Source organism: Hibiscus syriacus, unplaced genomic scaffold, assembly GCF_006381635.1.
Source record: "Hibiscus syriacus cultivar Baekdansim isolate YM2019G1 unplaced genomic scaffold, ASM638163v2 tig00111758_pilon, whole genome shotgun sequence".
In the NCBI taxonomy this organism is placed as follows: Eukaryota; Viridiplantae; Streptophyta; class Magnoliopsida; order Malvales; family Malvaceae; genus Hibiscus; species Hibiscus syriacus.
In genome coordinates this window covers 1,113,276-1,176,849 of record NW_024063170.1, presented here as the reverse complement: position 1 = coordinate 1,176,849, position 63,574 = coordinate 1,113,276, and the positions used below count along the sequence as shown (strand labels likewise).

The window sequence follows — 63,574 nt, the reverse complement described above, 5'->3', positions numbered from 1 at the left end:
CCTTTTGTTCTTTTTCTAATATATCTACTCGATCCTCTTGAGACTTTTCTGACCATAGCCGAAACTCAACGTTTTTAACCTCTTTCATTACAACCCCTTTTTCCATTAATGCAAATTATTTATGTTTAACGAACACGTTCTTGTGGATCAACACCTCTTTTGAATGATGTAAATGATAAAAAATAAAACGAAAGAGAACAAAAATGAAAGGAAAATGTTAGCGAGGTAAGGATAATAATCAAAAAAATAATGAAAATAAAAAGTCCTACCCCACATGATATCTACCCACCATGCTTTTATTCTTACCCATACATGCTTTCTACCTCGTATGCTAATTTTAGGCAAATCCTAACCGCATATTTTCTAGTTCGCATGCTTTGAACAGAAAGTAAAATAGGAAATAATCCAAGCATCTTAAGTTTTGAAATGATGTTTCGGGGTGGGCTCTAATTCCCTGTAGTCTCCCGGTTTAGGTTCTTAAAGAAGGTACCCGAGTTCTCCTTGCTGGTACCCCCTTGGGCTTGCCAGTCCCTAAGTCATAAGCCCATTACAAGCCTATGTGGACCAAGTTAAACTCGAGAGGATACATTCCCTTATGTCTATACAGAGAATAAATTCACACGAAGACACAAGGTATATGAATCCCAAAGGTTACTTGTTAGGCCTATACGAAGAATAACTTCACACGAAGGCGTCGCTTTCACCTCCACTTAAAAAGGGTTCGGAGCTCGGGTATAAAGATAGAGATGATTTTTTTTTAAAATCTGAAATCATTGAAAAAAATATCAGTACAACTATTTATTTGAAAAATAATCAAAGATAAACAATACGAATTGAATAAATAAATTAAAATTTAAACTTGTTATTTTCGCATAAAATGACAACCTGAAATTAATTCTAGCCTGACTCACTTACCTGTCCCCAGCAGAGTCGCCAAGCTGTCACAACCGTCCTTCGGGTGAGCCCAGAATTAGGCTTCGACTTAAATAAAACACGTTAGAGCCACCATCGATCATTTTTAAAAAATATTTAGGTTGATCGGGCACCATCTTACTTGATATGTGTTTTACCATAAATATGTCGGATTCGAGAGTCGGTTACAATCAAGGAAGGATTAACACCCTTGTACTGCCATTTCGGTACCATTTTAATTTCTCGATTGTCTTAATTGTGAAAATTGAAAATTAAATTAAAATTTAAAGTTTTGATTCAAATTACTTACCTTTGATTGATTAAAGTTGTCCCTAAAAAGTCAAAAGAAATAGTAAATTGTGAAATATATAAATATAAAAAATAAAATAAAAAATAAAATAAAATTGAGAAATATTAAAATAAAAATGAATAAAAAAAAAGACGTTAAATTTTGAAAGAAAAAAATGTTAAGGGAAAAATGTTAATAAATATACAAAAACAGAAAAATAAATAAATACATAAATAGATAAAAATTAAAGGATCAAATTGAATTAAATTGAAATTTATGGATCTAATTAATACTTGAAAATGAGCTACCAAAAAAAGGTTAGGGGGACTAAATTGTGAAATATAATAAATATAATGAAGGATTAAATTGAATTAATTGAAAATTCAGAGACAAAATTGCAATAGGTGAATAAAATGAATTACGCATCAAAAGTACAGGGACTGCAGAAATAATTTAAAAATATCATAATTACAATGTGACCCTCCCTATAAATAGCCGAAAAATTAGAGAAAAAATCATTTTTAGCCCATTCAAAAAAAAGCACTCCTTCATTCACAAAAAATCTCTCAACCCTCTTTTCCACAAGTCCTATCGACCAATAGCCAACCACCTCGCCGGTGACCAAAACCGTCGTCGCTCTGTTGGCGGTGGCCGAAAAAATTTAACAACACCTAAATGCTCTCCCATTTTCGATAAACATGAAATCAAAGCTCATTCGTCCTAAAAATGACCCTATGATTTTAGATCTAAGTTTAAAGCCTCGAAATATACATTTTTCGACGTGACTCTTCGTTTTTCGATGCGACCTCCGACGAAAGCTCTTTACTTTTATGAAATTTCTTTGAAAATAGTCGAATATTTTTTTTTTGCTTGGTTTTGTCTACTTGGTGCTTTGTTTTTGTTCGATTTTTCCCTTGCTATGGATGTTTTTTTTGCTTTGTGCACGATGCACTTTGTAGTTTTTTTTCCCGATGTAGTTGCTTTTTTTTTGTCTTCTTGTGTGCTTACTCCCCATCGTATATATATCCCATTCGACAGGGTTGTTTTCGACTATAGTGGGATGGTGCAGTCCTTATCCCCTATTTTCTGGGTTGTTTGTTGTTTGTGATTCATGCTGGAAAATAGGGGATGTTCTGTTTGGCGCCAAAATGGTCGATTTAGCACCGGCGCATAGTCTCACACGCTCGTTGATGACCCCCTTGCGGCGCCCTTGTCACATTGTGTGGAAACCCTAATTTGATTGGGTTGGGTCAGGCCCGGTTTGACTTCCTTGCTAGATTGGACTCTAATTTGGACCTAAAAACGAAAATAAACAATAAAATAAATAAATAATATAAATAACTAACTATATAAAAAATTATATATTTTCAAAACCGATCTTAAAAACTATATATTATATATTTTCAAAATTATTTTCGAAACTATAATATATATATATATATATATATATATATATATATATATATATATGTTTTCACAAATTATTTTTCAAAACTATATAATATATTTTCAAAAATTGTTTTCAAAACTATATAATATATATTTTCAAAAATCGTTTTCAAAACTATATAATATATATATTTTCAAAAATCGTTTTCAAAACTATATAATATATTTTTTCAAAAATTGTTTTCAAAACTATATATATATATTTTCATAAACCGATTTTTTAAAGAGTTTATATTATATGTTTTCAAAAACTGTTTTCAAAAACTATATATTATATTTTTTTAAAAAATATTTTCAAAAACTATACTATATTAATATATATACTAAATAAGGCCAGGATAAAAATGAGTGTCTACCTTTGTTTATCTTTTAATATTTTTAGCAGTAGTGATGACACTAACCCTAAACTAATTAACAATCAACGAATTTCCCTTCTCTTTTATTTTCTTTTCCCTTTGTCTTTATTTTTTCAGATTTTGCATTAACTGTTATTGCAGTCCTGTTTTTAATTTGATTAGTTAATCTTCAACTTTTTATATAAAAATTGTAAATGATTTTGGCTGCTCCATCGCACATTTTTCTTATCCATTCTTGTAACTATTAAATCTTCGTTAAAAGAATCTAATTTTTTTTGGATAATATATTTCGACATTTGAATTGCGTTTGGAATCTGTTTTACTTTTGTAGATTAGAGATTTATATGTATATCTGAATTTATTTAATTTTTTTTTCTATATTCCAAAATGTTAAACAATCAGATTCAATAAAGAGAGACAAATTCAAGCATGTATTGATAAGGTCACTGGAGTGATATCAAAATTTTATTAAAGAAACTATCCTGGTCAGATAAACAACAAAAAGGCATGAAAATCAGACACCAATCTTTCTAAGCAAAACTTTGTGAAATGGTTCAACAACATGATGAAAATCAGATATAAACACCGGCTGACAGCAGCAAAAACAACGACCCAAATCCCTGCCAGGATGTCGAGAATCAAGCAATGAACAAAAAGCTACGTAAATGATGAACGAGAAATCCGGACAAAGCAATTACTAAAAGTTATACCAGGAAAAATGCTGCCACTCCTCCAGTGATAAGCTCCTTGACAACACATCGATTTTGCTTCGTACAAGTTGCTTCAAAGCTGCATGTGTTTGGGAAATTTTCTCTATAAAATTTTCCAAATCCATAGAGCAAAATTGCAGATTTCTCATAAACACAAATGAAGTTAAAACAAGTTCGGAAATTGATATGAAGGGAGGCTTCAAAGTTGTAGCTATGAGATGAGGGATTCAATGTATGTGAAGAAATTCAATGTAATTTCTAAAGCAAAACAAAACGCAAGTAGATTTAAAGGTATCATAAGTACAGTTCAACGACAAGAAAACTCTTGGTTAAAGATGCACCCATCGCACGAAATCAGAAAAGTGCTAAAATAGCAAAATCAACTAAACATGAACAATATAACTCGTGCAGAAACTTGATCACTCTCTTCTTAAAATCTGTTTCATGTCTTAGGCCATGAAATTAAGTAGAGATGAGAATTCGGTCGAGTAGAGCAGAAAAAATTCAGGTTGGTAGAGTTACAAGTATGATTTCAATTTAAGTTTATGAAATCGGAGTCGAGTCAAATCGAATATACAAATATTGTTGATAATATAAAGGGGTTAAAAGGAATTGATAGAAAAAAGGATTTGAGAAGAGTTGCACTGAACGAATCAAGTGGAACAAATCACAAAGATGAGCGGTTAAATTAAAAAAAAAACAGAAATTTTGTTGTTGAGAGAGGAATTGAAATTCGCACTTGTATTCAGCACTGAACCAAATTAGCTAACAAAAGAAATTCTTTCCAAATCTATAGAAAGTACATTTTAGATCGAAAATCAAGTTCGCATTATGCTAATTTTTCCCAATTGTATAACCAATCAATAACTATGAATTTCACAATTGCCTACAAAAACGAATCCAATAAGAACAGTTTAAAAAATAGAAAATTTAGTGGAAGAGATATTTACATGAAGAAGGAAGCGGTAACAACAAGACCAATGGAGAGCAGTACGACGGCTAGGGTTGGGTACCCTTCAATTGGCACTGGACTACTTAATGCTTTTGCAGCAGAAGCCTGAAACAAAATCATTCAATCAAATTCATAGAAACGTATAACCCTACAAAAGTACAAATGCTCTGAACTCAATTGAGATTGATTTACCATCGATCTTTGCCTCTTCGCTTCGGATTATGAAACTTTGATCCAAGAGAGTGGAAGATAATTAGCGAGTATCAATGACAAATTATTTAGTTTTATACGAGACTAAGAAAATCCCACTGTATTCGCTAGATAATGCAGGGTAAATTACGTTTAAATTATCAATAAACTTTTAATTTTTTAAACTATACATAAAAATTAATTTTTATTTCATTTTAATATTCAACAGTTAAAAACTTTAGTTTTGTTTCATTTTAGTACTTCCGTTCAAATTTTAACATTAAGTTTTGAAAAAGTTAAAAATTTAGATGCTAAAACGACCTAAAACTAATAGCTTAGGTATTAAACGCGTTAAGTTTTTAACGGCAAGACATTGAAATGAAATGAAAACTAAACTCTCGGTGTGATCTTGAAAAAATTAAAAGTTTAGATACTAAAACAGATTAAAACTGATAATTTAGAAATTAAACGGATAAGTTTACCCTATAATGTAACGTGGGATTGGGTACAGCATGGCGTATGATAATATTTGTGTTCTCCAGCCTGGGGCGTTTTTGGGATTTTCTGAGGCTTAGGCCCAGATAAGGTTTAGTCTGGGCGTTAAGAGCTTATTGTTGTCGGGCTTTCTCAACCTTTAAGACACCAAAGCGTAAGATTGTAGAACCAAAGTTTTAGACCTTCTAAATTTATATAAAGTATTTTATACATTCTCATAACATGATAAAATATACGACAACAATGAATTTACTCTGATCTAGTTGTTACCCTCTATCTTTCTCATGATTGATGTAATGTGGAGCTTACAATTTCTTCATGCAATAATGTGTGCCTAAAATTTCAAATCTGATTGTTCTAAATTTTTGTTTTATTTCCTCACTTTTTGACCGACCATAAGATTAGTTTTAGAGTAATTATATTAGAGGCCATTTTTGTTTACTTCTTTTTTTATTTTCATCCTTTATTTTTAAAAAAAAATATGTTTTAATTATTTACAGAATTAGATCGTAATAAAATAATCACTTAAATATTTTAGAATCTAAACAATTAAACATTAAAAGAATATCGTTTGTTAACACTGTCGTTAATCATCGTCTAATAATTTTTCTGACCACATTTTACTACTTAATGCTAATATAAACATATTTTACATTCATATTTCAAATATTTTTTTAATAATTTTAGATATGCTACAATAACACGATTGTGTAAAAGCAATGAGCATACAAACGACTCACATTTTCAACATTAAATCTGTCTTCATTGTGGAATTTGATTATATTTCTTCCTGTCCCATCCATGGCGACTTGCAATCACATTGAAGAATCTTTTGAAATTGATTTCATTTGATTTTTTGCGCACACACGTCATATGCTTCAGCTATATGTCAAGAATTAAGGGTTCCTCCTCATCCATATTATCCCACAAAGGGAATATGATGCTTTACTTCTAGCACTGCTATTATTTATTTGTCATGTAACATGTGTAAAATATTATATCATTTATTTCTTGGGAAAGGAACAGTATCGGGAATTAGTTTTTAGGACAGTCCTTGTAATGAGAATATTTGTTGGGTCATATCCTAACACATATATACTCCTTCGAATCAGATTAGATTTGTTTGTTTTGTATGAGGCCAAAAATGACAGCATTGTCAGAGCTTGCGTCTTCTATCACACACAAACATTTGCATATAAAATATATACATGCTATCAGAAAAGCAGATATTCCCTGTTGGATTCAAGGTTCATGAGTGAAACAGTAGAAATCATTCTCATATATATATATATATATATATATATATATATAGAGAGAGAGAGAGAGAGAGAGAGAGAGAGAGTATAAGAGTAAGTGGCTAGAGATAGTTCACATTGAGTAATTTAAAAAGAAAAAAATAAAGGAGAAAATTTGGAAGAAGAACAGAAAAAAGTCCCCAGCTTTGTTCACATACATTTTAAAAGAGTATCTTTTATTGAAAATTTGGACAGATAATCGAGAAAAGCCTCAACAATGATCGGCTTGTGATGAACAATGACTTGGCAATGGTCACAAAAGAACGAAATGCAAGTACAATGACAGGAAAAAACTCAGGAAAGAAGCTAAAAATCTGAATAAATATGGAACTCATCAGATTCTGCAGGAAAATCAAGCACCCATGTATTGATGGAGTACGGCAGCATGATTGATTGAGGTAATAAAGGGACGATAAACAGAGTATCCAAATCTTTTGGTGCCAACTTGGAGTGGGACAATCTTTAGGTACCAACTTGGAGTGGGACCCAAATTCTGAAAAACAACTTGGTTGCTATTGTTACTGAACTAGATCATCGTTCAAAGATCCGATATTGCAGATACGTATGCGAAACCAAGATTGATTCTTTGCAGAGCACTACCAAATTTTACCACAGAATGCCAGATCACAGGTAACAATTTAATATGCATATATATATTCGGTAATTTAAATTAGGGTAAACTACTATCACTTAACTATTTAGTCATTATACTTTTATTATTGATCTTTTAATTTTGTCAATCAAATAACTTAACTATTTAAATGTTTCAATCAAGACTAACAGTTAATTGTCGATGGAAATGATGATGTGAAAGTTAAAAGAAATTGACATAATTATAGTTATGTGACTTAATTGAAATAATTAAATAGTTAAGTGGTCAAATGAGTATGGTTTTTAATGGCCACATCATCATTTCAATCAACAGTTAACGATTAGTGACTTGATTGAAATAATTAAATAATTAAGTAGTGTAATTGATAAAATTGAAAGATTAATGGTAAATGTAAAAGTATTAAATAGTTAAGTGGTCAAATGAGTAGTTTACCCTTTAAATTAATTTTAAATTCCAAAGTAAAAACAAATTCACCTATCCAAATTATGGAACTGTGTCTGTAAGACACCATCCTAGACAGAGCCAAAACACCAAGCAAGTTGCAGTTGTCAGTGGGACCGTTTGGTCATACGATTTTTTTTTCTTTTTCCTTTTACCTTCTGGGTCCAGCCACGAGCATGACAGCAAAGCTTCCCGACTTAATCCCCGTTGTTTCAACTCCTCCTGTTGCTTGATGCTTGATGATACCTATAATCGACGCGTGCACGTATTTGATTAGTCTGTATTAATTATAAGTTATTATTTATTTAAAAAATTCTCAATCATTTATCAATTAACACTCAATCATTTCTCTGATTGACGTGTTTAAACTCAAAATTTATAAAGATAACAACTATCCCTTAATCTTTAAAATCGAATGATCCATGTATATATATATATAATGTACTAAAATAAAATAAAAAATTAAAGTTAGATATAATTTTAAAAAATTAAAAGCTTAAGTATTAAAATATATTAAAATTAATAATTTAAATACTAAACGTGTAATTTATCTTTTTTTTATATATTTAAGACAGTTGCACGTTGCATATGAATGTTAAACATTACATGGTATTAATAGAAGCCATATGTATGAATATTGTTGGAGGGTCTTGTGTCTGACAGGTCTTGCTACCTATCAGATCTTTAGGTCAAAGATTTTCTTTTGAATATTTGTGTTTTTGGTCTAAATACTTTAATTCCAACCGTATTATATCATTATGGTATCAATACGATTATGGATGCTTGCATTATTATTTTTAATATTCTTATGTGATTAATTGAATTAAATATTAAATGCTTTCATGTTTAAATTCTTAAAAGTTATGTTTTTTTTTTGTTTGAAAGTGTATGAAATCTCTAACTTTTAAAAATCAGTTAAATCCTTATATGAAATCAATTAAAATGAAACTAATGAATCCCTTAAATAAAAATATTGAATTAATTAAATATTTTGATCATTAAATTTAATAATTTTCCCGAGATATTATTAGCACGTTGCCCGTTACAAGTCTATTATATAGAATTTATAGATTTTCAAAGAAAAAACTAAAGAAAGTTATTAAAATTTTAAAATAATTCTCATAAATTATTAAAAAATAACAAGCTTCTGAAAATACCACTTGACAACAACTTGATATAACATATACACTAATTGATTAAAAATCTATTTAATTTAGTGACCAATGTTGATTAAAATAATGAATTGATAAAAATTTAAAAGTATAAGATCTTAATACAATATAATTTCGTCTGAGGCTTAGTTGAATTTATTCAAAAGTATAAAGAATTCATTCACCCTTAATCTATTTTTCAAGATATCATGAAATTCTTGAATATCATAATTTTAATCTTTCAAAAATACCAGACAAGATTTAGAGGAAGTTTTTACGTAAGTATCTGTACATATTTGACCTAGCTTTTATTTGATAATTCAAATTCAACAAACCTTTTATTAGGATAGTAAACAATATATAGTAATTATTATTATATATTAAGTACAAAAAATCTAACCATTTTAATGAAACTATTATTTATTGGAAGATAGAGTCAATTTCGTGTGTTTGATTTTCCCTTATATATTCTTCCTTGTGCATGGCATGATATTTGTTCTCTAGTTATATTTTATTGTTGTCATGCAAGTGGGTCGCCTTTTCATATTCCCTTACAATTCATGGTGAGTTTGTTTTTCTTAAAAAGAAATTTATACCTTATCAATGTTTAATAAATCAATGTACTAAAATTAATAATACTGACATAATAATTTATTGTGTTAACATAACAAAATACCTATAAATGATGATGTTGTAAAGAGATTTTTGTCTTTTGGTTGACATTGGTGACATAAAAATTAATAGTGTTGACATAATGATTTCCTGTGTTGACGTAATAATCTAGCTATAAATGATGATCTTATAGAAAGATTTAATTGATTTGAAATTTAAAATTATTATTGTAATAATTATAATTTATGCAACTAATATAATGTATTCCAATTTTAGTTAATTTGAGAATTGAAATTTAAAAACTAGTTTAATAAATATGTTTAAAACAACAAACATTCCTAATACGAACTCATTTTCCTATTCACCAGCCCTTATCGTTCACATGCAAGATCATATGTATGTACGCATGTACATTCATACATATTATATATCTACATTGTCGTAACCATTTTTTTAAACAATTAAGTTGAAAAAAATAATTATGACTTTATTTTGAAAAATTGGCGATTTTGAATTAATTTGGATGGGAGTTGGATAAGAGCTCCATCGACCTTTAGGTAAAGTAGGTTGAATACCTAAAAACATATTTTAAAACAATTTTAAGAAAAATCATTTTTTAGACAAAAATTGGTCTGAGTTATCAAATATTCAATTTAATGGGTCCGAGCGTCGATTATGCGTGAGGAAGGATAAGCACCCCACAACGCCCAAAAATTGGTACTTAATCGCTTACACGTTGTCGTGATGGCGGAAATCATGATTTCACATCGATAATTAAAATATGATCCATTTATTAAAGTTAATTAATTTGCTTTGAATTATTTATTAGAGAAAATTATTTAACTTGAAAATAAATCTCAAGATTAAAAATCCTCCATCGGAAAAGCTATCTCGCCTATTTTTTATCTGTAAAAGAATATTTCCTCTTTATTGATTTTAAAAACGGCAATCGAATATAAAAGGAAAGTCGACATTTGCGTAAAATAAACTAACACATAAAAACGCATTGGATCATTTGAATAAAAAGGATTTAATTAGTAAAATAAACTAGATTTATTTCAAGTTCTCATTTCGTTCGAACGTCATATCGAATCGTACTACTTCGATCAAGCAATGCTTTCTACGCCTATTCTACAAATCATTGTTGAAACTAATCGAATAATATTCATAGATAAAGAGATAAAATGGATACAAATGCGATTGGAAATATATGAAATAAAATATTTACAATAAATGGAGCTAAGAATATTTGTTTAATATATTTCATACATAAAGGGCTAGAGTGAAAAACCAGTGGACATTACAAACCAAAATAAAATTAACAAAAATAATTACATTCGGTGATTTAAGGGACCAAATTGACACTAACAGAAACTTGAAGGATCCAACAACATTAATTATGAACAAACCAGTGCCATAATAGAACATTTTAAACAAGCATAGGTACCAGAAATGAAAATAACCCCTAAATAACATTAAGGACTAAAATAAACTCAACCAGAAACATGAAAAGGAAAATTAATAATTAAACCATATGCAAAGCAATGACTAAATTAAAAGATTTGCAAATATCATGACCAAAATCAAACATTAACAATAATAACATAATATAAAAGGAGATGACTTAAACATAAATTTTGAAATATAAATGCTCAAAGAAAAAAAATTAAAACTTTATTCATGGGCCCAAATGGTGAAATTACAAAACACGGGGACCAAACCTACGATTTTCCCCTAATACGAGAACACGGGAATGGGGGACGAAGAAACTACGTCGTTTTGCCTTTGGTATTTAAGCCCAAACCCACGCTTAATCGCCCTCATTCTCCCCATTTCTTCCCTAGCTTCAGAAAACAGAGAGAGAGAATCTCTTAGGACTCTCTCAACTTCCCCTCGTCAGGAGAGAGGAGTCGTCGTTCGCTGATGACATTTCACGGCGGCTCACGACAGTTCACGGTGGCCGGAGAGAACAAAACTTCCCCAAAACCCTCGTCTCAACCTCCTCGACCTGAATCCCAAACCCTTTCAGCCTAAAAGTAACCCTAACACCCTAGATATAAGGTTTACCTTTCAAAACGAAAAGGAATCGGCAACCTTCGAGCTTCCCTATGTTCTTCCGATCAAAGGTAAGGGGATTCTCTCTTTTTCTTTCTTATTTATTTATTTTTCCTCTGTTTCCTCTCTGTTTTTTTCTCAAAATCTTCCTTTTCTTTTTTTTGTTATTTTTTTGAAATCTTTTTCCTTTTTTCTCTCGTTTTTTCCTTTTCTTAAAATTGGGTTCTTTTTTTTTACTTCTACTCCCTTTTTAATGATTTTTTTTCTCTTTGGTTTCTATCTTATTCAAATCCCCTTTATCTGTTGCTTCTCTCTGCTTTTTATCCTTTGCATGTGTGATTGATGATATCTGTTGCAGAGGAGATAGGATATCATTGTCCTATCTCCATTGATTGACACATTAGGATTTGCTTTAATATTTGATTGATTTGGTTCATATTCGGTCACTGTTTGATGGATGGCTGAAACGGCGGCTCGGGAATACATTGGTGGCGACTCACACAGCTGGGAAGTTGAAAGGTTGGGCGCGTGTATCACACACGCCGGTGATGGACGGTCCAGATTCCCTTGTCGGGGGTGACTAGATGATATTTAGGGTTAAACCCTAATATGGATAGCTGAGGACTGTTAGATCTCCATCAACGACTGGAAAGGTGGCAGCACCAGGCAGCAAAAATGGAACACTATTCGGGTTTGGACTCTTGGGTTTCGGTTGGGCTTCGGGTCGGATCCTGGGTCGGGTCTGGATCTAAATTTGGGCTTGCTTGTAATCTGGTTTAGGTTTTTGTCCTTGTGGGCTCTGGGTTTATAATATATTGGGCCTGCAAAATGTAATTAAATTGTTAATAAAGTAATAATAATAATAATAATAATAATAATAATAATAATAATAATAAATCCGGACAAAAAATGGTGTCTACATGCATATGTATATGTATGTCTGTCTGTTTATATAAACAACTCAAACCAGAAAAGGAGCTAAGAACTAGCTTACTCTCCTTCTTTCTTCAACCCTTTTGCTTACACTTATTCTTCGTTAAATTTCACAATCTTTGGTTCGCTAAAACGGAAAACAAAAATAGTAACGAGTTTCCAAATTCCAGCATATTTCACAGCTATATTCGTTATAACCCGTTTGATGTCCATCATCAAGATATCATCAAAGCCGTTTGATGTCCATCACAAGGACATCAAAGCCCTCGACATCGCGGACAAACTCTCCGTCGATCCTTCCGCTGTTGAAGCAGCCTCTCGAGATTTCGGGCACATTGCGAAAGCAATTCCCCTAGCGGTTCTTCAGCCTTCAACGCCAAAAGAAATTGCTGCGCTCATAAAACTCAGCTACTATAATTCAGTTCCTTTCGGCATAGCAGCTAAAGGGCACGGTCATTCCCTCAGGGGTCAGGCAATGGCGAATAACGGAGTCGTGATCGACATGAAATCGATGAACAAATGTCGGAACGGAACCGGAATCCGAGTCTCGACCGACGGGCTTTACGCTGATGTCGGCGGCGAACAGCTTTGGATCGAAGTGCTGAATAAAACATTGGAACATGGACTTGCCCCCGTTTCTTGGACCGATTATTTGTACTTAACCGTCGGTGGAACTCTCTCCAATGCTGGGATTAGTGGACAAACCTTTCGTTATGGTCCTCAGATCAGTAATGTTCTTGAAATGGATGTTATAACAGGTATATATTATTCTTCGAAACCCAAATCTTATTTAATTTTTTATTTTTTATTTTTATCAACAACATTGCATGGTTCTCTCTGTTGAAGAAAACCCTGAACAGACAAATTAGCTAGCTGGTGTCTAGTGGTTGATTACTTATGCGTTTAATTTTCAAATGGCGGTCCATTTATTCCATGCCAACCTGTTAACAGTTTTCTAGCTAGGGTCCACACAGTTAGGAAGCCATTGGACAAAAGTTCAAACGGCGATGATCATAATTATCCATCCAGATATTCAATGTTTTCCAGTCTGTTTATAATATTAATAGTAACATATTGTACACAAATATTTCATGAAAAGCTGTATGTTGCATGCATGCAGTTAGACTTACGAGCTCGTTTATATATATAGTATATCTTAAATTCAGGAAAAGCTGATTTTATGACTTGCTCGCCAAAGATGAATTCAGAGCTCTTTTATGCTGTTCTCGGTGGTTTAGGCCAGTTTGGAATCATAACAAGAGCGCGAATTCCACTCCAACCGGCATCCTTACGGGTATATGTTGTTTACGATACGATTATCATCTTAACCCGACCCCTGATCACTCCTAATTCATTATTTAATCTCTTCATTCTTGTTCTCACATCACAGGTTAAGTGGGTACGAGTGCTATACAGTGATTTCTCCTCATTTACCAGAGATCAAGTCCTTTTAATCTCGAGAAATGGACGAAAAGATCAAAACACATTAGATTATTTAGAAGGTTCACTGCTTATGGATCAAGGCTCTCCGAATAACTGGCGATCTTCGTTTTTCCCACACTCGGATCACCCCAAAATAATTTCATTGATAACCAAGCACCGAATCATGTATTGTCTCGAGGTTGTCAAGCATTACGATGATCAAACGAAAAACACAGTCGACAAGGTAAAAAAAACCAAATTAATGATAAAATTTGAGGGCATGTTACATGATGTTGATCTGCCAGTATGTGTTCCCCCCCCTATTGCAGGTGATGAAACAGATTTTGCAAGGCCTGAGTTACATGCCTGGATTCATGTTTCAGAAAGATGTTCGCTATGGAGAATTCTTGAATCGAGTTCGAGCTGGGGAACTGAAGCTTGAGTCACAAGGATTATGGGAAGTTCCACATCCATGGTTGAATCTTTTTATACCCAAATCCCAGATATCAGATTTCAACAACGGCGTTTTCAGAGGCATTGTCCTTGAACGAAACATTACTACAGGACCTGTCCTTGTTTATCCCATGAACAGACACAAGCAAGTGCTGTTTTCTTTTTCTGTTTATATGTTTTATGTATGTTCTACCTCAAATTTGAACCGACATTTTGCCTTCGGTTATCGTTAATCATATATATATATATATATATAATGTAACATTTTGAATACTGTTGATTAATGGCAGATGGGATGATAGGATGTCAGCTGTTACACCAGGTGAAGAAATTTTCTACGCGGTGGGTTTTTTGCATTCAAGTGGATTCAATGATTGGGAAGCTTTTGAAGATCAAAATATGGAAATAATGAAGTTTTGTAATAGAGCTGGTATTGTGGTTAAGCAATATCTTCCTCATTACAGTACCAAGGATGAATGGGTTCATCATTTCGGCTCAAAATGGAAGATCTTTCAACTAAGGAAACATCAGTTTGATCCAAGAATGTTATTGTCACCGGGACAAAGAATTTTTAATAATAATTAATATATTTGTATTTTTAAGGATTTTAATTTGGAGAAAACTAATTAATACTAGAATTATTAATCAATTTTGCCCCTCTCTAACTTTTTCCCTCCCTCTCTAGTTCATGCTTTGTTTCGCTGTCTAAAGTTTGCTTCTTTTTTTTCCCTTCCTTTTATCTCCAAACACTTTTTCTAGGAAAGTTGATATATTTGCAGAAAGCAATAGCTTTTCTTGGATCCACAACCAGCTTCAACAGGTTCTTCCGTTTGCGTTTTCTTTGTTTATAATCTCGACTTGTTTGCTGGATTATTGTGCAATTTTACAGTTTTTCTGATCTCTCCCCATCTCCCCTGTGCTCGACCGAGAACCATCGACCCCTTTAACACCCATATTCCAGTCACTGCTAAACAAGTGGTTGATCTACTTGTGTTCTTCAGCTTCCAGCTAAAAGATCTCTCTTTTTGGGGGTTTATTCTTTACTTTTATTTTATTTTTGTTTGAGTATATTCTTTCCTCGCTTTCTCTTACTAAATCTGTCCGTTGTATGTGAATCTTTTAGATCGGCTTGCCTTCGTAGTTTAAATTTGTTTTGTAGAGATTTAAGACTTTTTATTTTGGTCTATTTTGAATGGATCAGTGATATTTATGTGTTAATTAGGTGATCCAGTTGTTTTTGATTCGTTCATTACTCTTGAGAACTGTCTCTAGATTTTTAAGATATTACCCAGACTTGAAAAGTAAACTCTTAGACCTCTCTCTCTCTCTCGCTTGCTCTCTCTTTTAAGCTCAAATCACCCACGAATCAGGTACTTTTAATATTGTTTCCCCCGTATATTTTATTCCAGTCGATCTTTGTTTGAACCTTATAATTGTTAATAAACTTACTTATTATTATTATTAACCTAATTACACAATTTATCTTATAATTGTTAATAAACTTACTAGCAATAAATTAAAATCGTACTTAGTAACCAACTAGACTTTTTAGTACCCCTCAATTCTCTAGCGTTTTTCTGGTGCATCTTCTGTCTTCTTTGGTTTTATTTTTCATAGTTTCTCATAGCTTCGACTATAGATGATTACTTGAGGTCATGCCCGTCTTTTAGAGCCCATGGGGCGTATAGGGGGAGGGCTCGATATAGTGGTGACAAGGAGACTAGACTTAGAGTTTGCTCGTTGAATGTAGGCACATTAAATGCTAGGCTGCTAGAGCTGACCGACGTACTTAATAATAGGAAAATAGATTTTGCATGTTTTCAGGAGACTAGGTGGAAAGGGGCTCGCGCCAGAGAGTGTAATGGGTACAAGTTGTGGTATTCAGGCGTAGATAAAGCTAGAAATGGGGTGGGTATCTTGGTATCCTCTAGGCTCAAGGAAAATGTAGTTGAAGTTTGTAGATACCGGGATAGGATCATGGTGATTAAGGTTATTATAGAAGAGGAAGTAGTGAATGTCCTTTCAGTGTACGCTCCACACGTTGGCCTAGGGGGAGGGGGAGAAACGTTGCTTCTGGGATCAGTTAGATGATGTACTTAAGAGCATTCTGGAGGACCAAAGAGTTTTCATAGGGGGAGACTTCAATGGCCATATAGGTAGTGCAACCGACGGGTTTGACGGTGTTCATGGGGGTTTCAGTTATGGTAACAGGAACGATGAGGGACGTACGTTGCTTGAATTTGCTACTGCACACGATTTGGTGGTCACTAACTCCTTATTTAATAAGAGAGATGCGAACTTGATTACGTTTCATAGCGGGGGACATTGTACCCAAATCGACTACATCCTGGTTCGAAATCGGGATCGATGGGCTTGCATTGACTGTAAGGTGTCCCCTGAAGAGGCATGCGCATCGCAACATAAATTATTGGTTTTGGTGTTTCGAATACCGCACGGGCAGAGCACTCATAGGAGGGCTAAACTGGGTAAACCTAGGATCATTTGGAAGAAGTTACATGGAGCGACAACTGATGACTTTAGGAGTAAGGTTTTGTCTAATACAGGTTTTGGAACTACAAACTCAAATAATACAGATTTGTTATGGAAAAAATATGGCAAATTCCATCAGAGAGATGGGCAAAAACACCCTGGGGTTGTCGACAGGGAAGGCCAAGGAACATAAAGAATCGTGGTGGTGGAACGACGAAGTCCAAACTAAGGTGAAGACAAAGCAAACTTGCTTCAAGGAGTTTCTACAATGCAATGACGACGAAGAAAGGTCGAGAGCTAAACAAAGATACAAGGAGGCAAAGCGGGAAGCCAAGAAAACGGTGGCTAAAGCAAAGGATAAGGCATACGAGGAAATGTACAAGAGATTAGACACCAAGGATGGACAAAACGAATATTTAGGCTTGCAAAATCTAGGGAGAATAAGAAAAAGGATCTAGGTAGCATTAGGTTTGTTAAGGACAACAATGGTGTTCTTTTAGCGAAAGATCATGATATTAAGATGGTTTGGGGTAGTTACTTCTTTGGCTTATTTAATGACGGTGCCTCTCCCTGTAAAGATAGTACCGTTGATGGGTCAGCCGACCATCATACTACGGCCAATGACTGCCCTACAAGTAGGATTGGGTTTGAGGAAGTCAAAATGGCTCTTAGAAAGATGGGAAGGGACAAAGTTGTCGGTCCTGATCAAATTCCTATCACTGTATTGTTGGCCCTAGGAGAAGAGGGAGTTAAGTGGTTGACCAACATCTTTAATATTATTTTAGAGACTGCCAAGATGCCAGAGGAGTAGAGAGAGTCCACGTTGATACCAATCTATAAGAATAAAGGAGATCCCCAACGTTGTGGTAACTACAGAGGTATTAAACTACTCAGTCATACCATGAAGCTATGGGAAAGGGTGATAGAGGTTAGGTTGAGATAAATTACTAGGGTTTCGGAAAACCAATTTGGCTTTATGCCAGGCAGGTCTACCACGGAGGCGATTCATCTACTTCGACGACATATGGAGAAATATAGGGAAAAGTCTAGAGATCTTCACATGGCATTCATTGACCTTGAGAAGGCTTATGATAGCGTTCCCCGAGATACGATCTGGAAGACTTTGGAAACGAGACGGATCCCAACTGCTTATATCCGGGCGATTCGTGATATGTATTGTAGATCTACTACACACGTCAGGACTACAGTTAGCGACACCGAGGCATTCCCAGTGGAAATCAGACTCTACCAGGGGTCAGCTCTTAGCCCTTACATCTTCGCCTTGATTATGGACGACATCTATGTGCGACACCTGACGGTGTACCATGGTGTATGCTTTTCACTGACGACATTGTCCTAGTTGCTGAAACAAAATATGAGTTGAATAGTAGACTGGCTACCTGGAAGACTGCTTTGGAAGAAAAAGGTCTAAGGATCAATATTGAAAAGACAGAGTATTTATGTTCAAACTTCAGTGGGGACCAAAACGATGAAGATGTAGAAGTATGCATAGAAGGACACATTCTCTCCTCAAAGGATTGTTTCAAGTACCTAGGGTCTATGATACATAAAGATGGGGGTGTAGACGATGACGTTACACACCGTATAAAGGCGGGATGGCTAAAGTGGAGGGCCGCTACTGGAGTTTTGTGTGACAAGAAGGTGCCTCTAAAACTTAAGGGAAAATTTTATAGAATGGTAATAAGACTAACACTGCTGTATGGATCAGAATGTTGGGCAACCAAGAAGGATCATGTAAGGAGGATAGAGGCCGCAGAAATGAGAATGCTTCGATGGACATGCGGTAGGACTCTGTGGGATATGACAACAAACTCTGCTATTAGGATGTCCTTGGGGGTGGTGCCTGTTTCCGAAAAATTGAGGGAGGGAAGACTACGGTGGTTTGGGCATGTCTTTAGGCGACTACCGTCGGATGCGGTCAGGAGGGTAGAGTCGATTACAGTCGACGGTGCCAGAAGGCGAAGACGACCAAGGCGGAAGTGGGAAGACTGCTTGAGATCTGATTTGATGGATTTAGCCCTTACCGAGGACATGACCTCTGATAGGAAAATATGGAGACTTAAAACTAGGGTAGTCGAGTAGTGTGGGTAACTTCTACTTTTTATACGTTTCTGTTATTGGTATTTATGAAGGCTTAGAACTGGGCTTGCTTTCGTTGACTTCTGTGTAACATTCTCTTCACTTTTAAATTTAGTCGGGTCTTACGTTTCTGTCTATATGCAGAGATTTTTTTCGTATGGATTTATTTGCAGGGATTACTGCCCAAGTACAAACGCGCATATGATATTAATGATATTAATGTCTGCATATGAATACTGTCCAACTATGTATTTATGTATTTATTTATACATGCATTGCATTTTATCTATATTTTTAATTTTCTGACTGCCGGAGGTCTTCCACGGAAGCTACTCTCAACTTGGCGTTGGGGGCAGCCTACTACCCTACCTCCCCCTTACCCCATTGCATATGGGAATTGGGTTTTGTTGTTGTTGTAATTAATACTAGAATTTGTAGCTCTTTCAAGGCCTTTTTAGAGAGAAAAATGAGAGTTTAAGTATATAATTTTATTTTATTTTTAAATATCTTTCCATATTCAATAATCACATAAGGTCTAAACTAAATTCAGAATCCAATAACAACATGAAAGAGACTTTGTTTTCTTTTCCTTTCACAAACCTCAAACTCCTTCATATGCATTTTGTAATACAATAATTTCTATTGTTAAAAAGGTAAAATATATTAGAGGTCAATGAATTATGTTAAAGTTATTTTTTAGTCAATAAACTATTAAATATTATAAAATGATCAATAAATTTCTCAAACGGTTATAAAATGATCATTAATAATTATCGAATTATTATAAAATTTATTAATATGTTATAATATATAGAGATCATTTCGTAATAATTAAATCAATTTAATGATTTTTTATAGTATTTAAAAGTTTGTTGGCTAAATAAATCAATTGGACATGATGATACAGTGACATATTGTATCCTATACCCTGAAAAAACAGCATAAAAAACATGCAAGTCCCATGCACCCATGTAAATTAATAAGAGAATCCTATTATTAGAGGCCTATTTATTCTTAAAATAACCAACCACCCTTTATTAATAATTAGTTGGGTTGGATTTATGTTGATCTAATGTCCCTTTTAGTATGAATAATATTCCTTAACTTTTGCATATCAAATTCTTATTAGAAAGTAAACCACTTACAATCTCTAATCATATTGATGTTATTGGACGTTTACATTTATATATTAACTAATCGGATCTTAATTGAAGATTGTCATCTACCTAAATTTGGAATGAATAGGAGGGTCGGCATTATATAATATAAGTGTAACTACACTTCAAACACAATACAATTTGAATAATTGTAATTAAATTTAATCACTCTAGCATATAATAAACCTTATAATTATTTAAATATATGTCGATATAGTTTATATATTAATATTTAAATTAATATAGTATTGACTAGAAACTCAAATTAGGTATAACATAATCTAGTGTATCTGTATAATATTTGGCTTGTGCAGATCTTATCCAATCCTCACAAGAATGGAAGAATTTTATGCTTAAAGAAGGATGGTATCAAATAATCAAATGCTTAAAGAATTAAGTTACATATTTTCCATATATTTATTATTATTATTATTATTGAAGAATAATTTAGTATACCTTAAAGAAATAATATGTTGATTATTTATTTTTTCAATTTGTTCATACGCAAAAACGATCCAAAACTTAATTAAATTAGTTCATATGTTGATTATTTAAGTTTCAATGTGTTCATATGTTTAAAAAATATATATATATTCAATGTGTTCACATGCAAAAACCACCCAAAGCTTAATTAAATTAGTCCATATGTTGATTATTGAATTTTCAATGTGTTCATACTTGATCAAAGATAAATTTTCTTAATTAAATTACGAAAAACAAAATTCTTACCTCAAATATATATATATACATACATATATATATATATATAGAGAGAGAGAGCATATATTTTGACTCGTTAACATGTCGAATGTTGTGTAGATACATGACACCTATAAGAGATTTCGATGAAGGTTATGTATTTTTTCAATCCATTGCATCCAAGAAACTTTGAAACCCAAAATACCATACCATACCATACCATACATGTATAAATACAAGTATGGCTTATAATGGGTCGACTATTGAGCTGTGAATCGTAAAACCATCAAATCCTTCCATCATCATGACCACCGGAAAGTCCAATCAACTAACGGCCGGTCCAATGAGCAAGGGGACGTTTCATTTAGTTTCCATTCATATGGGTACTACTTAAGCTTCTATGGCTGTAACGGCTTCTTCATCAAGAGTATCCTTTGAAATTATTTCTTCTGATGTATCCCCATCAGAAATATCAGCATGTCTTTCCTTTTTGCTCTCGGCTTCAAGTAGCTTTTCTCTAAGTTTCGCCGCAAGTTCTTCTCGCTCACTTTCGTTTTCAGCCAAAAACTTTTTGAAAGCTTCTTTGCCATGGAATTTCCGGTCATTATAAGTGTAGAATGCGACGGCCTTCGTAACAAATTTTTGTTTCGTCGCCAGATCTATGATCTCCCCTTCCCGAGATATTCCCTTCCCAAACTCGAGCTCGAATTCAGCATTCTTAAATGGAGGGGCAAGCTTGTTCTTCACAATCTTCACAGCAACTTGACTTCCGACAATCTAAATATCACAGAAATATCAACAAACACAATGATACATGGAAAATATGGTAAAATTCATTCAACAGTAAAGAAGAGAATTATGTAGATTCGGATATTTTTTTTAATTTCCCATCCTCGACACAAGTCTCTTGTGAACGTAATTGATTAAAGAATTAAGTCCTTCAAAATTATCAGAGTTTACGTGAATTATATGATCAGAGACTTTCTTAAATCACTACATCGGAATCCAACTATCGAACTTAAGAGGAAAGGAAGGATATAACTTGATACCTCTTCTCCTTTCTTGACAAACCCAGTTCTCCGAATATTTAGTCGCACGGAAGCATAGAACTTCAAGGCATTACCACCACAGGTAACTTCAGTTGGCCCACCAAATCCAAAGGTTGAAAGTTTTGACCGTACCTGATTACTATAAATAGTTAATGTACTATAATAAACAAAAAAATTCATGCCTCGTTCCAAATTCTGAACCAAGAATCTTGAGAGAACTCCAAACCTCCATCAGGAGGAACAGTTCAGCAAGGAAACAATGAATCAATTCAATAGCCTACTAAAAGCCTTAAAACTGGGGCAAAAAGTTTACCGAAGTTAAAAGAGTTTAAATGTTGATGAGCATTGTGCATATTAACAAATTAAAGCTCTATAAAACTCATGAGTGTTATAATCAGGATATAGAACTTATACCTGGTTTATAAAAATCAATATGGTTTGCGATAATGATAGAGAATGGCTCAATTTACGAAGAGCCTGGCTCATCAGTCTGGCTTGCATTGCCATATGAGCATCACCCATCTCGCCATCAAGCTCGCCTTTAGGCACCAGGGCAGCTACCTAGTGTGGGAATAAAGCCATTTTCAGGACTCCCTTCCAAATAAGTAAAATAAGTCACATTATCACATAGAGAAAACCACAGAACTTCAACCCTTCACCAATGAATGTCCAATTTATTCGGTACACAAACAATCATTTCAAAAATATCCTTCTTCAAATCAGTATCATAAAATACACTATCTACCTAAACAGTCAAAAGAAAAAAGCAGACAAAGGGAATAAAGCAGATTTCACAAACACAACACAGGCACATTCTTCCAACTACAAGCAGTGTTTTCTAGGAAACACTCCATGGAAAAGAAATGAATCCAAAGACACCTTACACTGTCAACAACAACAACATCAACCGAACCACTCCGTATAAGGGTGTCTACAAGACTGAGAGCCTGTTCTCCACAATCTGGTTGCGAAAGAAGCAAATTCTCGGTTTTTACCCCAATTGTCTCAGCTAGAGCTGGATCAAGAGCATGCTCAGCATCAACGAAAACACAATAACCTGCATTTTACAATATTATAAAAAATATAAGCTTCCAGCAAGAAGATAACAGAAAAAACAGACAATAGAAGATAAGCACAACAAAATCTTCTCCACCCTCCAAATGTGATCACCCTATAAATAGATTTAAGAATGTCATATGCAGCATATACTTCTCATTGGATTAACATGAAAGTTTAGCCTATCAGTTTCCTATCATTGGTTCTAAACATGAAACATAAGAAATTTGTTTTATAGTAGCATGACAGGATGAAGTTACAAATGCAAAGATACTCTCTTCTGCCACGACAAAATAATGAACGTCATAATGAAATGATAAGCTCATCATAACAAATCATAAACGAGACAATACTATGTTAAACGACATTAAGTGACCTCCTTGTTTCTGTGCTTCAGCAATTACATGTAGTGCAAGTGTTGTTTTCCCTGAAGCCTCTGGTCCATATATCTCCACGACACGGCCCTGTAATAGCCCAATAAAGAGGTTTCTAAGGAACTACTAAACATCGTGAGTAGCTATTTCCTAGTAGCAGGAAGGTAAAGAAGAAGCAAGAATTGCAGAGTACCTTCGGAAGGCCACCGATTCCAAGTGCAACGTCCAAAGCAAAAGAGCCAGTGGAAACTACTGGAACATTCCTAGTAGACTCAGAACGACCAAGCCACATGATAGATCCTTTTCCAAAAGAACTAGTAATCTGATCCAGTGCTTGTTTTAGGGCTAAATCTTTCTTGGACATATTCTCCTCACCGGAATCACTTCCATCTGACTTGGACTTCTTCCTAGCTTCAAACAGCCATGCGTCAAGATACATCCACAGACAATAAAGTAACTACCTTATTTACTTTCAAACTAAAATTAAGCCAACTCAAACAAAATAACTAAAGAGAACACATCATATAGATGGCACATGTTTCCTTTACTAAAAAGACCCTAACTTGAAGCACTATTTGAGTTCTTTCAATCTAATATATCACAGCTTCCAAACATTAATAAAGTTTGATAAAAAAATGCCATGAAAAAAGCACTCTTCTACAATCACATGCAGATAATTACCATATTCCAACAACATTATTTTGGGTATCAGCATTATAATAAAAATCTTGAAATGGAACCAATACCTTTAGAAGAAAAGTTAAAGAGTTGTGAAGATGAACCTAATACCTCTGCTCTACATACCTGCAAAAAGATTTAAATTCAAAGTCCCATTCTTTATCTTACAGCCACAGTGAAAGATGATCATATGCTTTCAACATGACAAAAATAAAGCAAGAATAAACAAAAGGGTACGCATCCCAACCTGTGGAACTAATAGAGAACGTCTCAGATGAGAAATATTTCCAAGAAATCTCGCCATATCAAGCGAGGGAACGGCTTTGTTTGAAACTACAAAATCAGTAAAAAGAGGGGGGAAGGATGAAATGAAAAACAAATTAGTTGAGCTTAAATGTTATTTTATGTATTAAAAAGTGGGTTTTTTATATTCAGATGGTTCCTAAAGAGAATAAGGGAAATAGAGCAGAGATATAGAGAGACCCTCTGCTCTGTGAACTGTCCAAGTTTTAGGGTTTCTTGGTGGAGTTTGTTTCCCTCTCTTTTTGACATTTCTTCAGTGTGGTTAAAATGCCCGACTACCGGGAGACTTGCTGGTTCGTTTGGGCCGTCAAATTCAACTGAAAAGGCATAACTTTAAAGTCTGGTTTGCCTTTTGGGCTGCCATGCGGATAAAGTGCCCATGTTTTGTCTTAGTTTTTTCTATTACAACTTTTGAGGATAATTTAGTGTTAAAAATTTAAGTTTAAGAATAAAGGGCACAAACTAATATATCAATGTTAAATGAATTATTGTTATTCTTAATAATTTTAAGTTTAATCACTTGAGATTATAGGATATTCGAGTGTTTATTATCAAATGGTTGAGTCTTTATAATATATATTACAATTTATAATTATTTTGAATTAAGCAAAAATAAAATAAAATAAAATAAAGGATAAAAAACATATATAGTTTTTCGACTAAAAAGTTCTACTTTGTTGAGTTCCCTAAACACTAAAAGTTACAAAATGATCTCCTGATTGTAAATAATACTTTGTTAAGTCATCGACTATTAAAAGTTTTAAAATGGTCATCCGACTATTCATATCTTTCATCTAATCTTTTTTTGTTAAAAAATTGAGGATCGTCTGAGTTGAATATTAACTTCATTATGATACAATAAAAAATGATTCCAAAATCATTTGACTAGCATTTTGTGGACCGACTCTTTATTTATATTTTATCTTTAAATCAATACTTGAAACATTATGCTGTCGAGTTAGTACTTGAAAGTAACAATGGTGGCGACAAACATCATTAAAATATGATTTTATCATATTTAATTACCAGATTGACTTTTAACTCAGACAACTATCAATTTTATAACAAAAGAAGAAGAATTTAAAACATATAAATAGTAACATTTTATAATTAGATTATTATTTTATAAATTCTAATAAAGTAAAGAACTTAACAAAATAGTACTGTATAAAATCGAATTATTTGTATACTTCATGATAAAATAAATTAGAATAAAATATTTTTTTTTAAATATTTAAACAATAGATCAATCAATGATACTGTAAAGAAAAAAAGGTAAAAGGTAAAAAAAAACTCCAAAATTAGCGAGGAGAGTGTGATGTGAATCAGACATTTCTATTGTCGCGTCGATGACTAAAATCCATTCCACGGAGCCCAGCGAAATTCAATGTCAGATATCAAACCACCCTTTCGGAGATGGAAAATGATTCTAATTATCTGTTTCCATCGACTCACGAAAACAGAATTATGATTTCTTAGCTATCTTCCCCCGTTTTGTTTATTTCGTTTACCTAACCCTAGTTTTTCTGTTAATTATAATAGTAATTTGTTTTTGCCTTAAAACAAAGACGGAAAGTTAGATCTTTTATATTCTTCTTCTTCTTCTTTTGTTGAATTTTTGAAATTCTTTTACGTGATTAAAATTTTCTGTGTTTGAATTGTAGGAGAGGTTGACTGGGTGTTTACTGTATAGTGTCTCCATATATTTTCCTCCTTTTTTTGGGGGAAGTTTTCTGAATTAAGGTTTCAAGTTTTAGTTAGGGCTTGGAATTGATGGAGCCTCGTGTCGGTAATAAGTTTCGACTTGGTCGTAAGATCGGTAGCGGCTCTTTTGGAGAGATCTATTTGGGTTTGTTGCATAATCCCCTACCCCTGTTTTTGGGTATGATTTTGAATATAGGTTGATATATAGGAGTATTTTATATTTGCAGGTACGAATATTCTGACAAATGAAGAGGTTGCCATTAAGCTTGTAAGTAGCCTTTGCAAATTCACTTCTTTTTTTTTTTGTTCAGTTTATTGCATATTAGCATTCTATAAAACAGCAATGTAGTTGATATTCTGGCTAGGTTTTAATCCGAGTGAATGCTCATTAGATTTCTTGCTTTAACTTGATCGTTTATAACTTAGAAATGCACTATGGTCATAGGTTATATTGAAGCAATAAACTGTAGAAGTATGTAGTTGAGGTTAAAATGTACCATGATGGATAAAATTATAATATTCTGGTAAAGTATTATATAGCAAAGCAAATGTTTGGAGCCCTTGACATGTTGGATTACATTTTTGGTTTTTCACTTCACTTGGTGTTATTTTTGTTATAGTTTTTGATTTACATTAAATTAACGATGATCATAGTTTGTGGGCTACTCCTTTAACAAAAAAGAGAGAAAACAGAGAAGAAAACTGTTAGTTACAGTTTAACTTTGTAGGATTTTCGTATATTACCCCAAGGAGGATTGAATTCGTTCGTAAATGTAAATTTCTTATTTTCTAATTGTTGGCTGGCATCATAGCAGACAAGAAGAAGATGCTTTGGGTGGTTATCTCCTGAGATAAATATGGTTAAAGGGGGTTACTTACGTTACAACTTTGATTACCTATTTACCATTGTATATATGCTATTCTCATTACTCTCCCAACACATCGTTAGAATTCTTTTAATCAATCAGTGATACTTAATAAGCTTTTTAGAGTTATCTTTCAATCAGGCTGACATAAATACATAATTAATAATTTTATTTTATGCTTGAATCATTGTTTTGATTTTATTAGTTAAATGTTTTGGCATTCTATAAAACAAAGCTTGCTTATTTTAAATTTAATAATAGTTTTCTCTTTTGTTGTAGTTCTTTTATTCCATATTAAATTCTTTATGTTACATAAGGAAGTGGATGACTTTTTTCTTTAATGATCAGGAGAACGTGAAGACAAAGCATCCTCAAATGTTATATGAATCGAAGTTATACAGAATCCTGCAGGGAGGAAGTAATGATACTTACAGTTTCTTTTTTCTTCTTAGACAATATAGCTCTTGTTTCAACCTTTGGCCGTTCTTTGTATTTCATATCACTTATCCTTTTTCTTGGCAGCCGGGATTCTAAATATAAGATGGTTTGGAGTAGAGGGAGATTATAATGTTATGGTTATGGATTTGCTTGGACCTAGTCTTGAAGATCTATTTAATTTTTGCAGTAGGAAACTCTCATTGAAGTCAATTCTCATGCTTGCTGATCAAATGATAGCCTTTTAGAATTCCATACATTGCTAGCTTCAGTTCCTCTTCCTTTGTTGTCTTGTTGCTTGATTCTATTTTTCTTTCTCTCAGATCAATCGTGTTGAATTTGTTCACTCAAAATCATTTCTACATCGAGATATTAAGCCAGACAATTTTATCATGGGCCTAGGAAGGCGTGCAAATCAGGTTCTGCATTCTGCTCAAAATATTATTATGTTATGTATGTTCTTTTTCTTTCTTCATTTTATATGTTGCAGGAGAATGTAATGTATCATTTCTTTCGCCCTCACATAGGTCTATATGATTGGCTTTGGTCTGGCTAAGAAATATAGAAACAGTTCACATCATCACATTCCTTACAGGTGAGAGAAATTAGCATGATGTAATATATTGTGTTATACAGTTTAAAAACCTTTGTTTCACTTCGCATTGATTGGTACTAACACCAATAGTGTAATCCTAGCTGTCAGGGGGTTAGTTGTATTACTTCTTGTTGCAATGATGATGCATCGAACTTCTTTGCCTTGCATTGACATTTCTATTTTTTAATATTCCTTTTACTGATTTATTTGTTGACAGTTTCCGGTTCATTACTGAAGCCAATTTTTTATATTTTACTCAATCGTGACCTATGAAGCATGGAGACGGCATTCCTTCCCACGTTTCAGTACCCGATACGTCCCTGACACGGGGACTGCTAGGGTACGTACCGAGGATTTGCCACATGGCGGGGTACGGCTAAACACATTCAGGGACGTTTTGGGGACGGCATGTGACTATCACATGTGTCCCCTGTCAGCAATACTCAACGGTTCCGATGAAGTAAGCATTTCGGTGGCAACAATATAGCAGGTGCTGCTGATTTCGTTGGAATCTGAAAACTCGTTTCTATGATCCATAGAAACAAAAGGGGATGTATTATTTGAAGTGGAAAGCGATCAGTATATATAAGTGAAGGAAGAAATGATTCGCCATGGAATTACTGAGTTGAAACGAAAGTTAAAGGATGGAGATAAAGAGGAGGCATTGATGAGCTTCCATCAGTTGGGGGAAGCTGAAAATGGGCAACGACATAAAAATCAAGTATTAGACTTGGGTAAACTACCCAATTAGTACTTAAATTATTATTTTGTATTATTTTGGTATCTAAACTTTTTTTTTTAAAAATCATTCCTAACGTTATATACTTAACGATAATATGGACTTGTCATTATAAAATAATGCTACATCATCATTGAGAAAAAAATAAAAAATATCACGTCAATAGATCTATAACTTTTTTACGGTGGGATACCAAATTGAAACTTAAACTAAATGTTATGCATGATTTAAAAAAATTAAAGTTTAGGTATTAAAAAAGAATAAAAATTGGAGTACTTATTCTAATTTGGAATATGTTAACAATGTTTGATTTGTGTTGTTTAATATTATTTTAGACTTAATTTATTGTTTGAGTATTGAGATTTTATAATTTAATATTATGATTTATTTATGAATTTTATTTTTTTAATTTTCTATGAAATATTAACTTTATTTATGATTTTTTATATCTATTTATAATTTTTAAAATTTTTTATATGCCGTACACTTGCAATCATCGTATCCTTTAATTTTAGAAATTATCGTTTCTGTCAGTGCAACATAGATCGTGACCATTTAAGGGAAAATAAGAATCTGACTGGAACTGCAAGATATGCAAGCATGAACACACACTTGGGCATCGGTATGTGGTCAAATTTAGTTGTCCTTTTCTTGATCTATGAATCTTTTCAGCTTCTCAGTTTTGATTCTCTGTCCTATACCATGTAGAGCAAAGCCGTAGGGATGATTTGGAATCTCTTGGATATGTGCTTATGTGCTTCCTAAGAGGAAGGTGAATTCTTGCTACCTATGTTACTTTCTTTTCTTTTTTTATATCTCTACATTAGTTTTCAGTGTTGGTGCCTCTTCTCTTTTAACAGTCTTCCTTGGCAAGGTCTGAAAGCGGGAACAAAGAAACAGAAGTACGAAAAAATTAGTGAGAAGAAGGTTTCTACTTCAATTGAGGTAAGGATGTGTTTGAATATTGCAATTGCAGTAGGTTTTCGTAAAGGGAATGACGTATTAGAAAGAGGTACATGTGGCTTGGAGCTTCTGATTCCATGTTTAAAAATTTATGACTGAATACTGATGTGTTGTTTCAGGCCTTGTGTCGAGGTTATCTGACAGAATTTGCATCACACTTCCATTACTGTCGGTCATTAAGATTTGATGATAAGCCAGACTACACTTATTACCTCAAAAGAATCTTTCGTGACCTCTTTATTCGTGAAGGTCTACATTCACATTTTTAACAATGCTTACTGTCAACTTGTATTATTTCCATAGTTCAAAGTTGAGTCACATCTTCTCATTATTCTTTTTGATCTTTCTCTAAACAGGCTTCCAGTTTGATTATGTCTTTGATTGGACCATTTTGAAGCATCAGCAATCACTGCTGACCACTCCTCCGGCACGAGCCATTGTATGTTCTTACTAGGGTGCTCTGCTCCTATTTTTCATTAATAGTATGAATGTATCTTTTATAATGCTTGTTTCTGGTAGGGCCCCAGTGCTGGACCAAGTTCTCCCTTGCCCCCTGCCATTGCCAATTGTGACAGGCAAATAGGTAACTGGTGTTCCTTTCATACAATTTAGTCTTTTTTATCAGCATTACTATTGAAATTTTGAATTTGTTTTTTAAACTCAAGTGTTTGTTTCTAACACCCACACAGACATTTAAGCACACCCCTTTCCTTTTCTTAAAAGAGTTTTTTTTTTTAGATATTTAATAACGAAATGAATGCTTGCAACTGGGGAGAACATGTGGGCAACTGGTTTGTCATCTATGAATTCCTTTAGGCGGAAAACATCAGGACCCTTGAATTCTGGAAGTCACTCAAAGCAGAAAAATCCGGTTGGAAATGATTCTGCAGTTACTAAAGACACTATGGTATTTTTATTTTATGATTATGCACATGTATTGAGTACAGTCTAGAATTCCGGTTATCGCCTTACTTCCTTTTCATTGAGGATGTATGCGCACATACACAAACGTACTCCTATGAAGTAGTCCTGTTTACGTTTGATAGTTCCAATGTATATCGCATTTGATTCTTATCTTTTACTGCTGATTTGAATTTTACTTGCCTCAAGTTTATGGGGCAGCAAGGTGGATCCTCTTCAAGGCACGTTGCAGCTTCTGACAGTTGCGAAGCTTTTGCTGGTAGCGAAGCTGACCCCCAACGTTCTCGTGCAGCTCATGCTAGCCACGTAGACCCCAAGCGGTCATCGTATGGGAGAAATACCTCTCATGCCAAGAACTATGAAGCTGCCCTCAAGGGTGTGGAGGGCTTGCAATCCGAAAGTGATGAGAGAATTCATTATTAAACTCGGAAAATGGAGCGTGTATCGCTGGTAGGCGTTTGAGTTTTCAAGGAATTCTGTGACTTGGATCTCCTGAATTTGGATCTGGCGGCCCAAAGCCTGTGATGAAGGGTAGAATGAGTGGAACATTTTTCTTTTAACAGTTTTAACTCACTGTTTTTTTTTTTCATTTTCATTTTTTTATGATTATGCTTTTCTCAGTCATCTGGGACTTTTGAAACTTTATGGCATTGTAAATTGCTTACTGTATTCATGTCATGTCGCCTTGTTCATACCTTCTTTTTAATAAATAGTGGGAATAGCTTCCATTTTGCCTGATCTTTGGCTGTCAATACGTTCTCTTCCACTATAGAAGCTTTTTTACAGTCACATAAAGGGGATTGCTTTCTTCGGAGCCTGTCTTGAGTTTTGCGTAAAGAAAGACTTCACTAAGGTCCAACAATTTTGATGAACATTTTCATATAAAAATATTATTTTTCAGTTCCAACGTTGTGAAAAGCTTAAATGATGTTTATTTATTTGTTCTTTTGAGGGGTTAAATTCGTGTGCTTCGTTTCTTAGACGCAGAACCGCACCACGAGCCGAACATTCATTTTGGAAAAACCAGAGCATTAAAAGAAATTTGTTTGGATAACAAGAAAACACACTGGACTCTTACGATTCCATTCCACCAAGACCAAAGTGGGGTTTCACTGTTTTGTCATCTTCAATGCCGCTCTATTAAAGAATGCTTTCATACTAGGGTGCGTGATGAAGTTGTTAAGATGGCCGAGATCAATTTCTTGTGCGTTCATAAGAAGTTGAGATCGAAGAGACTTGCGCCGGTGATGATTAAAGAGGTTAGTAATTCTATACCAGGAGAGTTGATTTGGAGAATATATGGGAGGCAGCTTATACTGCTGGAGTTGTTCTTCCGACCTACTTGCCAGTACACTGGTATTGGCATAGGCCATTGAACCCCAAGAAGCTTATTGAAGCTGCCTTTTCTAGGCTCGGATGAAAACTATTCGGTCTTGAAAGCTGCCTACTCTCAGTTTTTCATTGTTTACAACGTAACACATATTGCAGTTGTTACATTAATTCGAGGATTTTGTTCGAATTTTTGGGTGATTTCATAAAAGCTTGTTGATTGTATGATGATTTTGTCATCTTTCATCCGTGTCCTTGCTTCTTATGTGCCTTGCAAGCATGATTAGATTTTGAATCATTATACAATCAACCCATTTTCTTAAAATTAATATAAAATTTAAAACATAATTTATGAACACTTTATTTAAATAATTTTTACCATAATATTTACATAAATAACGTCAAAATTTAATATAAATTTAGTTTAGTTTCACAAAAGTCTAGATACTCAACAGTAAACTATATTTAAAAAGAAAAGTAACAAGAAAAGAAAAGCCGGGAGAAACAAGAAGCATACCATATTTAAGGTTTCTCCGAGTTGCTTATGAAATGGCTTAAATATAAAATAAGTCTATAAACTATAGTATTTTTCACGAATAGGTACCTAAATTATTATTTTTTCAATCATTCCGGCGTCTAACGTTACAAACGTTATCACTTTATGTGCTCAGACCGTCAACAACATCAATTTCCTCCGTCAAGTGACATATGTCACAATCTGATAATTTTGAAATTTATTTTTTAAAAATATTATTATTTTTATAAAGACCTAATTTCTCTTAAATTACAAAAAAAATCTCAAAATCCTTAAAATCCCTAAATCCTAACCTTAACTCACTGCCACAACCCTTTTCGACCATGACCATAGCCATTGACGTACTCCCTGCCATCCTCCTAGTCATATGTTGTCATCGTTTAGCCGTCGAAATCACGCCAGATTGTGATTTTCATCATAGGGTTTGTGGGATATAAAACACTGATTTATCGTCGATCGATTAGTCACAATTTCATAGGGGTTTTGGTCTCTAGGGGAGGTAAGGTCGAGTGGAGCTTCATCACTGATAGTTTTTTAAGGGTTTAACGATTGAAATCAAAGTTTTCAAAATTTTGGGGTTATTTTAAAATTTTTATGTTTTTTAAATATAATATTATTTTTTTAATTTTAAATAAAAGTTTTAAAATTACCATATTATGACACATATCACTTAACGGAGGAATTAATATCGTTGAAGGCCAAAAACTTAAATTAATAATATTTGTAACGTTAGATACTGAAACGATTCAAGAAATAATTTAGGTACATATTCATGAAAAGTGTTATAGTTTAGACACTTAATTTATAATTAAGCCATATGAAATCGTCAAGAAAAAACGAAGAAAATCCACGTGAAAAAGAAAAGTAAAGTCACTATCAATGTGCCACGCTCCCGCGTTCACATCCACGCGCTTCCTTGTGGAGCCGTTGATACGTATACAAAAAAAGCCGTTGCCACCCATTTTCAACTCACCTTTGCTTTCACATTTCGTCAATCAAGCCATTCAATCAAATATCTCATCATAGTCTTTGTTTATATGGAAACCCCTTCTTTCACGTTCCTCTCTCACAACGAAGCCTTGGATTTCTCTTTGTTTTCGGATGTGGAAATTGGGTTCAATGGGAACAGTAAGAAAATGAGTAGAAAAGACACTGATGAATCTTTAGTCAATGGAGACGACTTGAAGAACGATGGGTTTAAAGATTTACTTTCCTCGCTTTTTTTGCTCGACGAGGGAGAAGCAAGAGCAACATCAATGGCTGACTGAGTTTGAACCTTTCTTCCAAGCCGATTGCAAAGAAAAAGCCGAAGAAATCGCTGGTAAATATCATTCTTCTGAAATGGAAGAGTCGAGTAATTCGAGAAAAAAGAAACGCTCTTCGTCAATCCGGTTCAGTTACCGCTATCTCTTCGACGGTTTCAGTCGGTTCAGACAATGAGGGTGTGCCGGAATCGAGCGGCGGTTCAGGACATCAACGGCGGTTATGGGTGAAATCCCGATCTAAAGACTGGTGGGAGAGGTGCAATCAGCAGGATTTTCCCGACGAGGAGTTCAAACGCGTGTTTCGGATGAGTAAATCCACGTTCGATTTGATTTGCGAGGATTTGGAACCGGCGGTGATGAAGAAGAACACGATGCTCCGTGAAGCGATCCCGGTCCGTCAACGCGTCACAGTTTGTATCTGGAGGTTGGCCACCGGTGAGCCGCTTAGGATGGTATCGAAACGATTCAGGTTAGGGATTTCAACTTGCCATAAGCTGGTTCTAGAGGTTTGCACCGCCAATAAAACAGTACTGATGCCTAAATACCTCCAATGGCCCGACGAAAACAAAATGAAGCAAATCAAAGACGAATTCAAGTCCATCACCGGGATCCCAAACGTCGGCGGTTCAATGTACACGACCCACATCCCAATCATGGCACCAAAAACCAGCGTCGCCTTATATTTCAACAAGAAACACACGGAGAGGAACCAAAAAACATCGTATTCGATCATCCTTCAAGGCGTCGTCGATCAAAACGGCGTTTTCACCGACGCTAGCATCGGCTGGCCAGGATCCATGACCGACGATCAAGTCCTGGAGCAATCGGTGTTTCATCAAAGAGCCACCATGGGTCAGTTGGAGGACGTTTGGGTGGTGGGAGGTAAAGGGTATCCATTAATGGACTGGGTTTTAGTTCCCTACACTCACCAGAACCTCACTTGGGCTCAACACGCATTCAATGAGAAGATTTGGGAGATTGAAAAAGTGGGAAAGGAAGCGTTTGCAAGACTGAAAGGATCGACGTTAAGCTTCAAGAATTGCCGGTTGTTCTTGGAGCTTGCTGCGTTCTACATAATATATGCGAGCTGAGGAATGAGGAAATGGAGCCTGGGCTTAAATTCGAGGTTTTTGACGATGAGGTGATCCCTGAGAACAACTTGAGATCCATGGCCTCTTCTCAAGCTAGGGATCGCATCGCTCATAATTTGCTGCACCATGGCCTTGGTGGTGCCACTGGCTTTCTCTAGTATTATTACCTGTAGTCATTCTTTTTGACTATTGCAATAAAAGATCATTTATTAAATTTAGTTTTTTTTTATCAAACTATTATAAATTAATATCTATTCTAAATACTTAACACCTCTTTTCCGTATCTAACCCTGAACAAGAGTCAGAAATATCATAAAACATTAGGAGAAATTTATATTTAAAAAGTGGTAAAATTTTGTTTCCTTCAAAAGTTAACAATTCTTAACTTTTACTGTAAAATAATTTTTCACATAATAATATTACAATCTCAATTTAAAATCTGGTTTCAGACATCAACTAGACAATTCTATTATTGTTCATATCATGAATAAACTATATAAAACCATATGATTTAAAATCTAATTACTTAATATTTAATATTACCCATACTTATAATTTGCAGACATTTCTCACGCGTATATATGCCAGGTAGAAAATTTAGAACACCATAGGATGTCATCAATGTTACCTGAAAATATTCTTTGGTGATTGATGTGAAACTCAACTCCTTACTCCTCTCACATTCTTTTCCCTACGCGTGAAAATCATCACACGCTAAATATACACTTAATGAGAAAATCATAGAAATATTCAGAGCAATACAACACATAAATGAAATGAGTAATAATATTAATGCATTATGATCACTTTACCTGCATTCCAACCATGTTACCATATATCAACCTGATATAAGCCGGATATAAAATTCCTTACCAATATACTTGTCATTTATTCCATAAGCTCATAAGCTTATTCGTCTATTTATCATTTAGTAACAAATAAACCATAGCCCAAAATATAAACATATAAAGACCCTGATATTTGAGTCAAATATATGCACCGTAGTGCTAAACTACACTAAGCTTACGCTCTAGTGCTGATCCAGATATGACACATAAGGTCATTCCCACCACCTACACTAGGTTTACACTCTAGTACTGATCCATATATGACACATAAGGTCATTCCCACCACCTACACTAGGTTTACACTCTAGTGCTGATCCAGATATGACACATAAGGTTATGCCCACCACCTGCACTAAGTGTCCTTGCACGCTATAGTGCTGAAGCCTGAAGCTGTTGGACTCTATGGCATGCCATCAATACCACTGACCCTCAATGACATACTTGGGCATATAGTCTATATTTATTTAATCCATCCATAACAAATTATATTAATATATTTTCACATTGGGCATTTCATACCTGAAATAACATCATATATATATATATATGCATAATAAACATCATATATAATAACCAATGATCAATGCATTTTATACTCAACTCTTGACATATTTAGAATATGTCAAATATATGATAAATGACATAAATATCATGCCAACGTAGATAAGGTAGACTTATCACAAGTCCTACCCGATGATGTATAAAACATCTATGTATAATATTATGCATGCCTTGCACTCACTTTGAAATTATAAACAAATAAATATAAGCCTCACTAAGCTTCAACTTAATCCTTGGCTTTCAATTTGGTTCGTTCCCAATTTTTATCACAATTTCATATTCTGGCAGTTACACTACCTTTAAATATATATTATTCTGTATTAATATACAAACTTAAAAATTATTCCGTTTATACCATTGGAAACTAGACCACAAATACAAATTCAACCATATAACGCACTCCTTCTATTTCCATTTGTACAATTTATAGTGAATTTTCAAAGTTGACTTACAAAAGCTGTTTTGAGTAGAATCTGCTGCCCTATTTCCTGACCTATAATTGATTAAAATTCGTATATTTTTTTATACACCTTGAAATCAATTTTCATTTGTTCTAAATAAAACTAGACTGGCAAACTAATCCAACAGTATAAAATTCATCCCCTAATCATATCTTTAGAATTTATGGTGATTTATAAACTTAATGTTCAGAACACAAATCTAGCCAGATTTCACCAATTTGCATTTTCAGCATATTCACTAATTATATTAGCTCACCAAATGCACATGTATACATAAACCATAAATCACATAGCAATTGGGAGTCACTCCTTACCATAATAACTCCGTTAATGGCTAATCGCAAGTCAATGTTCGTTCGATAACAAAAGTACAAATCAAATTTGCACTCACCTGGTGTCCTTAGATTGTAAACCTTCCTTAGAGATTCACAATTTCATCCCAAAGCTTCTCCTTAGCTTTAATAATTTTTTATCTTGATTTCAAGCACACAATCATTCCTACTTTATTTCAAACCCTTACATAATTTTCCATAATTTCACCATAATTTTTCTCGCTTCTTAAAGCTTAGGCCAAATATTAGAGTGTAGGGTTTCATGATTTCACTTGATTTAATTTAATTCGAGTCTATTCAACATTTCAAAAACCTCTACAATTAAACCCCTAACTTAATTTCATCAAATGAAATCTTTCCCCAAAATTTAGGGTTAGGTCGAAACTTATATACACATGTATAAGTGATTTTAATCATCAAACAAGCTTAAAATGAATCGACAAACTCAATAACCTCAAAATCCATCATTAATTCTTAAAACCCTAACATGAATATAAACCCTAGAACTTGGGATATTTGAACTCAAGAAAAATTAGCATGCAATAATGGTACCAAATGATAGCATTTTTCGAATGAAACAATTTTCTACTTCACAGCTCGATCCAAAATCAAAAGGAAATTGCTTAAAAATGAAAATCAAAATTTTCTTACCTAGTTCATGGGAAGCACTGTAACACCCGTAGCCTATATATGTCTCGATATACGAGCCATAGATGTGACATCTACTTGACATATATTTACTGAGTATAAAGACTTAAAATCTTGTTTCTTTTTTAAACTTTCTATGTTTCAATTTAAAAACTTTAATCTTATTCATATGAAATCGTAAAATAAATTTAATCACTGAAAACAATTCCAATTTCAATCAATAAGTAGACAGCTTAGAACTATTCATAATTATATATATCAATGCCTAAATACTGCTTAATTTAAAAATCATTTAAAACCAGTCAAAATATTCATTTATAAATACGATTATAACCGAAATTAACCAAACATTAAAAAAAATTCTAAATTTCTATTTCAGACCCTTTTTAATATAAATATGATAAAGTAACCCAATTAATATAATGTACATGCCACTAATAAGTCAAAGTTAGGATGTCTTACTAATATTGTCGGTAGGTTTGATTTCCATAAGATGCTGATAATCTCATCACTGTACATCATCTACTATATTCGAACTTACGCATGAAAATCATCACGCACTAAGTAAAACTTAGTGAGCCAAAAGTATATCTAAAACATAAATTCCAAAAATATATGCAATAAACTGTAATTTAAATAAAAACATTAAAACTTTAAACCGGTCTAGTCAAGCCTTTTCCCTTTTGAAAACCTGAAAATCACCATCTTATGATTTTGTCAAAAATCATGTAAGTCATTATCAAATATCATAAATAACTTTTATTCTTTTCATTCGAACATATTTCAGAACATTTTTTTCAATTATATATTCCTTTCTTTCATATACTGTCATAACTGATAACTCTGTAAAAGACTATGATTTGTGTTTTTTTTCTTAAGTTATTGAGTGTCTAAAAGCCATTGGTTTAGCATTTTAGCTGCATTTAGGACATATTTGCAAGTGGTGGATAAGTTTTTCCAAGGCAAAGTTTATTTGACTAATCTGATGTTTCTTAAGAGAAACGTTGTTTGTTGGTTGTGATAATGCAGGCAATGAATAAGAAAGCATTCATTTGCCGAGACAAATTAATTTTCTAAGGTCAGCAGAATATAAGAAGACGACTTTGAGGAACAAATTTTCTTACCAATGCGAGTTTTATCTTGCAAGTCTGACGCAACACAAGACGAAACTACTGACATCACTTAACCAGCTGTCCAATCTACCTCACGTGCAATCATGCCCTCATCAAGGAATTTGAGACCACTGCAAGATGCTATACTATTTACAAAATGGGTATGACATCAAGGGTATTTAGGGAATTTCCAAATGCACTAAACTTAGAAATTCTCACTATAAATATCCCATTATATCTTTTCATAAAAGGAAAGAGGAGAATATACCATGAAAGGAGGCTTGGAGTAAGCGACTGCAGTAATTCACTTTTTCTACCGTCCCTACTCAACCGTTCTTGGTGCCCTCCATAGCTGAGCTTCACTGGAGCGGTAGCTAGGCCCTCGAGAGAGGTTGGCCGCTGGAGCAGTCATGGTGGTGGTCTAAATGTCACGATAAAGTTTTATTTTGGGAGTTTTTTCTTTTGTTCTTCATTTCCATATCATTTAAGGGGTTGTACTTAAAAATTAAGTTTTGGATGATATTTACCAAACCATAAACTACTTTATTTGGTGTTGGATGATGTTTGGATGATACGTTATTCGATTGTTAATGAATGATGAAGTTTGTTTATGTTAAATGTAGTTTTGTTCACTGTTTTAATCTTTTGCCTTGACACTGTAAGAGCTTTTAAGAGATTGCCTGGTGCCTCGACAAAACATTCCTAGTCTCTATAAGTACTTTTGTGAGATTGCCATTTGTCTAGGAGTTGATACCTAATATTGAGATAGTTAGGTTAGTCTACGTGAACAAGGGAACTAATCTGGGATGGTGAGTTTAATCTATCTTAGAGATAAAGAGAGGGTTTCATTCGACTAAAAAAGGTAAATGCTTGAGTAAGATAGGCTAAAAGCTACAGTTTACGCTGAGGGGTATTATCGTAGCAATAGTTTGAGAAACCAAGGGTTGTAGTTCATGCTGAGTAGTATTGTCGTAGCAAAAGTTATAGGAATGCTCTAGTAAATCCTGTCGGGTAGCATAGACATATCATATTAAATCATCCTAGACATAAATTAAATTCTCGCCATAGCAAATCCAACCCAAGTGCTTCGTTAGAAGTCTGATTGTGTGAGGTTTTTTTAGAATATATTAAACTCAACATTTTTGTTTCCCTTGACAACTTTTATTTGTTTACCTTTGCATATTTTTTTTTGCCTCGACCAAAATTTTCTGTTCACTTCACTTTATATTTTTTCTCGCCTCGACAATACTTTTCCATCTGTTCATAGCATTTGATACCACTTGCTTTTGTTTTTAGACAAGAATCTTAGGACTAATTAGTGACACTTAGTTCTAGTTGTAGTAAACATAAAAAATTCCCATCAATCCATGTGGAGGCGGTAGCTCACTTACTACTATATTACTTGCATCGATTGTGTATACTTGCATGGATTTGCGTACCATAACATAAACATTTACATGCGATCAAGTTTTTGGCGCCATTGCCGAGGATTTGCAATTAGAGGAATTTTGATAATGTTTTCCATATCAACTTTTATTTTCTTGTCATTTTTTTTAGTTTGTTAGTTTTATGTGTTTGCCTTTTATTTTATTTTGTAGGTTTGTGTCATTGCATGACCAGTAGATCTACTGACAAACCATTAGTACCATTCGAACCTGAGATCGAGCGATTGTTCAGAAAAATGTAATGCGCTCAGCGTGCCAAAGGTAATATGAATCGACTACAGTTTCAGGCTGATAATCCTATGGAGGATCAGGAAGATCCCAATGTCGCAGTGAATAATAATATTCCCTGAAATACTACAAGACCACGAGCGATACGAGATCACTTAAATCCTATTCTCGACGATCTCAACCCTGGAATCATGACATTAGAAATACATGTAGCCCATTTTGAACTCAGACCGATGATGTTCAACATACTAAATTCCATCGGTCAATTTGGTGGCTCGCCTAATGAGGATGCTAGACAACATGTGTGTTTTCCTTGAAGTGTGTGATTTGTTTAGGCAACAAGGAGTGCATGAGAACGTGAAGTTAAAATTATTTCCTTACTGTTTGCGCGATTGTGTGAGAGCTTGGCTTAGTGGAGTCTCTTCTGGCTTAATGGAATCTTGGGATGACTTATGCAAAAGTTTTCTACTTTGATATAACCCATCCAAATGAACACCCAGCTCCGCAATGGCATTGCAAGTTTTTGCCAAGGCGATGATGAATATATGTACGAGTACTGATACAAATATAAAAGTTTACTTCACAAGTACACTAACCATAGATTGCACGACTGGACTCAAGTCGTCATTTTTTATAATGGAGTCAATGCACCCACTCACATGATGTTGGATGCCTCGGTGAATGACAGTCTGCTTGAAAAATCACCCGAGTAAGCCTTTGATATCCTCGATCGGATAGCCAACAACGACTATCAATTCCTGTCTACAAGGCTTGGTACAGACAAGAAAATGTCCGGGGCATACGAATTTGACGATAAGGATTCAGTTTTTGCCCAATTTTCTGCTATAACAAATATGTTGAAATATTTTAAGCATTCCAACGAGGTGAAAGAAGTCAAGGCATCTAGCTCAGCATGCATTCTTTGCCGTGGCAACCATCAGGAGAGTGAATGTCGAGAAAACCATGAGTCCATTAATTTCATGGATAATTTTAATAGAAGAAACAACAACCCCTACTCTAATACATACAATTCTGGATGGTGACAAAATCCAAATTTTTCTTAGGGTAATCAAAGGAACAATAACAACCATGCATGCAATTTTAATAGGCCACAACAAAATGCCTCTAAACATTCAAGTTTTCAGGATCAATAGATGATTGACAAAATAATAATAAGTGTTCTGCATTTTCCTCAAATTCTAACTCCCTCGAAGCTTCACTGCAAGAATTTAAGGCCTTGATAAAAGATTTCAAGCTTCAAAAAAGACCTTGATACATGAACACTAATTGGCAATCAATAATCAAGGTGCTTTGTTACAAAGCCAAGCAACTCTATTACAAAGACATAGTTCATCATTGAGAGAGTTGGAGAATCAAGTGGGTCAAATTGCCACAACACTACATTCTCGCTCGTAAAGTAGTCTCTCTAGTTATACTGAGGTCACTAAACCTCATGGAAAGGAGCAATGCAGTGCACTCATGCTGAGGAGTAGTACCCATATTAATCTGGAAGATAAGTTTGAGAGGGAAACAACCAGAAATTTCTCGCCAAGGCACTAGACAGAAGAATCTGAAGGTCAAGCTGAACTTGCTGAATAAGAAAATTTGCCTGGAGAGAAGGAAAAGGATAAGGGTTCAACAAGTCATCAAACTGATGGTGTGAAATTTATTTCCAAGGCAAAAGTTTCACCCCCACTTGCAACAGATGAAGTTAGACCTCCACCACCTTTCTCTCAGTGGTTGAAGAAGCATAATGACGAGATCCAGTTTAGAAAGTTTGTTGATGTCATCGACCAGCTGTATATCAATGTTCCACTGCTCGAAGCCATTGATCAGATGCCTTCCTATGCTAAATTCTTGAAGAAAATTGTCACAAAAAAGAGAAAGGTAGAAAGAATAGAAATTGTTGCCACAACGACATTGCAATGAGTAAACTTCCACCGAAGCAAAAAGATCATGGTAACTTTGTTATACCTTGCTCCATCGGTGATAACTATGTTGGGGGTGCCCTCTGTGATTTGGGGTCAAGTGTAAATTTGATGCCCAAGTCCATATTTTTGAAACTTGGAATGTTATTGCTCAACGAACCACCCTGATTTTACAATTAGTTGACCGATCAAATGTTCGCCCTGAGGGAAGAATTGAAGATGTCATCATGAAGGTGGACAAATTTGTTTTTCTAGCAGATTTCATCATTTTGGAGTGTGAGGCCGATGGAAATGAACTTATTATTCTTGGGCATCCCTTATTAGCTACTAGACACATCCTAATAGATTGTGAGAAGGGAGAGTTCAAGATGAGGGGGGCTGATCAAAGCATCATTATCAATGTCTTCAACACTCTTAAATATGTTGATGATTCTGAAGAATGCCATTGCATTGGAGACATGGAGTCAAATAAAGAAGATAAGACATATATTTTTTCCATGGTAAGTTTTTACATCAAGACGAGTATGATACTTTGTGCAAAGATAATATTTCTTAGAAGGAGTGTAAACATTTTCACCACGTCGATATTTACAGTCAGAAAGACATAATAATTTTGGCCCATACATATTTTGTCAAAATGAGGCATACAAAAATATTTGCCTAGACAAAATTTATTCGATTGAGACAAATGAAATATTTGCTGAAGATAAAGAAAATATGGAGTCCGAGGATTATTCATTGGAGGAGGAACAATGTTGCTTACTTCAAGCTAGACTAGGTATGAGATTCGAACCCCTTTACTTTAATGAATTTGTTCTTCCAAAACCTTCGCTGCAGCATGCACCTACCTTAGAACTTAAAACTTTTCCATCACATTTAAAATATGTTTATCTAGGTAGTGATGATACTTTACCAATTATAATTTCTGATAGTCTAACCCCTGAGCAAGAGGGTAGTTTGTTGAATGTTTTGTCACATCATAAAAAAGTTCTCAGGTGGACTATGACAAACTTAAAGGGAATCAACCCTACCATATGCATGCACAAGATCCAACTAAACGATTGTCATAGCAATTATGTGGAACCCCAAAGAAGACTTAATCTAATAATGAAAAAAGTGGTAATGAAGGAAATAATCAAATGGCTCGATGCTAGGGTGATATATCCCATATCCAATAGCTCTTGGGTCAATTCGGTTTAATAAGTGTTGAAGAAGGGTGGCGTGAATGTGGTAAAGAACGAAAATGATGAGCTTTTGACTACACAAATCGTCACAGGCTTGTGGATTTGTATGGATTATAGAAAGCTCAATAAGCGACAAAGAAATGCTACTTCCTCTTCCTTTCATCTTCAAATGCTTGATCGGTAAGCTGATAAGGCATTTTACTGTTTCCTTGATGGATATTATGGGTATAATCAGATCATCATAGCACTTGAAGATCAGGGGAAGACCACCTTCACCTGCTCATATGACACCTATGCCTTTAGGAGGATGTCGTTTAGACTATGTAATGCCCCGACAATTTTGTAGAGGTGCATGGTAGCCATTTTCTCATACATGGTGGAGGACTTCTTGGAAATATTTATGGATGATTTTCCATCTGAGGTGGTTAATTTGATCGATTTCTCAATAATTTATCTAACATGCTGAAGCGATGTGAGGAGTCTAACCTTGTGCTAAATTGGGAGAAATGTCACTTTATGGTGACAGAAGGAATTATGTTGGGACACAAAATTTCTTGCCAAAGCATCGAGGTTGATAAAGCCAAGGTGGAAGTAATTGAGAATTTGCCTCTATCCACCATTGTGAAGGGCATAAGAAGTTTCCTAGGGCATGCAGGATTCTACAGGCGTTCCATCAAGGATTTTTCGAAGATTTCAAAACCTTTGTGTCTTTTGCTTCAACAAAATCAACCATTTATGTTTAATGACAACTGCCTCAACGCATTCACTGATCTGAAGGAAAAACTTGCTTCGACACCAATTGTTGTTCGACCTGGCTGAGACACCCCTTTCGAGCTGATGTGCGATGCAAGTGACTATGATGTAGGGGAAATGCTTGGGCAAAGAAAAGGTAAAATTTTTCATGTTATTTTTTATGCCAGCCGTACCCTAAATGATGCATAACTTAACTATACCACCACTGAAAAAGAATTGCTTGACATTGTATTCGCTTAATAATTTTAGGGCATACCTTATAGGCACTAAGGTCATTGTACACACTGATCATTCAACCATTAAATACCTAGATAATGAAAGGATGCCAAGCCTAGGATTATTAGATGGATACTCTTGCTGCAAGAATTTGATTTAGAGGTTAAAGATAGAAAGGGTACCGAGAACCAAGTAGCAGATCACTTGTCTAGGCTAGAGAACAAAAACATTTGCCATGTCATGAAAAAAAATTCAGGAGGAATTCCCAGACAAGAAAATTTTATTTGCCGCGGCAGTGCCATGGTATGCTGACATAGTTAACTTTCTTGTTAGTGGTATTATGCCTCCAGATTTATCTAGCTAGGGCTGAAAAAAGTTCAGACATGATGTACGCCACTATTTTTGGGATGAACTATTCTTATTCAAATAATGTGGCAACCAAATAATTCAGAGGTGCATCCCCAAAGAAGAACACAAGGAGATCCTTTTTCATTTCCATACATCCCCGTGTAAAGGGAACTTTAATAGGATGGGGACTGCTACAAAGATACTCCAATCTGGCTTATACTGGACCACCTTATTCAAGGATGCGCACGACTTGTATAAGTCATGTGACCATTGCCAATGCACCGGGGATATATCGAAGAGAAATGAGATGCCATGAAAAAATATTTTGGAGGTTGAACTCTTAGATGTATGGGGGATCGATTTTATTGGTGATTTGTACATACTTTTAGCTATGGACTATGTGTCCTAATGGGTTAAAGTCATGGCAACACCACACAATGACTCCAAGACTATATTGAAATTCTTGTACAAAAATATATTTACTCGTTTTGGAGCACCACAAGAAATTATCAATGATGAAGGCACTCACTCTGACAAGAAATTAATTGACAAGGTGTTACAAAGATACATGGTGCACCATAAAATTGCCACGACATACCATCCCTAGACAAATGGGCATACTGAGGTCTCCATCCGAGGGATCAAGCAGATACTTAAGAAGGTGGTCAGCCCAAATGGAAAGATTGCTCGTCAAAGCTCTATGAGGCATTATAGGCGTATCGCATGACATTTAAAACACCATTCATGATGTCTCCATTCAAGTTAGTCTATGGAAAGGCATGCCACTTGCCTATGGAACTATAACACAAGGCATTCAAGGCCATAAAGAAACTTAATATGGATGCGTAACTTGCTGGAGAAAGGAGATTGTTGGAGCTAAACGAGATTGATGAATTTAAATATCAGAAACATGAAAACGCCCTTCTTTACAAAGAAAAGACGAAGAAGTGGCACGATAGAAAAAAATTTCCTTGGTAATTTTTTCCGGGCCAACAAGTACTGCTCTATAATTCAAGGCTCAAGTTGTTCCCAGGCAAGCTGAAGTCCGGCTGGTTGAGACCTTTCATAGTGCATCAAGTAAATGCCACATCGCAATTGAAATCACAAACTTAGATGATGGGACAACTTTTAAGGTGAATGGTCAAAGACTGAAGGAGTACAATGGAGCACCAATCCTGATTGAAAAATCTGCGTCGCTACTCCATGACGCCCAAGAGTTTGCTCATCTTCCCTAAACAAATTTTATTGCCTAGGCAACATAATTTGCATTATGTACATAAATAATTTGTCTTTATCTTATTCTGCACGAGTGTTTTATTTTTATTTTATTCTCTTATATTGTCTCTTTTAGTGGTCTTTGTACACATGGCAGTATAGGGGCTAAAAATCATACATAGAAGGAAGCAAACCCTAATAAACTATTTAGACGATTTTTGAGAGGGAATTTTTCCTTCATTATTTTATTCCTTTTTATCCCATAAAAAATCTTTTGCATTAATTACTCTATCTTCCTTTTTCACTTTTTAATTTTTCACCCCAAAGGAAACCGCCCACTACCCACATTTTTCTCCAAAACACCTAGTTTTATCTTCTCTTTCACCATTTCTCTTTCAGTCACTTTCTTCTTCATTTTTTTCTTTTTCCTTTGATTTTTATCTTCCCCAAAACCCTCCATAGTTGTCGTCCAAAATCCTTGCTCTCTCTATTAAACTTTTCATCAAGATAATATGGCTCGATTCAAGTTAAACCATGGTGCTTCCACCTCGTCCGCCGTCGCAACAAACTTCTAGCGCTTCCAAAGTGTTGAGGCCAAGAAAAAGTTTAAGGAATTGTAGCAATGTCAGATCTACCTAGAAGAAGTCTTTGTATTCCTTGAGGCCGACGAGGAACCTTTCATGCCTGAGGTGATGGACATTGTCCGATAACACATCTAGGAGAAGTTTGCCAGGCACTCAAAGGCGTAGCTCCAACACTGGTCAGGGAGTTCTATGCGTGTCTGGGAGACCCTCCCCAGCACTCTGTTTATGTTCGAGGGAAGTTCATCCAGTTTACTCCCTCCGTCATAAACCACTATTTTAAACTTAGCAAAGTTGAGAACCACCATAAGAAATTCCTTACCGAGGTCGACTCTAAAACTTATGATGGTGTATTGGAAGACTTATGCTTTGGCTGGGAAAAATTTGAAGGGAACTCCCCCAACCAAAAACGTGTCGATCGTCACACCCTCAAGCCGGTCACGAAGCTATGAAACCCCTTCTTGAAGGTCAAGCTCATGCCTTAATCTCACAATACAACTATATTGTTACGATGATTAATACTTCTCTATTCCATCATCTATGAGCAATCGATTGATGTGGGTAAAATTATCTTTGAACAACTTTATGAGTGCGCCAAACGGGAGAAAGGTAGCTTACTTTTTCCAAATCTAATTACGACTCTCTGTAGGAAGAAGAAGGTCCCCGAGGAGCCCTTGGAAGAGTTCATCAAATCCAAGGGGGGAATCACCAAGAAGAAGGCTCCCGAGCTAATGAGTTTGATGATAATGCTCCGGTGAGGGATTAGAACGTGGTGTAAAATCTGTTATCACAACAAGAATGATGGCTCTGGTCACTAATACTCGAGAGATAAGGGAGCACCTAGAATGCTTGGAAGGTCACATGCAGAACTTCTTTAATTATGTCAAGGCAAGATATGCACAATTGAACACCTTTTTTCAATGAACTGTTACCCGTTACTAATGAAAACCTACCGTCTTTTCCTGAGGAAATATTACGGAAGTCAGTATCCACAGGCGGTAGTACATTTTTCACCTCTACATAAAATATTCAACTCGATTTCCTAATCGATGTCACCCCTCTCGCCACACATGTCTCTCCAATCCATGAAGAAGAACAAGGCCAGACAGATGAGTACCTCAGCGCGACCTCTTCCTCCTTAGAGCACACTCAGGAAATTCCGTCAGAATTTTTTTGAAGACGAAGACTTTGCCCCGACCACAATTTTTACTGAATCAGTTGATGAACATCCAACCACTAAACAAGCCCTGAACAACAACCAAATTTGAACAACAAATCGGTTATTGAAACCAAAGCTAGCCAGCCCTTAACACGCACCTGCTGAGACCTCCCCAACCTAGGAGATTCCACCACCAGACAGTCCTCCCAGGACCCGACATCTCCTCAAGCACTCAACTGATCCTATTACTGTGCCATCTCCATCATCGCTCCCATCAGAAGAAATAGGATTTGCCATCCCTTTTCTTCTCAAAAGACGCTGAACCGGAGCGTCCAACAGAACTACCCCACCACAATAAGATACCACTTTACATTTTCATTTGCATTGCATTTTAGAGTAATTACTTTACCTTTTTCATGCATTGAGGACAATGGATCCCTCAAGTTTGGGGGAGGTATTATACTTCACACATAATTAATTGCATTGATAATGATTGATAGAAATAATTTTTGTCATGGCATGAGTTATGTTAGGATAGTTGTTAGGAATAAGTTGAGGATGCCCGATGATGAAATCAAATTTTTATTTCCTAGACCAAAATTATTTTACGTGAATGTTTAAGGATAGAACCGACCTTAGGACTTGATTCTTTGTGATTCTGTTAACACGATTGTATGTTTTCTTTGCTTAAGGTACTTAGAAAATTTTTAGAAAGAACTTTCTACGCGTCGTGGCATTAAATGATTTAAAAGATTAAGTTGAATTCCTTAGTGTTTTGAATTGTGTTGAATTGCAAATAAAAGCTTTGGCATAACTGTAGAGGGACACTCCTCTATGCAACGACATTACCTAAAAAGTCCCTTAAATAAATGGTTGCCTTAACACATGAGTGAATAAAAGCAGTCATGGAATGACTCTATATGACTAGCTTGAAGGTGGAAGGTATGCTCCCTTTCACCTAGAGTGTGGGACGGTAGGTTTGATAAGTTGACTCCTCTTGAAGTAATGTTTAAAAAAAGAAAAAAATTGAAAAAATATATTTAAAGTTATATGTTGAATAAACATGAGTGAAACTGTGCTTAATGAATAATTTGATGCCTTGGCAAAACAGAAGAACTTACTTAGGAATTTTCTAATTTCGTTAAGCATATACTAGATACAATCACACACACACACTTTCAAAGAGTCATGACATAGGGAATGATACTTGACTTCTTATTCAGTCTAGCATATTGATGCCAAACTTATTGCTGAGGGATGAAATTTTAAACACTTGATTGTCCTAATTTGTAATTTATCGTGATACTTTATTTTTCTACTGTTTACTATCCATTGCTTTAGGACAAATAATAGCTTAAGTTTGGGGGTGTGATAACTTCGTAAAAAGATTATGTTTTGCATCTTTTTACATAAATTATTGAGTGTATAAAAGCCATTAATTTAGCATTTTAGCCGTATTTAGGATATATTTGCATGTGGTGGATAAGTTTTGCCAAAGCAAAGTTTATTTGACTAATTTGATGCTGTTGAGGAGAAATGTTGTTTGTTGGTTGTGATGATGTAGGAAATGACTAATGAAGAATTCATTTCCCGAGACAAATTAATTTTTAGGGCCAGCGGAACATAAGAACACGACAGTGAGGAACAAAGTTTCTTGCCAAGGTGAGTTTTTTCTTGCAAGTTTGACACAGCACAAGACAAAACTGCTGACGTCACTTAGCCAACTATCCAATCTACCTCATGTGCAATCATGCCCTCATCAAGGAATTTGAGACCACTGCAAGCTGCTATATTATTTATAAAATGGGTATGACATCAAGGATATTTAGGGAATTTTCAAAGGCACTAAACCCTAAAAATTCCCACTATAAATATCCCATTATATCTCTTCATAAAAGGGGAGAGGAGAATATACCCTGAAAAGAGGCTTGGAGTAAGCGACTATAGCAATTCACTTTTTCTATCATCCCTACTCGACCGTCCTTGGTGCCCTCCATAGCCAGGCTTCCCCGAAGAGGCGGCTAGGCCCTCGAGAGAGACTAGCCACTGGAGTAGTCATAGTGGTGGTCTAAATGTCACGACAGAGCTCTGTTTTGGGAGTTTTTCTTCCTTTTGTTCTTCATTTCCATATCATTTAAGGTCTTGTACTTAAAGATTAAGTTTTGGGATGATATTTACCACACCATAAATTGTTTTATTTGATGTTAGATGATGTTTGGATAATACTTTATTCGATTGTTAATAAATGATGAAGTTTGTTTATGCAAAGTGTAGTTTTGTTCACTTTTTTAATATTTTTCCTTGACACTGTAAGAGCTTTTGAGAGATTACATGGTGCCACGACAAAATATTCCTAGTATCTGCAAGTGCTTTTGAGAGATTGTCATTTTTCTAGGAGTTGATACCTAATATCGAGAGAGTTATGTTAGATCTCTTGAACAAGGGAACTAATCTGAGATGGTGAGGTTCTAATCTGCCTTAGAGATAATGAGAGGGTTTTATTTGACTAAAAAGGGTAAATGCTTGAGTAAGATAGGCTACAAGCTACAGTTTACGCTAAGGGGTATTACCGCAGCAACAGTTTGACAAACCAAAGGTTGTAGTTCACGCTGAGTAGTATTTCTGTAGCAAAAGTTCTAGGAACTCTCTAGTAAATCCTATTGGGCAACATAAGCATAACATATTAAATCATCCTTGATGTAGAATAAATTTTTGCCGTAGCAAATCCAACCCAAGTGCTCTGTTAGAAGTCCGATTGTGTGAGGTTTTTCAGAATATATTAAACTAAACATTTTTGTTTGCCTTGACAACTTTTACTCGATTATATTTTTCCATCTATTCATATCATTTAATACTACTTGCTTTTCTTTTTAGGCAAGAATCTTAGGACTAATTAGTGACACTTAGTTCTATCTGTAGCAAACATAAAAAATTCCCATAAATCCCTGTGGAGATGAACTCACTTACTACTATATTACTTGCATTGATTGTGTATACTTAACAGATTTACGTGCCACAACACACACATTTAAACGCGATTAATAACTTTCACATTTACTATTATAGCCTAGTGTATATGTAAGAGAATACAAGGTACATGAGTATAAGGTGCGTACAAGGTGCATCATGGTATCGAGTCATAATTGGATATGAGATAAGATTCACTTTAGTGTAATCATAACCTGTGCACCAACGGTGATGATCATAGGGTACGCGAATGCACCATAGTTGAATTGAAACTAAGATATGATGCACTTCAGTACAATAATAACCTGAAAAGTACTCAACTTAATGGCAAGCCAAATGCACCTATGACTCTCAATGCAACATATAATGGGATTATATTTATGATCATAATATCATTTATTAATCTACTTCTGATAACTATAAAACATCTAATAACTGAAAAATGTCTGATAATTGTAAAATGTCTGATAACACTAAACATTTAGAATTCATCATCATAAATATCGTACTTGGGTAGTTCATACCCAAAATCATTCATAAAACTTGATGAAAAATATTATGAAAATATTCCATCATAAGAACTTATAAACCGTACGGGAAAAATAAAATGAGGTTGACTTATTACAAGTCATCCTCGATCATAAAAATTAATTAAATAAATAATTTGCACTCACTTTAACACTTTACTTATTAATGAAAATATAAGCCTCACTAAGCTTTAGGTTTAATCCTTTACTTTAAATTGTTTCCACCACACAATTTATCAAAATTTCATATTCTGGCAATTTGCACTACCTTCAAAGAAATAATATTATGTATTAATATACATAATGAAAAATTATTCCATTTACATCAATGAAAATAGACTCGAACCTTTATAAGCTAATCACAAAGATTATTATGAATCGACTAAAACCTTTGTTGAGTCATTGGATCTCTGAAACTCAAACAAGTTTTGTTCCTGACAGATCGATAACGGATAATATTATTATTGCGCAGGAGGTAGTCCACTCCATAAGATTGAAGAAAGGTAAGATTGGTTATATGGCTATCAAAATTGATCTTGAGAAAGCATATAATCGTCTTGAATGGCCTTTCATTGATGATACGTTAAAAGAACTTCGCATCCCGGACAAGCTAAGGATGCTTATCATGCGCTGTGTATCTTCAGTCTCGACCCAGGTACTTTGGAACGGTGCTATGTATGTATCTTTTAATCCATCACGTGGGCTTCGTCAAGGTGATCCTTTATCACCTTACTTGTTTGTAATGTGCATGGAACGGTTGGGGCATGCAATAACTGGAGCGGTAAACAATGATAGGTGGAAACCTATTCGCTTGTGCCGTAACGGACATGCTCTCTCCCATCTTTACTTCGCTGATGACTTGGTACTCCTTGCTGAGGCTTCTATCGAGCAATGTGATGTTATACAAGGTATTTTGGAGTTATTTTGCAAATCCTCAGGTCAAAAAATAAATATGCAGAAAACTAATATTTATTACTCAAAGAATGTGGATTTGGATTTGAAGAATTCCATTAGTGCTTCTTTTGGCTTTCAAGAAGTTCAAAATTTGGGTAAATATCTGGGAATCCCTTTGTTACATTCTCGGATTACGAAAGCTTCATATAGTTATATTGTTTCAAGAGTTCGTGATAAGCTCACGGGGTGGAAGGAAAAATCGTTGTCCTTGGCTGGGAGAATTACTTTGGCAAAAACAATACTTTCGGTAATTCCTTCTTATTCAATGCAATCAATGATGCTTCCTAAAGGGATATGTGAAGAGATTGAATGATTAATTCGGGGATTTATTTGGGGTTGTACCGAGAATAGAAGTGGTGTACCTCTTGTGCATTGGGAAAACATTTGTAAACCAACTGTTAACAGTGGCCTGGGTCTACAGAAATTAAGTGTTCAGAATGAAGCTTTTCTCATGAAACTAGCTTACAAACTAGTGGTTAATTCCGATCAGTTGTGGGCTAGAGTACTACGTTCTAAATATAAATGGGTGGAATTAATCCCCGAATCCATTAATCGCACGAGGAGCTCGCATGTTTGGAAGGGTATTTCTCAAGTATGGAATGAGGTACGACAAAGCTTTGTTTGGAATATTGGTAATGGTTGTAATGTAGATTTTTGGAGGAAGGACTGGCTTTGTGATTTGGGACCATTGGCGAGCTTTGTTGTTAATATAACAGAGTGAGATAACCTTCCAAGGCAGCCGGTGTCTTCTATGGTGGATTATAATGGTCAATGGCATTGGGAATTCATCATTGATAAACTGCCGAACACCATCGTTCAACGCCTGGCAGCAACAATGCCCCCACAACAAAGCTGTCGAATGGATGCTCTGGGTTGGAAATGGAGCGTTGATCAGAATTTCTCTGTTAAATCAGCTTATGAGTTGAGGCGGGGAATTTCAAATGACGTTATGCATAAAGCGTGGGAGGTGATTTCAAAGTATCGTGGACTGCAGCGGATTAAAATTTTTTTATGGTTGCTAGCGAATGATCGGCTTCTTACTAATACAGAGCGAGTACGACGACATATGGCCACAACTAGCAATTGTGGAATTTGTGGACAGACGGGTGAATCATCAGACCATCTTTTTCGCTAATGTTACATGGCTATGGCTATTTGGTCAACATTAGTTAAAACTGAAAAGTTAGAGGATTTTTGTACAAGGGATATCAGAAGTTGGATGCAAATCAATATCGCTTCCCTGAGATTTAATGCACGCGAGGAGAATGATTGGAACTTACGGTTTGGTTCAATCCTTTGGTTAATCTGGAAGAATCAGAATAGCAGAATTTTTGATCCGGATTATTTGGAGCATGAGTCTGTATAGGAGATGAGCAGGCGCCTCACTCTCGAAGCGAACCGTGCAATGGAATCATCTTTATCAACGATTCAGCTTTCTCACCGTTCATGTACTATGCCTGATGTTTGGCAACCGCCTCCTCACAATTGGAGTAAGATTAATACCGATGGGTCCCGTGACATAGGAAGCGGATTTGCATCATGTGGAGGTGTTCTTTGATCTTCGAATGGTGGTTGGATGTTTGGTTTCTCAAAAGCGATCGGAATTTGTTCTATAGTTGAAGCGGAGTTATGGGGTATCTATGAAGGTCTTTCTCATGCTTGAAATCTAGGAGAGCGGCTAATCACGATGGAAACGGATAGTTTAGAGGTTGTTCAAATGTTAAAGAAGAACACAAAGAGAGGATCGATTTTCACTCTTATTGACTACGTGAATGAGTTGATTAACAGGAATTGGAATGTTGATTTAAAGCACATAAGAAGGAATGCAAACAAGGTGGCGGATAGACTAGCGTAGATTACCGCGACTAGAGGAGAAGTTCATATTGGTTTTTCCACTCCACCATGGGAAGTCATTGATATTGTCCAACGGGAAGCTGAAGATTACATGTTGTCAGTAGAAGCTTAATCCTCTGTATTTTTTAATCTTTTTGTTCACAAAAAAATAGACTCGAATACAAATCTAACCATATAAGGCACCCCGTCTAGTTCAACATGTATAATTTATAACAAATTTTCAATGTTGACTGACAGAAGCTATTTTGGGCAGAATTTGCTACCCTGTTTTCTGACAAATCACTGATTAAAAATTCATATCTTTTTGTATAATTCTCATAATTAATTTTTGCTTATTCTAAAAACAACTAGAATTATATATGAATCCAATGGTATAAGATTCATCATTCAATCACTTTTATAGAATTTATCGTGATTTTCTAAACTTACTATTCAGAACATAATTTCTAGACAAATTTTATCAATTTGCATCCTTAACTTATTTACTAATTTATTAGTTTACTAAGTGAACATGTAGGCTCAAATCACACTTCCTATTACACTAAGGGTCACTTCTAAACGTAATTCTGACACTGCTAATCGCAAGACAAAGTTTGTTCGATAACATAATTCAAATTAAATGCATACACCTTTTCCTCATTATCGAACCTTCTTCACGATAATATTCTAAATTCTGCATCATTTCCTTCTCTTTAGAGTTACTTGGATCACTAAATTTACCGTAGTTTGACAACATCATATAACATCATAAAATGTTCAACCTATATGTTAGTGTCGAACTAAAATAATTTAAACTTAAATATAAATTTTGATAAAAATAAAATCGATACTTAGGTCTTTATAAAACTAAATCGTAGTTCTATCATAATTTCAAACTTCTCAAAATATTCCATAAATTTCCTGAAAATATCAACTCTTCAACTTTTACAAATTTCATAATCCAACCACTAATTATGAATTCTTTTAGAATTTATATCGACTTTCCTATTTAATCCATATTGACCCTTCACCATTATGTTCATTTCACATTAATCACATAAAATTTCTAGCACCTCAATAACATATTCAAATCAACCCTTAAACATTCAAAAGCTTGTAATTTCATCTTTAACTTTCTTAGAATTTCCAAATTTAACCACACAACTTAATAAACATGAAATTAAATCTCAACTTAAGAATTAAACCCAAAACTCAACATTGAATCCTCCAAATATTACATGTTTGCAATAATATCCCACAATTCTCAAAACTTGTGTATTATCCCTTTTTCTAACTCAAGGCTCAAAATCAATGTTATCAAAATCGGACCGGACCGACTGGTTTGACCGGTTGAACCGAGAACAGGTTGCCTGTCCGGTCTGGTCAGCCTCCAAAACCAGTTTTGCAATGAACAACTAAAGAACAGGTAGAACCGGTTGGGAACAGGCAAAACTGGTGTGAACCAGCAGTTCTATTTTTTTAATTAAACCAAACGTCGTCGTTTGTTATGATTTTTTTCAGCCCCAAATTTATTTTAGTTATATAATTATCATCAAAAACAACAACAACAACAACAAAAAAACCCAATTCCCATATGTATGGGGTAAGGGGGAGGTAGGGTAGTAGGCTACCCCCAACGCCAGGTTGAGAGTAACTTCCGTGGAAGACCTCCGGCAGTCAGAAAATTAAAAATTTAGATAAAATGCAATGCATGTATAAATAAATACATAAATACATAGCTAAACAGTATTCATATGCAGTCATTAAAATCATATGTGCGTCTGTAACGGGAATTAATCCCTGCATAATAATCCCTGCGAAAGAATCTCTGCATATAGACATAAACATAAGATAAGATCCGGCTAAATTTAAAAGAGGAAACATGAAGAGAATGACACACAGAAGTCAACGTTAGCAAGCCCAGTTCTAATCCTTCATAAATACCAATAACAGAAACGTATAAAAAGTATAAGTCATGGAAAATACTACAAAGACATTAAAAGAAGACAGAGATGATACACCCTATAGATGTGACCCACACTACTCGACTACCCTAGTCTTTAGCCTCCATATTTTCCTATCAGAGGTCATGTCTTCGGTAAGGGCTAAATCCCTCAAATCAGATCTCAAGCAGTCTTCCCACTTTCGCCTTGTTCGTCCTTTCCTTCTGGCACCGTCGACTGTAATCGACTCTACCCTCCTTACCGCATCCGACGGTAGTCGCCTAAGGACATGCCCAAACCACCGTAGTCTTCCCTCCCTCAATTTTTCGGAAACAGACACCACCCCCAAGGACATCCTAATAGCAGAGTTTGTCGTCATATCCCTCAGAGTCTTACCACATGTCCATCGAAGCATTCTCATTTCTGCGGCCTCAATCCTCCTTACGTGATCCTTCTTGGTTGCCCAACATTCTGATCCATACAACAACGCTGGTCTTATTGCCATTCTATAAAATTTTCCCTTAAGTTTTAGAGGGACCTTCTTGTCACACAGAACTCCAGTAGCGGCCCTCCACTTTAGCCATCCCGCCTTTATACGGTGTGTAACGTCATCATCTACACCCCCATCTTTATGTATCATAGACCCTAGGTACTTGAAACAATCCTTTGAGGGGAGAACATGTCCTTCTATGCATACTTCTACATCTTCATCGTTTTGGTTCCCATTGAAGTTTGAACATAAATACTCTGTCTTTTCAATATTGATCCTTAAACCTTTTTTCTTCCAAAGCAGTCTTACTTTTAATTATCATCAAAAACAATGAAGGTTAATCTTTGCTTGTTTATTTTAGTTATATAATTATATTTATTATTTAATATGTTTTACACTTTTACTTTTAATTGTTAAGTATTGTTTGGGATTTTAAATTTAACTTTGTATTTATTTAACATATTGCTAGGTGATGATGGTGGTAGTTCAACTAATGAAGAAGCTTTTCTTAATATTTTGGAATTTGAGGGAATCAATTTCATTAGGTATTGACCTTAAATATTATGTTGTAGTTGATTTGAATCATTTTGTTTCACTTGATATTATGGTATTTAACTTATATATGTTATGACTTGTGATATTTTTATACCTTTTAATATTGTGAACTTAAAAAGAGTGTTATATATATATATATATTTTAATATTGCTTTTAATATTATGTAAAATTTTTAAAAATATATTATTTTATATAAACCGATTTAACCGCGGTTTAACCCGATTGAACCAGTGAATCAATATCTTCACTAATTTAAGGTCCGGTCCAGTTTTAAAAACATTGCTCCAAATTGACCTAAATTGATCTCCAAATAACATAGAACAATTCTAATATCAATTCTAGACCATAGGAAATTTTTCAAAATTTTCCCCTAATGTCCGAAAATCACTATGGTCATAAGGCTACCTTTTCATTCAATTTCAAGCATGAATTTAACTTCCTTAAATTCATGTTATTCTAATCAACAACACAACATCATATTCAAATAAAATCTAATCAATCACCAAAAACCTAATTAGGCCAAATGCTTTAAATCATTCTACACTTGATTTTAAAACATCATGCATGCTTGAAAATTAATCTCCAACATCAAAGACATAATAACCTTTCATTAATTCTTCAAAACTCAAAAACCATACATAAACCCCAATTCTCAATCTCAACACACAAGCATCTTTACTATAAAATATTGGTACCAAATGATAGAGAATTTCATGTAGATTAATTCTCTATTTCACAACTTAATCCAAAAACCAATCATATATGCTTAAAAATCAAAAATAAAATACTTACATATAAGCAAAATTAGTTTCGGCCTAAGGAGAAGTAGTAGCTAAAAAATGATGCTTAATCTTGATAATTCTAGTATTTAATAGCTAATACACTTGCATAAAATTAATTTAATTGAATTTAAAATTCAAGTAATGAGAAATTCCAAAAATACCATTAATCAAACTTGAAAATTACCAAATGCCATTGTATTACCTTCCATTAAAATATTATTTGGTCAAAGATTAATCAACTTGACTTTGATTTTTCACTTTGGTCATGCAATATTCAAAAATTACACTTTAGTCACTAAAATTCCACTATTAGACCAAATCTATAAAATTACATTGTTATCAGCCAAATTTGTTTGATCTAAAATATGGAAATAATATTTCCAACCATTTTCTAACATCCTTAAAATTTTCATAAAATTCTGGTTCGATCCGATTTTAATACTAAACTTTATCACTTTATAACTTAACACAAATTCTTTACTGAAAATATGTTTCCCACGAAAATCATTGTTTTAGGCCAAATTGTTCATTTATGGGCTAAAATATATAATTCTCAAAATTACATTTTTGGTCCCTAAACATTTATAATATTTATACTTTAACCCTCAAACTTTCAAAACTTATATTTTAGTCACTAGTTAAAATTTGGGGTATTAAATTTCCTCACCCTTAAACAAAAATTGTCCTTGAATTTTCTATATGTATATACATACCTTAAGTAAAGAGATAAGGAAACTGTCTTTTCGTGTATTTTCCTCGTTCCCAAGTCGCTTCCTTAACTTAATGATTTCACTAAAGAACTTTCACTAATGGAATCGTCTTATTTCTCATTTCTCTGTCTCCATATACTAAAATCTTTACTGGTTTCTCTTAATATAAAAAATTTGATTGAAACTCGATTTTCTCTGTGTAATACCACAAGTAAAGTATTCACTATATAATTTCGAATCAATGATACATGAAACACATTATAAATCTTAACCATTTCCAGAGATAACACCAACCAGTAAATTAGCAGACTAACTCTCTTTACAATCTCATATAACTAATAAATCTCGGACTTTACTTTCTTTTATGCTCAAATCTCAGAACTTTTTTTAAAGTAAAACTTTGAGAAATACTTTATCATCTCTTTGATATTCAATTTCCTTTCTTCTCTTTTTTGATCATTTCTGAATATCTTTTATCTTTGTTGGGAATAACTTTAATCAAATATGACAATATAGGTCTCAGCATCAACTATATAACAAGTACACCATCATTTTTCCTTGAAAATCAAGTAGTTAAAGCTTTCAAAGAAGAGAAGATCTTTCGATTAGGTGTGTCAACTGCCATATTAATCTTCCCAAGATGAGAATAAATAATCATATTCATCTTTTAGAAGTTCGATCTATTTCCTTTATCTTAGACCGAATTCTTTCTTAATAAGCAAATACTTCAAACTTTTATGATCTGTTTAAATATAACATCGCTTACCTTATAGATAGTGGTGCCATATTTTCAAAGTAAACACCACAACCATTAACTATAAATTCTAAGTTGGATAATTTCGTTCATACATCTTTAGCTGTCTCGATGTATAAACTATCACTTTACCTTCTTGCATCAAGACATACCCCAAACCATTAAGGAATACATCATTACAAATCACATACTCTTTACCTGATTCTGACTGCACTAAAACTGATGTTTCTTTCAAAATTTTCTTAAGTATATCGAAGTTTTATTTTCATTTTTAATCCAAACAATTGGTACATCATTTCTATGCAACTTTGTAAATAGAAAAGTAATCATCAATAAGTTCTTCACGAATCCCCATAACTACCAGTTAATCCCAAGAAATTACGATCTTTGAATACTTTTTTTGAGGCTTTCCATTATATTATAACTTGTACGTTCTTGGAATCTACTCATATTCCCTCTGCTGAAATCACGGGGCCAAGGAAAGAACTTTTTGACAACCAGAATTCGCATTTGAACAACTTGACATATAATTTTTGATGCCATAATGTTTGAAGTACAATGCGAAGATGTACGTCATGCTCCATTTTAATCTTAGAATAAATTAAAATATCATCTATGAACACGATCACAAAGTAATGTATTTACAACTAAAACATCCAATTCATTAAATCTAAAAATACTGCTGGAACATTAATTAGTCCAGATGACATCACTACAAACTCATAATATCTATATCAAGTTCTGAAAGTCATCTTTAAAATATATCACTCTTTAATCTTTAACTAGTGATACTTTGATTGATGATCAATCTTCGAAAATTCTGATATACCTTTGAGGTAATCTATATATAGTTACATCTATTGAATTTTCTTTTTACCAAAGAGTACCAGTATATCACATGAAGATACTTTCAGCCTGATAAAACTGTGGTTAAATAGCTCCTGTTGTTGTACCTTTATCTCTATGAATATCCGATATGGGACCATCAAAATTGGTACTGTACCAAAAAATATCAATTTTAAATTCCACTTTTCTATCAGGAGGTAATCCAGATAATTCATCAGGGGTTACATCTAGAATTTCCCAAACTATCAGAATATCCTCTAATCTAACTTCAACTGTTCAGCTGTCAATTACATTTACCATAATGATCTCAAAATCATCAAATGGTAATTCCATTAAATTTGCTGGGAACATCATTCTTTGAATTTTATCAGGAAATTTCTACTTATATGTGTTACTCTGACGTAAAGACCCAACAGTTTCATTACTATAAATAAATTCTAAGAAAATACATGTTTAAAACAATCTTTTATTAACATAACTTATTCAAGAATTCTATTCTCAACGGTAAATTTCTACTCTATCACTTGAAGTCATTCTTCATATACTTCCTCATTTCTATAATCTTACACCAATTACCATAATCGTAAAACCTTTTCAAGTCCTTGGGATCAACAACTACTCTTTTTCAATAGTAGTCTAAATCCTTTCAAAGGATAACATAATTGTCATCTGATTCACTAAAAACTTAACTTTCTTTAAATATTAACAGACAATTTACTTACCTGTAGGTATTCCAAAATCATTGGTAATTTCAAAAATCTCTGCGTCTTTTTAATTCTTGATTTCTCTTTTATACTTTCTAAACTTTCTGATAGTTTCCTCTAATCTTGGTACCTTATTAAACACTGGGGTATATCTTACACAGAATAGAGGAAAATCCCAGAATCCCTAATGTAACACCCATATCCCTTATACCTTTCCGTACACGAGATACATATGTCACATCACTTTTTAAAACAATTTATCATTTGAAAACCCATAAAATTTGCTTCAATTTTAACAACCACAAATTATGATATTCATATAAGCAAAATACTAAAACTATCACTTTAAATACATTACAACATATTTACTATAGTTTAATTACATGCCAACTAAGTTTTCAGATTAAATAAGATTGTTCCAATATTACTGACGAGTCAACCTTTAATTAATGAAAATTGTTACTGCTGCACTCTTTACTTGGCAAAACCTTGATTGTTCCCTACGCGTGAAATCAACACATATTAAGTATTTACATAATGAGACATAATACTGTAAAGATATCACAATTTATACATAAGTATCTTATGACTACTGAATGACGAATTAAATTGCCTAATCCATAAGGACTAGATAAACCCTTCTCAGTTAAACCATAATTCTATCATCCAATCATCAAAATTATTCTTAATAGGCCCATCATACCTATCCTTCTGTATATTTTTCCCTATTATTCTTTATTTTCCCTATGTACATGAAATGAGAAAGTCCTATACATATATTACACCAAAGTGTCAATTGATCATGTATCTTTTATAATCATCATAGGCGGCACCTTAAATACTAGTAATACACTGTTTTGTATTTTCATTTGGGGCATCATTTCATGCCTATTATGTATTGCTTACGTTTTCCTTTATGACTTCCATTCATACCAATTATGCATTGTTGTACATTATATATATATATACACACACACACAATATCCCTTCATACCACTAATACACCGTTTATATCAAAAGGCATTATAATTCTTTTAGTCTTTTACCCAAAGGCATTTAGCCTTTCATCTAACTTGCATGATTAACACTTTTCTGCTAAATGCACAGCTAGGCCATTAATATTTTACTCAAAGGTATTTAACCTTTCATCTAACTGGCATAATTGACACCTTTATGCCAAATGCACAACTATGATATTGATCTTTTACTCAAAGGTATTAAATCTTTCATCTAACTGTTATAATTGACACATTTCTACCAAATTCACACCTAGACTATTAGTCTTTTACTCAAAGGTATTTAACCTTTCATCTAACTAGCATAATAGACACATTTTGCCAAATGCACAACTAGGCTATTAATGTTTTACTCAAAGGTATTTAACCTTTCATCTAACTGGCATAATTGCCACCTTTCTGCCAAATGCACAGCTAGGCTATTAATATTTTACTCAAAGGTATTTAACCTTTCATCTAACTAGAATAATTGACACATTTCTACCAAATGCACATATAGGCTATTAATCTTTTACTCAAAGGTATTTAACCTTTCATCTAACTGGCATAATTGACACCTTCTGCCAAATGCACAGCTAGGCTATTAATATTTTACTTTGGAATAGTTTCTACTATAATAATTGTTTATAATATCAATTAAATCTCTCAACTCATTATAAACTCTATAGTATTCACACGTAGAGCCAATTAAACAAAATTCACAAACTTATTATTATTTACGTAGGTGGAACACACATTACCAATAACAAAATTCATAAACTTATAATGAATTTATTATTTTTGCACACAAAGTGGCCATACGAAAATTCATAAATTTATTATGAATTTCTTTGTTTTGCACACATAGTAGCATTTGGAAATCACTATACATATAGTAAGTAACATATATCTATAACTATTATAACTAAGCTGGATTGCCTCGCTGTTATATCCAAAACGCAAAGTTGATTACTCAGGGGCTTGATTTCTATCTTCTCAAGCATCCAATAAAGACACGTACAATATCAATTTTTAGTATATTTCCTAAAAATTATACTTAAATATTACTCAAGAGTACATATTATTATATTTTCTATAACAATCTTATCTTATCTTCACATTTTGGCTTAATAGTATCGATACCCCTACCATGGTATCGATACTACTATAGTATGGTATCGATACTCTATTACGATATTGATACCATTTCTGCATTCTTTTAACAATGGTATCAATACCATCCTTATAGTATCGATTCCCCTTCTTGGTATTGATATTACTTGCATCGGTATCAATACTACTCAGCGGATTCTACTGATTTTAAGCCTATTGCATCGGTAATGTTCTATCAGTATCGATACCCTTATCCAGATTTTACATTTTTAGCCTGCAATTTACCTAACTTCGATCAAATTACCTTACGTTTACCCCCAACAATACTATTAAACTCTTATCTACTTATCCCTACTAACTTTCCTTCATTTAGCTTCTTAAACCATCTAAAATCTCTCAAGCTCACTTGAATCTAAAGGCCATACCATATTTTCTAACTTGTTTTTAAACTCATCCAATGCTTCTAATCTCTTATTTACTTCATTGACAAGTCAAGTCTACTAGTAAACATTGATAAACACTCATATCTTAACATATTGTCAACACACCTTTTCATCCTACTAGGATTCAAACTCCTAAAAATATGATAGAATTTTACTAGGATTCAAACTCCTAAAAATAGGATAGAGTTATACTATTATTTAAACTCCTAAAGATAGGATCCACAAGCATTATAAATAGTCATTGTAACTCACTATTGTAACA

General features: G+C 34.2%; 4 protein-coding genes and 1 pseudogene across 6 annotated transcripts; 3 read left to right on the top strand and 2 right to left on the bottom strand.

Annotated features, from left to right (window-relative positions):
• Positions 1-3,518: 3,518 nt before the first annotated feature.
• Positions 3,519-4,927, bottom strand: LOC120169289 (transmembrane protein 258-like). Its single transcript, XM_039177473.1, has 4 exons — positions 4,861-4,927; positions 4,667-4,773; positions 3,717-3,795; positions 3,519-3,626 (listed from the first exon to the last, which is right to left on the bottom strand). The coding sequence occupies exons 1-4, from the start codon at positions 4,861-4,863 to the stop codon at positions 3,579-3,581; spliced, it is 237 nt and encodes a 78-aa protein (XP_039033404.1). The 5' UTR covers positions 4,864-4,927; the 3' UTR covers positions 3,519-3,578.
• Positions 4,928-12,428: 7,501 nt separating this feature from the next.
• On the top strand, positions 12,429-14,936 carry LOC120169340 (cytokinin dehydrogenase 3-like). Its single transcript, XM_039177504.1, has 6 exons — positions 12,429-12,453; positions 12,509-13,210; positions 13,619-13,746; positions 13,843-14,118; positions 14,204-14,472; positions 14,618-14,936. Exons 1-6 carry the CDS (start codon positions 12,429-12,431, stop codon positions 14,910-14,912), a joined length of 1,695 nt encoding a protein of 564 aa, XP_039033435.1. The 3' UTR covers positions 14,913-14,936.
• A 4,502-nt stretch (positions 14,937-19,438) lies between these two features.
• Positions 19,439-31,176, top strand: LOC120169304 (casein kinase 1-like protein 2). 2 transcript variants are annotated; one of them, XM_039177483.1, is made up of 14 exons: positions 19,439-19,450; positions 25,501-26,082; positions 26,165-26,205; positions 27,326-27,427; positions 27,562-27,657; positions 27,766-27,833; positions 29,133-29,194; positions 29,281-29,344; positions 29,433-29,517; positions 29,655-29,784; positions 29,892-29,974; positions 30,055-30,113; positions 30,298-30,442; positions 30,646-31,176. In XM_039177483.1, exons 4-14 carry the CDS (start codon positions 27,371-27,373, stop codon positions 30,877-30,879), a joined length of 1,083 nt encoding a protein of 360 aa, XP_039033414.1. In that variant the 5' UTR covers positions 19,439-19,450; positions 25,501-26,082; positions 26,165-26,205; positions 27,326-27,370; the 3' UTR covers positions 30,880-31,176. The 2 variants fall into 2 exon arrangements, with proteins under 2 accessions (XP_039033414.1, XP_039033413.1); XM_039177482.1 differs by lacking the exons at positions 19,439-19,450; positions 25,501-26,082; positions 26,165-26,205; positions 30,298-30,442 and having other exon boundaries at positions 27,228-27,427; positions 30,055-30,118; positions 30,646-30,796.
• Positions 20,850-24,508, bottom strand: LOC120169303 (DNA repair protein recA homolog 3, mitochondrial-like). 2 transcript variants are annotated; one of them, XM_039177479.1, is made up of 8 exons: positions 24,178-24,508; positions 23,999-24,056; positions 23,446-23,663; positions 23,255-23,342; positions 22,707-22,879; positions 22,237-22,383; positions 21,823-21,954; positions 20,850-21,550 (listed from the first exon to the last, which is right to left on the bottom strand). In XM_039177479.1, exons 1-8 carry the CDS (start codon positions 24,232-24,234, stop codon positions 21,164-21,166), a joined length of 1,260 nt encoding a protein of 419 aa, XP_039033410.1. In that variant the 5' UTR covers positions 24,235-24,508; the 3' UTR covers positions 20,850-21,163. The 2 variants fall into 2 exon arrangements, with proteins under 2 accessions (XP_039033410.1, XP_039033411.1); XM_039177480.1 differs by lacking the exon at positions 24,178-24,508 and having other exon boundaries at positions 23,446-23,659; positions 23,999-24,038.
• Positions 31,177-33,319: 2,143 nt separating the features above from the next.
• LOC120169339 lies at positions 33,320-34,834 on the top strand (annotated as a pseudogene).
• The last annotated feature ends 28,740 nt before the right edge of the window (positions 34,835-63,574 follow it).

What these genes read in the sequence shown, in the direction of transcription:
- LOC120169289 (XM_039177473.1), bottom strand. An exon ending in GTTACCGCTTCCTTCTTCAT is followed by an intron (nt 3,796 to 4,666) that starts GTAAATATCTCT and finishes AAACACATGCAG; the next exon opens with CTTTGAAGCAACTTGTACGA. An exon ending in GAGTGGCAGCATTTTTCCTG is followed by an intron (nt 3,627 to 3,716) that starts GTATAACTTTTA and finishes ACATCCTGGCAG; the next exon opens with GGATTTGGGTCGTTGTTTTT.
- LOC120169340 (XM_039177504.1), top strand. Translation starts at nt 12,429, where the DNA reads ATGGTGTCTACATGCATATGTATAT. An exon ending in CGAAAAACACAGTCGACAAG is followed by an intron (nt 14,119 to 14,203) that starts GTAAAAAAAACC and finishes CCCCTATTGCAG; the next exon opens with GTGATGAAACAGATTTTGCA. An exon ending in TATCCCATGAACAGACACAA is followed by an intron (nt 14,473 to 14,617) that starts GCAAGTGCTGTT and finishes GATTAATGGCAG; the next exon opens with ATGGGATGATAGGATGTCAG.
- LOC120169303 (XM_039177479.1), bottom strand. Translation starts at nt 24,234, where the DNA reads ATGGCGAGATTTCTTGGAAATATTTCTCATCTGAGACGTTCTCTATTA. An exon ending in ATGTTGTTGTTGTTGACAGT is followed by an intron (nt 22,384 to 22,706) that starts GTAAGGTGTCTT and finishes TTCCCACACTAG; the next exon opens with GTAGCTGCCCTGGTGCCTAA. An exon ending in TATTGATTTTTATAAACCAG is followed by an intron (nt 21,955 to 22,236) that starts GTATAAGTTCTA and finishes TATAGTAATCAG; the next exon opens with GTACGGTCAAAACTTTCAAC.
- LOC120169304 (XM_039177483.1), top strand. Translation starts at nt 27,371, where the DNA reads ATGTTATGGTTATGGATTTGCTTGGACCTAGTCTTGAAGATCTATTTA. An exon ending in GAACACACACTTGGGCATCG is followed by an intron (nt 29,195 to 29,280) that starts GTATGTGGTCAA and finishes TATACCATGTAG; the next exon opens with AGCAAAGCCGTAGGGATGAT. An exon ending in TGACCTCTTTATTCGTGAAG is followed by an intron (nt 29,785 to 29,891) that starts GTCTACATTCAC and finishes TTCTCTAAACAG; the next exon opens with GCTTCCAGTTTGATTATGTC.